Genomic DNA, 71,563 nt, shown 5'->3' on the forward strand with positions numbered 1-71,563 from the left:
GGCACTGGAGACATCGTTAGAGTCAGTGCTCTACCATTAGACGAGAGAGCTAGGCTGAGCTTTGCTCCAAGGTGGCTGAGGTGCCCTTTCCTGCCCTGGAGGGTGTCCGTGAGTGGCAAAAAGGTAGAGGAAAGGAGCCTTGTCTGAGCTCGTTGGTCTGGGTTTGCCTCTTTCACTTCTCATCTTGCCTTTCCTGCATTGAAGAGAAGTAACTGCAGACAAAAGGGAGTGATGAAGGCCAGTAGGGACAGGGTCCTCCAGCAGGACCAAATAGAGCAGAAAGAGATGGGAAAGGCCAGTGGTTTTGGTGTTTGGTCTTGACAAGAAGAGCTGGCTTGCGGTGTGCTTCTCCCCTCCTTCAGCCGGCCAGAAGCTTAAATCCCTTTCACCCTCTCTGCAGAGAAAAGAGGGAGACACGTGATGCGGTAGAGGGATATAGGGGAGCATTAGCCAGGAATCTGATTCATACGTGAAAGGAAAGAAAAGAAAGTCCATTGAACAGGACTTGAAGCTGCATGGGGATCTCCAAGTGAAGAAGGTATGAAGGTCATATCGGTTCAGCTGAAAGCTAGGGTAAAAGACCACCAAGAAGATATGGCAGAATTACAGCTGGAAAACGAAGAGTGAGCCCTGGCATTTTGGCTTAGAGCACCCCTGATATATTCATTTAGAGATAGTTTGGTGAGAAGCAACTCAGGGTTGCTGTTACAGTAGATGTCCCCTAAGGGTTCCCTTTGATTAGAGGAGTAAAATTACTTTTTTCCCCCGTTGTCCATAAAACACAAAGAAAAAGGGTAGTTACCATTACCCTGGTAATTATAATATTCTTGCAGCCATATATTTATTTCTAATACTGTGGCACTGCCTGAAATCTGAAACCAGAAAGCAGGCTTTGATCCAAGTAGGACCTGAAACTGCACTGTACGGTGTACAAATCTGAAGCCGTTGTCCGTCCAGTCTCTCTGGGATTCCCGAACTGTTTGTACTTGCTAAAGCTGTGGTAGAGACAGCAACCAGCTGAGAGTTTGAAGTGGATGGCCAGCTTTCTGTGCAGTATTCATGTTCCACTTTAAAGCCGCATCGTACTGCCAGTAATGGACGTACCACAATTTAGGAGCAGCTGGCCGGGATAAAGCACAAGCAATTGTCCAGCGGAGCTATTCAAATAATAAAGAGCTACAGACAGGCAGACACTTAGGGTTCAAGCTAGCAGCGGTATCAGACAAAGCAGCTCTCAAAGGGATCTGACTGGTAGATTACCAGGATGACGTATTAACTCAGTAAAAGAAGGAGAGATCTGTGATTTAACTGATATTTATTTGAAACATTAGTGTAGCTTCCCTTGCCGTATACATTTCAATTTGGGGATTGGTTGTCTTGTTACAAGGGATGACATTTTCAAGGAAAAAAAAATCCTAGGCAATGTGGAAACGACCATGAAACGAATTTGCAGGAAGTGACCTCTTGATTTAGAAAAATGGCATAAGCAAAAAAAGATCTGAAAATTATTAACTCCATTTTGCTTTGAGGGGTTTAGATAAGTCAAAATAAAGCTAGGATTAGAAAAGCCTCAAACGGACATCTTTATCTTAGCTATTTTACTAGGAATTTGGCGTTCAAGTCCCTGAAACGGTCTGGAAAATCTCAGCTATAAGGATCTACCCACAGATACCCAGGATTACCCCTGATTTTGTGTGTGTGCACGTGTGTGAGTGTGCCCATATGTGTGTACCCCTGCTCTGTGTTAGATGCAGGCTGCTAGAAGCAATACTGATTCTTTGCACTTTCCTAGAAAAAGACCAGTGAGTGATCCGGGACATGAATCCCCTTCAGCACCAGTTGATATGACGATGGCTGGCTTCCCATATTGCACCATCTCATGCTTAAATGTAAACCAATGCTTGTCTTTTAGTGAACCGTGGCACAGCAGAGGCCGTGAGTGAAGATGTTCAGCAATATGTGAACTGGGAAGGTAAGTGGCAGCACGGCGCTGGGAAGCATAAAATCCACCGATGGGATCGGGAGCATAACCCGACCTCCCCCTTGCTCACGTACGCACATGCACACACACACTAAAAATGTTTGAGCCGGTGCCAGCCTCAGCCCTAAAATCCCCAAACTCTCTTTCCATTTAAGTGCTAATTCGTAACAATGCCCTATCTGACTGCTCTAAAATAGCCCGGTAAATGTCTTGTCCTTTTATAGCAGTGGCCCTATTGCAAGCCCTGGCATGTGACAGGTCTGAGAGTGACACAATGTGTGACTTTAAGAGACTGGACAGAGATAAAGACCTGTGCTGGTGATTTATCCTGCAGCAGCAACCTCTTTTCTGTCTGTCTGTCTGTCTGCTTCTCTCCTTTTCTAAAACAGCCCACTAGCAAACCGACATGCCCCCGAAGAAGCCTGAACCTAAGAAGGCCGAACCTAAGAAAGAAGAACCCAAACCAGCGCCCAAACCACCAGAACCAGAGCCCCCAAAAGAAGTTGAATTTAACCCAGCTTCTGTCAAAGTATGTATGTCTTAACCCGGTACAGGAGGGAGCAGCCAGGGCTCGTGGGGCTTGGGTTGGTGGTGGTTCTGGCCGTGCTGCACTGACTGCTGAGATGACTCTCTCTGAAAATAGCACTTGGTTTTGGGCAGGGTGAGCAGCAAAGGGGATTGCCCAGATTGTCCCTTCTCATTCTCAAAGTGACAAATTGCATTTCCCACGAGCTTCACTGATCTCAGTGAGAAACTTGGAGATGCTGCGCAGAGGATATTGCAGGTAGATATCGAGAAGCCTGGACGGTACTTTGAGCTGGGTGCTGACTAGCCAGCGGCCAAGGCCACCTGGTGGGTAGAAGTGGGTTCCGAGCATGGGCTGGATCATTTGTGCCTGCCTGCAATGCACTAGGTAGACCTTGCTTCAATATCACAGGGCATGTTCTGCAAAGAAACAAGCCTGGGACTTCCTTAACATGAGCCAGTGAGACTGCCTGTGGTTTTCCAGAAAAGCCCAATGGACTGTCAAAGGGACTGTTTGTGAGTGTTTTTTGGAAAGCAGAGAGAAACTCAGGCAAAAATGTAGGCTTCCTGAATGATCTCTTGCTTTCAGGGTTTCTTCCAAGGATTTCCTCAAGAGACGTGAGCCCTTTCCCGCTCCTGTTCTCTCAGAGTACTCTGTTGGAAAGAGCCACTGTTGGCTTCAATGGGTTTTCTGAAGTCTTGGTTGTAGGCACAGGGGCAAGAATGTATTTGCAAAGGCACTTCCGAAATAGGTTTTGAGTGAATTTGGGCCACTGCTCTTGGCCATGGAAATCAGAGTCCTTGAGCTGCATGACTGACATCCCGTTGCCCTTAGAATGAACCACCCGCTGTCAGGGAACTGCCAACAGTTAGGAAAGGTCACGATTTTGAAGTTATGAAATAGGTGATTCCAGTGAAATGATATTGGAAATCTGTTTCCCCTTCAAGTGTTTTTACCCATGGGAGTTGACTCTTCAGCAGATAGCTCAGGGTGACTTTTTTTTATCAAAAGAGATTTCCCTCAAAGAATTAAGAGGAGAAAGAGGTAATATATGCCCACAAAAATGACCATGAAGCAGACTATCAGAGGGTGGCTTCTTGGTTTATAAAAACGACATAAGCCAATAAAGTTCTGAAAATGACTAATTCCACTTTGCTCTTTCTGCACTATACATATTCACAGGAAATGTCAGAAACCCCTGCATACGTCTTCAGGAATGACTTTCCCATATTGTTTGCACGGTAAATATTTGTGATTCGTGGACACTGCAAGGCATTATAAGGCTTTCCTTTAAGTAGGGGAAAAGAGAGGGTGCTCTGCAGCATCTCACAGGCTTTTCTCATGTGAGGATTTGGGTCAGGTGATTACGTGGTGTAAATAAACATAATTATCTTAATCGATTTACACTAGCTGAATTCTATCCCATTGCCTACAAGAAACGGGGTAACTCAGGGGTGAGTCCTGGCCAGTGTTTAGAGTAAGCCTGAGAAGATAAGACGAGAATAGATAAAACCAAAGAGACGGAGTAGGAAAAGCAACAGGGCTCCCTGCCTATTGATGGGACCAGCTCTTCAGAGCTTATGCGAGGGAGAAATGTTTCCGTGAGCCTCTCCTGTTAGCTTAAAAAGATAAAGTTTCTCCTTCGGACAAATAGAAAAGCTACCCGAGCAAGTGAGTAAGTTATTCTACCTCTTCAGTATGGCTCCTGAGCACCCCACAAGTGGTCTTCTAAGTGGCTAGTAAATCACAAGGGCTGTTGAAACCATTTGTTTCTTCTGCATGGGATTCGTTCTTATAGCCTGTGTTTCCTAACAAAGGAAGCACACAGAGGGGCTTTTTTCTGGCTTGAACCATGAAAAACCTTCAAACTTTTCATTTTAAATACTGATGCAAAAGAGCAATTATTTATTACTATATCAAGAAGTAGAATTCGGTGTACCAGGAATTAATTTTTAGCATAGTGTTTAGACTATTGACACCAACGTTAGTGCCATGCTCTGAGAAAGACTTCCTCTGTGACCTTGGGCAAGTGGTATGTGGTGGGATACAGCTCTTTGTTAATGTCTCTGTGCTTAAAATTCCTGCGCTATAAGAGGAGGAGAGGGCAATTGCAATAACCTCTCTCAGAGGACACACTCGCATTCAACTGGGATACTATGCTATTGCGGTATGGAGGGCAGCTAAGTCCAGTAGTGGGATGAGTTGTAATGAGAAAAAAAAAAAACCCAAACCAACAAAAAATGCTAGGACCGCTCAAAAAAATGGACATGCACACTTATAGACAGCCCAATTTCAAAATCATCAAACATATTTTTATCCAAATAGGATTTGAAATCAATTCACTTCTGCATTAAAAAAAAAAAAAAAGCAGAACATTATTCATTCGGCACAATTCTCCATCCAAGTTATTACTTTTCCTTCCAGAGGAATTTAAAATTATGGACTCTCCCAAAGCTTGTTAAAGCCCTGAAAAATATGTATTGAGTTGAGTGGGGTATTTTTGTTTTGTTTTTTAGAATAAGTAAATCCAGTACTCCCATGGTAACACCTCCTGGTCTTTGTGGAGAACATTCTGTTATCTGATATATACAGAACTGGACAAGGAAAGCACTCGTAAATATATGGTTTGGGTCTGGGCTGGTTTGCTTCCCAAAACTCATAGCAAAGAGAGATGATATTCTCTAGAGAAGTTTTCCTGGGAATTTTTCAATTAGATGTTTTTCATCAAAAGTGCTTTTGTCAAAATTGAAGCTATTTGCGCACAAGGGCTGGGTCTGGCAAATATACTGCTTCCTGTTTCATAAACCTAGCTCTGGTGGAGCTCAGGCCATCTGGTGTAGATCAGAATACCTCCCCAGATCATTGTACAGCATTTGAAAAAAATGCTTTGATGAGTTTTGAAATTCTCCAAACATCCAATTTCAGCATTCCAGGGTGAAACTGTTTTGTTTTTTTTTTTTTTTTCATGCAGGAGATAATGTATAGCTAAAAACTGAGACAGAAACAAACCTATATCAAAACAAAATGCTAAGTTATCAAAACGCAATGTTTTGATGGAATATCTCAAATTATCAATATTTATTCTGAGATCGTATTATGCAGTTTTGTATTTAGAGCTTTTAACTTTTGCCATTCAGTTTTGTAGGCTTAAAAAACATCTCAAAATGAAAATATTTATGTGGAAGGGAAAATTACTTCTTATTTTCTTTTCCCTCACCGTTACATTCTACTTGCACAATAATAGTCCAAAATCATATCAAATTTTTCCCATTGTGTTTCTCTGGCTGCTTCCTGGTCAAGGGTGGGGTCTATATTTATGGTTCTCAGCTACGGTGCCCTAGATGTGAGTTATGCCTCCATAAGTAAACGGAGTTGTTCTAAAGTTTTAAAGTTACCTTACAGAGTTTTAATGATATATAAACATCCTCATAGGATTTGGCCCAATACTTAGACATTTGCAAAAGAGTCTGAACGGATTTCAGTATTGTTTGAAACTCACAGAAAAGATGTTGTTTTTATTTCCGTAATTCTTTGGTTCAGCCTGTGAGGAAGTTTAAAAGAAAAACGAGAAAAGGTTTCACTGGAACTTTCCTCGAACCTCTTTCCTTTGGGGAAGAGCTCGTCCTAAAGAGTTTCTGGAGCAAGGAGACTGTATTTTTCATATATCCACTGTTTATTGCCATCTGACTGTTGTCTTTTAACAGGGAAACGTTTTACCAGAAAAAAAAAATTACTCTCATTAAAATTAATAAGGTTGATGCTAAACAGGAATAAAATAATCTTCTAGCCTGATGAACACAGAAAGCTGGATTAGCTCACCCAGCCTTTGGAAAACCGGTCACTGACCCTCAACAGATCATCTATAATCAGCAAAAAAAAGCTCTCTAGAAGGTTATTCAATGCAGCAGTGCCGGACACCTATAATGGGATGGATCGAATCACCCTAGGGAGATGCCAATCTTTTGATTAAAGCGAGAAATGAGACAACTCTTTGAGTGTCAACATTTCAACAGCTAAAGTTAGCTGAGCTGATGCGTACCCACAGTCCAGTGATCCCTGGGTACAAAAAGGCCATATGGAGGCCTCACGGTTGGCATACGTGAGGATTTGGAAGGGGCACCACTTGGGACACCACCAATGGTGTCCCTTCCACCATTTGGAAGGGACACCCTGTGCAGTTAGGCTTAATAACTACATTTTCCTGGGTTGCCTTTTGAGATGCTTCTTGTAGCAGTATGCGATAATACAGGTGCCTGGGGGGGAAAAATAAAAATAAAACAGGCATAGCTTATTTTTTGGAGTACTGTGATCTTGGGGCCTTGTGAAACCTGTTCTCCTCAGAAAGCCCTGCAGGCTTCTGAACACCTGCAAGGATACAAAAAATAAAAGCTCCTTCCCTTTTTCCGCAAGAAAAGGTGCAGGGAGCTGGGGGTGGGAGCAGCCACAAGGGAAACGGGCAGGCACCAATAACGATGAGGTCCTGTCTGGCTTGCGTCTTCACCCCGAAGCACGGACTATGCTTATGACTATGTTGAAGGCTATCAAACGCCCTGCTAGTATAGATTGCTGGCGTGGTTTTAGGTGCCTATATGAAGAATTCATTTCAGGCTGAAGTGACTGAAATGACTGTATTTCAGAGGCAGTTGGGAAGGCTTGAACATGGGGGAAAGCTGTAAGAGTTAAGGTGAGAAGGTCTCACAGTGGTGAATTACAGAGCAGGTGTTATTTTGTGGGTGAAAGGGGTTTTCTTTGTGGGGTAAATGTGTTGTATCAGCGTCCATGGGAATGAAAAACAATGGTTTGTCTGCCATTAAGAAATTCAGTTTATGGGAACGATGAATGTCTGAATGTGTGATACTGTACGTGACAACTTTGCATCTCTGTGTGTAGAGGGGTATGTCAGTGAGACAGGGGCGTTGCAATCACGTTTTTGGGGAGTTTGTGCGTGGGAGAGTTGGTGCATGTTCCCTGATATCTAGACGTTTTGCAGGTGCATGAGAGGTTTTGGGCACACCTCTGGAGGATGAAGTATGGTTTGTGTGCGACAGGGAGATGTATTTTGCTGCATCCATTTCTTGTGTAAGAAAGGGGGGGTATGTGTGTGTAGAGGGGTGAGGGGCTAGGTGAAAAGGATGTTGTGAATATAAGGAAGCAGACGTGTTGGCCCATTTGAATGTGTTTCTGAGGGTGAAAAATTGTTTTATCTGGATGTGTAAGGACAGCAGTCCGTGTGCGAGCTGATGGATGTGTGTCTATGCTGGTATGCGAAATTTGGCATTTGGCAGGGGTTAACCTGGTAGCTGGCTAGTGAGAGGTGTACAAAGCCCCCAGAAAAGCACGGCGCAACAGGGATTACATAGGAAAGAGGGCGCATTTTCTTGGAGGAGGGGAGGGCGGCAGGAAAGCCATCTGTTGAAGCTGATGCTAGGACATCCCAGCACAGACACGATTCAAATCTCAGTGCATTGATGAAAGGAGCCAGATTAGGACATCTTCCCTCTGGTGCAGAGACAACTGGTGCAGGATTAGCGTGAGATGCATCATGTTCAGCTTGGAAGAAGGCTCCATGTTATGTTCTAGCAAGCTGTCGGGTAGACGCAGGTCTTAGCCCACGCGGAAACCTTTCAGGTCTGGCCAAGTCTTTCTCGAGGATGACGGGGGAAGTCTTTAAATCGACACCCCCGAGCTTCTAAAGATCAGACGTCAAGGCAGCTGAATGTGACTACAGCATGGGTTCAGCCTCCCAGTGCCCTCTCACCTTTTTCTCTCTCCAACCTATTTTTCCTCTTGATTTCATTCCTCCCAGGTGCTACATATTCCCATTGGCATTACCATTATTATTATTGGCCTACGGTGCATCTCAGTAGAAGTATTTTTAGAGAGGAATTTCCCTCCTGTGCTTATATATTTGCCAGTTTCTGAAGTGGGCAGGCACCTGTCAGGTTAAAATGAGCCCAAGCTGAGCCTCTTTCTCTCTCAATGATTTCTTCATGAGACTCTCAAGCACAGAGAAATCTGAGCCCTTGAGGATGCCCCAGGGAAAAATGACTGAAAGCTTGGCAAAGACAGGAGACCCCATTGCAATCTCGTGGGATTCAGCAGGAATTTTTTTTCCCTTTGATTTTTGTGGGATTTGCCTCTGACTTACCATTCTTGCTGTGGACTGGTGCTCTGGCAGGGTGTGAAAGCTTAGTGTGGCTTCTTTTTGATTTAGCAAGCTGCTAACGCTTTTTAGGTATGTATGTGCTCAAAAATTGCATTGGTCTTGTAGAATATCTTCAGGTACATAGAGATAAACCCGTATTCAGTGTAATAATGGTAGGAACTCCTCCAACTCCAGAGGAAGATCGTAAATACTGGATAGCTATCTTACTGAGCCTGCACGAAATGGAAATATGGGAATGAGTGGTGGAGGCCAAAGGGCTCCTCCGTGATCAGGTGGCATTTTGTGTGACTTAATGGCTGATACTTGTTTCATAGGGCTTAAGTCTGTTTAATCATTTAATCTCATGTCTTGTCTGTAGTTTTTGACCCATTCAAGCTCTATTGAACCCAAAGTTTTGGGTTAAGAAAAATCATTTCAGGCCTGATAAGAAAGAAAAAGAAAAGTGAAAAGAAAACCTGTCTTCAGGTATTCAGATATTTCAGGTATCTTCAAGTTAGATATTCACGGCTGAGCTAGTCTCATTAGGCTCCCATTAGTGTCACTAAAGAGAAGAAGGTGCTTTTAAAAGTTTATCCATTCCACCCTAAGACAAGCACCTAAGCTACATCAAATAAAGTGACTGTAAAGAGGGCACAATGAGGTATAGGGACATTTAAGGCATAATCTAGGTGCAGTTCAAGAGCCTTGCCGGCTCATTTTTGTGCCCCTGCTAACAAGAACTGCAAATAATTGGTGCTCATCAGTAAAGCACTGGCAGCTGGACAGTCCCTGGACCCAAGCCAGTAAAATTGTGTGGTTTGTACTATGCCATATAGCTCTACCAACTTGGTTTTCTGCTAGTTTCAGCGCTCCTCAATGGTATAGACATTAGCTGAATGTTAGCTGTTCTGCTCAAGGCCCTGCTAGCACTCTAACACAAATGACAGAGTTATTCCAAAATCCTGGCTATGGCTGCCCATGAACGAGAGCAGACCCCCATGATCCTAGATCTGAACTATCTCTACCACGTCTGGAAGAAAGCCTCACCTCCTCCCCACCCCTGGTCTCCATGAAGCTGTGGGGGAGTTGACTCCTCTTCCTAGGAATGAACTTGTCTGGAGACTTTGGGCCATGGTAGGCGGTGATTGCTTGGGATGGGAGCTGGAAGAGAATCGTCCCACCAGTGCCAGGTCCTCCTGGAAGAATCCCCCTCCAAATTTGTGTCCATCGAGGTCTCACCTCCGCTGCAATGCACTCTCCTACTGTAAACGGCATTGCTTTCTCCTGCCCTGCCTCACTCCTTATACGCAACAGGAGGGATGAAGGTGGGACGTTACAGACATCGCATGCGCACATGTGTGCATGGGAAGGGGAACTGCAGCTGGAGGAATCCGTCAGGGCTGTCAGCACCGTCTCTGTTTCCTCTCAGAAACCTCCCTCCCTAGCTATGAGGCTATTGTCTTCAGTTACCGCAGGTCTTTCCTCAGAAGTCAGTGCCTGAGATGGGCTGTATTGCACATAAAATCCAGGCAATGGTCATGCTCAGAATACTCCATTAGCAATTTGCTCTGGTGCTTCTGGATGGACCCCAGCGACAAGCATAATTAAAATGCCAAGCTGCCATAACACACTTCTAAAGGCAGCTCTGCTCTTTTACTCTCTCCTTTATTTATCACAGTCCATGTCACTCCAGCAGTACAGGACATTCCCTGCCAAGCTGGCCATTGTGGGGCTGCTTTTAATAGCAGAGAAAGCACCTTTCCTTCTCCTTTGGGAGAAGCAGCTGGACCAGGCTGACATGAATTTGGCAGCTTACTTCACAGAAGTGAATCAGTGCCTGGAAGAGTACGGCGTATTTCAGCTTTAGGAAATGACGTGTAGCCTGGACCCGGTGAAGCTTCTCATCTGAGAGGGGATGCAGGATGCCGGCAGCCCCCAGGGCTGGGAGCATCCCCTGGGAGAGGCGTGAGGTCCAGAGCCGTGCCTTGATGGGTTTGGAAAGATGATGATGATGGGTAAGCAAGAAAAACAACATTGAGTTGGATGAGGGAAGGAACTATGAGACTGAAAAGCTGAGGGGGAAGGTTGTCTTAAGGAGACAGACTTGGTTCAATTTCTGGATTTCCTGCAGGCGATCATGATTCAGTCATCTGATATCTGTTTATGCCTCAGTTCCCCTCGGGGGAACCAGAGGATGGTAATAACACTTCGTCTCTCTTGGCTATTCAGACCGTAAACAGGGGCTGCTTCTCACTGGCTGCCTCGCTGCTTCCTAGCAAAACGCTATCTCGAGTTGAAACGTTGAAGAAGTAGTAACACGTTAGGCAAGCTCGTATCAAAATACAGCAAAAAGGTTTCTTTGCGGTATGTGCTGCCCATTCTTGGGGCCAAAACCAAACAGCGCTGGAAATGAGAGGAGCTTTCCAGAAGAATTTTTCTGGGCCAAAGAAAATCTGGCTACCTTTACATCTTTCTCGTGTTCTTAGAGCTGGGTGACATTTCTCATAAAAATATTTTTTTTTGAGGAGATTTGTGTAGCGCAGTTTGGTGACACCAGAATGTTTTGCAAATGTGCACAGATTTTGCTAAGGGTTTTTTAGGGGGCGGGATCTGAAATCTGAAAAGGATACACTAAATTACTAGCTTCAGCTTTTTTATTAAATTCAATTTTTTTTTTTTTTCATCTGAAGCAGTTATTAATTTTGGAAGGTTCTTTCCTTCTTGCATAAAAAAGACCCAGAAATTTTTAATGGTTGAATTTTTTTCAGCTTGGGCGAATGGGACATTTTGACCAATCTGGAGTAAGTATTCTCCTAATTTTCAACTGTCTAAAACTGTCAGCAAGTAAAGCACAAAAAACAAACCTGTTTTCATTCTTAATCAAAATGATATTTTTCCCCTCAAAGCTTTGACATTGGTCAATGCCTGCCCTAAAATATATAATAGTATGATTCCACCCCTGCCCCAACTCATTTTCTGGGCAATTTACTCTTCCAAGTCTTCATTATGCAGCTGCAAAAAGAAATAACTCTCCTGCAATGTCTGAAATCCGCAGGGCAGAACCACCCAAAAACTAACCTGAAAACAGCCCACCTTGTTTGAAGGGGTGTAGAAATGAAAATATGTCAAGTTTTTAAAGCTCTTTTCTATTTAGAATATCTCAGCTGAGTTGCAGCATTGCTGGTTCTTCAGGTCTGGGCATTTTTAAAGCAAAAACCTGGAGCTTTCTGAGTGTCGCTGGACACCCAAAAGTCAGGAGCGTAGCAGGATTTTCTGAACATGGTTTTCCAGGGTCTGTCACGGACAGAGGACTCTTTCTATAGAGGAGAGAGAAGGGTCTTAAATGCCATTTCCTCTCAACTTTATTTCACCAATAGAGGAAAAAAGTGCTACAGCACTGAGTAGACCTTGGTCAAGGGCAACCCAGCTGTACTGGGTTATTTGAAATCATCTGAAGTGAGGTTTTCTGCAAAACCTGGCTTTCATCTCCCTCCATATTTCCTGTTATATACCTGTGCATTTCACATCTTTATCTGTCTCTCCTCACGTTTATAGGGCACTCGTCTCTATGTAGTATTTCCCAGCTGGCTTTTCGTATCGGTATAAAGCACAGAGAGGGTCACTTGCCTTCAAAATTTTGCAGACCGAGGAGCTGGTTCCAGAGGATTTGCACTGCCCTCAGCAGGATGATTTAAAGCACTTATTGCTCCTGTGGTTCATTTTCTCTTCTCAGTCGTTGTCTCAGACAAATTAGGACATGAGAGGTTGTTTGCTTCTGCTTTGCCGCAGAATGAACTCAGTAGGGTTTAAAAAAGGGGAGATGAGAGCATGACAAGCACACCCTGTTTGGGCAGCTTCTGGGGTTTTCACATGTCTCTGCCGTAGATCCTGACCTAGAAAGCCCTTATGGCAATATATCTCAGCAGAGAAATTTATCTTCTGAGATCTCAGCCAGTGTGTTTGTCTGCTCCTCCGACACATGGTGTGAATGTCGGTCTCGATGGGCTTGTTGGCACGTCTACTGTTGTGTGCAAGGTAGGTCTGCTTTGATTTATAGATGGGAACTAAGAAATATATCAATCTGCAGGCCTCATGTTATGGGTGTGTGTGCCAGAGGTGGAAAATAAGTGAAAGCCACCTGAATCCGCAGCCTTATAATCTTTCCGACTGACTGTGCTTCCCTGTCTGGCCTTTTGCTCTCAGTTCCTTTTCCTCTCTCCAATCTGTCCCTTGATGAGCAGCAAGTTATTAAAAGCACACTCTGGATATGGAGCAGCTCTGTAATAAGATCTGCATTTCTCACATAGCTGCTAAACCTCAATCAATATGGTTTTAATCACCATTTGTGTAACGTGCACTAACCATTAAATTTGAATTAAATGCACAGCTTAGAGCATGCAGGAGGCTCTGGCCAAAGTGCTCACTTTCCCTGAGTTGCTGGAAAGCTGGAGTATAGCGACAGATTATTTATTTCTCATAAACCAATTAACCATTCTCATAAACCATCTTAACTTGGAAGAGGGAGAAAAAAGTCAAAAGTAGGCATAGGAAGGATGGGGATGGGGAGGTTCTTAGCAGAACCGGAAACTTGGTGTTTCCCCCAATTTTTTCCAGGATGTTAGCATTTAGGCAGAGGTACCCTGGTGTCCCTGTCCCTTTCAGGGCCGAGGGTGGTATGTCCCCGGAGATGCCCATTGACCTTGCATTTCCTACAAAAGGCGGCCCAGGCAACCACCCTCAGATGCGGATGGCAGAGATCTGGACTCCCAAATGAAGGAGCCCTTCAACTTTCCTGTGCAAGCCCACTGGCGACCGATATTTTGGGTCCCTATGAATCCCTGCCCTTCCTAAAGCTACATTAGCTCTGAATGCCTTCACCCTACACAGCTTTCTGCTGTTAGACAAATGTTGAGCTCTGCCACCTCCATCCTCTTTTCTCCCCCAGCTCAGAGACTCAGCTGTTTGCTTAGACTTTACTGTAAGGTTTCCAAGTGGCAAAATGACTGGTTAAAGCTCAGATGTTATGAAAACCAGCGAAAACAAAGCAATGTCAAAGCATATTTCCTAATAGTATTTTATTTTATACGTATGTAGATATCTATCTGTATAAAATTATCATATACTAGCCATATAAAGATGTGGAAGGCAGTATGGGAAAGGAAATGGTGGTAATATTAGTAGAGGGGCAATGCCAATATAATCCCCAGATTTTTTTTTCTTCCTCCTGAGCGAATTTCCTTCTTGAGTTTAATTTCATGTCTCGTTGTATGAGTGCATCTTATATGGCATTGTTCTCTTCCCTCTCTCTCCTATCTGCAATCTGAATCCTAAAAAAGCAGACAGGGAGAAGAGACACTTGACTAAATTTAAATGGAAAGCATTATGCTATGTGTAGGGTATGCAGCCAGCTCGTAGCCTGGCTCCCGTTGACAAGCTGGTTGCTTCCCCGAATCCCAGCCAGAGCTAGGAGTAATTGCCACCAGTATCAGGGCTCAGGAGAGTTTGCAATGCTTTTTTTTTTTTTTTTTTTTTTTTTGGTGAATGCTAAGAATCAAGAACTGATTTTCAGTGGGCATCAGTCAGCACAGCCCTGTTCAGCTGCACGAGCCGTCTGCGCCAGCTGAGCTGCCCCGATCTGCCTCGAGTGAGGATCTGGCTGGTTGGCGTCAAGGCGCTCACGCTGATTTATCCCAGTTGAATAGCTTGGGCTCCAGTTTTCGAAAGGTCTGAGCTGACTTGTGCTAGCTGAGGCTCTGGGCAGGTTTCTCTACAGGCAACTGAACCAAAGTTTGCCAGGGGGAGATCCAAGCCTCTAGAGTTAAACAGATCAGCGCAGATTTACTCTGGCTCTTTATAAATGATCACCTCTCACTTCTGGCTTCTCTGCCTGGCTTGGTGTGTAGAGTTGTGAATATGTGGGTTGTGCTGACATATGTTATGCATACTTACAGATCTATATATAGAGTGTGTGCATGTACATATATATATATATATATATATATATATAAATAAAATATGTGTATGTGTGTGCATACTTGCCTATGCACCTGCATCTGTTTATATAAGTAAATATGCACATATACATAGACATATATGGGGATATGTCAACATTTTTACCCGTACATGCCCCCATGCAGCTTGTTCTCTTTATATAAATGCTGGGTGTGTGTATACATATACATGGCCTTCCGGGTGGGTGCCCAAACAGCAGATCCAGAGACCCACGTCCCCTCCGCAGCCCCCAGGCAGGCTCCAGGCAGCCAAACGCCGTTGCCAGCCCTGGCCCAGGGAAAGAGCACGAAATCCAGCCCTTGACCTGGCCAGAGCCAGCACAGCCTCCAGCCTGCAAAAAGCTGATCAGCTCCAGCACGCTTACGCAGCCGGAGCCCAGAATAGTAGCGGTGACAATCCACCGATCGTGTTTTCTGGGAAGCGGCAGAACGTCGCGGCCACCGGACAGACGCGGCTGAGTGAGGCTGCGAGAAGTCTGCTCTGAGGAGCAACCTTGCAAAAACAAGCCGGTTTATGACCCTCCCAGCCTTAACAAAATAGCAACGGGGAGGAGTGAAATGAAATAAGGCTTAGAGGGAACCCAGCTCCCGTTGAGAGCTGCCTGACAATAACCACTGAATATTTACAGAAAAAAAATAGAGCTGAAATGTTTGCAAGGAAAATAGCTCAGACTTCTCAGCATTTGTGGTGAGTACTGACTGATAGGTTACAGTCACAGACTGGCAGGGGGTAAAAATGTTGTCTCTCTCTTTGATTTACTGGCTCAAAAAAACCAAACAAATGCAACCCCCCACCCCCTCTAGAGATGAAATGTCATCAAACGTCATGCTGCCTGGTGACCACACTCCATAAACGCTGTGGCTCATGCACAGTTTTGAGTATGCCTCCAAAATCATTACATATGGGAGACAATAGGCAGGAAATAGCTGTAATGAGTCTGAAAGGGCGTTCGGTGCTGAGGCTGCGGGACGTTGTACAAATCCTGGGCTTCTCGCCTTCGCTCCCGGGTGAAACTTGTTTTTCAGTGTCCTCTTGCAGCCCCAGGAAAACAGTCATGGATCAGAGCTCTTGTTAATATTATGTGATTTTGGATCTTGACACCATTAGAAGTGGACCAAAAAAAACAAAAGAAAACTCCAAAACATGAGTTCCAGTTGTGTTCTTAGGAAACTTCAGATGTGGCTTCTTCTTACATACATAAATAAACCTCATAAGGTGAATCAAGCAGAAGGCCTCCAGCAGACCGAAGTGAACCAAGAGCAAAAACTCCTGGTGCTGGACAAGACAGGGAAAGGGCTTTTACTTTGTTCTTTCTTCAGCCAAAAATCTGAAATTTTGATAAAAGGGCAGGTTTTGAAGTTTCCGTCATCCTCACTGACCCGCCAATCAGGGCTAAGTTTTTTGTATCTGAGACCCCAGAGATCAGAGATGCAGAGATGGGTAGGAGCATTCAGTATGGCTGCAGTTACTCATCGAGATCAGAGCAGGGGCTTTCTCAGTTCTCAGTGAATAACGTCCTACATTGGAAAATAATTACAAAATAATTACAAAATAATTACAAAATAATTACAAAATAATTACAAAATAATTACAAAATAATTACAAAATAAGTAAAACCACTGCTACAGGAAGACACTAAGTGGATCACAGTGGCAGATGAGTTTATGCTCATGGATTTGCTATGGGGAACAGTTTGACCCATTGGAAACTGAGTCTAAGTTACAGCATGATTATTTTGGGAGAGGCATGTGTGCTCAGCCTGCCAGCTCTGCGAAACAAAGGCAGAGCTCTCCTGGCTGCCAGTGCTTTATCGCAGTGACTTTTCGGAGGAGGCAGCCTAATCCCTTCCCCCCCCCCCCCCCAAGGCATTTACAGGATGAGTGGTGTGACATTTTAAATTGCGCAGCTGTGACTGCTGCTGCTACCGGGAGCTGCAAATGCACAGGGAAGGACTGAATTCCCCGGGGGGCTGGAGGTTGGTGTTATCTCGTCCCTGGGAGGATGGCTTCGCCGAGGTGCCGGCCCCACGTTTGGGGTGGTAATGGTTGCAATGTAGATGACGGAAAACAAAACGTTGGCAGTGATGTCTGCACCGCATCGCTGTGTGATTTGTAGCATCAGTGTGGCTGCAGCTGCGGTGGGGCTGTGACGGCGTTGACCTCATGTTAGCCTAAAATTTTCAATGCGAGACACCAAAGTTCTTTTGTGTGCAGGACCTTATTGAGCACGAGCAAGAACTTCCGCTCCCACGTCCGAAACCTGCTCCGGTGGTTCCAGGAGATTTTTTTGTTGCAGGCACCTGTCTACTACGTCTTGCCCGAGACCTGCCAAGCTCTTTTCACATGGGCCAACCAAGAGCTTCCCATGGTCTCATTCACTACTAGCATGACTGGCATGTCACTGAGCGACCTGGAGGAGTTACATAACTGTGTCTTTCAAGACCAAAATTAGTTCAGCAAAGGGTGGGTTTTTTTTAGGTTTGATGGGGGAATTAAAATATTAGAAGAAATCAGCTTGAATTTTCAGGATGAGGTTTCAGTGACACAGAAAAGCCCACAAAAATTCTTTTTTGGCAACTCAGAGTGATTTTGCTCAGTCTGAAAAGAATCATTTTGGTACGCTTCAGAGTGATCTAATGTGGAGGGAGTGGGATTCGTTAAGTCAATTTTATATGAAAAATACGACTTCAATATAAAAATGTTTGAATTTTAAAAAATGGGAAAACCACCAGTATTTACAAAAGAAAACATCTGATTTTGGAAAGCCAGTAGGAAAGGCTTTTGTGTCAATATTACAAGAGTAATAACAATAATAATAACTATCAATACTAGTACCTCCATTTTTTTTTCACTAAAGCTGTTTACCAAATTACCCCAAGGGGGAACAACTCTACTGCTGACTTAAGGATGGCAGCATCTCCCTGCCCCTGAGCATGCTGGGTTGAGATCTGGGGCCTTTTCCCTTGTTAGCAACCACGTGGCAGGAGGTGTGAGGACCACAAGCCCCCAGAAAGGGTTGCAATGCAGTCCCCAAGCTGCCCCTTGGGGTTCATCTCATCCCCTTTGGAGATCCAACCCAGGAACTGACGGCCGTCTACTTCAGGCAGACAGCACAGGCAACGTCTGACCTCTCCTACACCCCAGGCTCCCCTCCAGGATTTTACAGAGAGTATTTTTTAAGTTTTATGATTTCTTCAATAGCTGCGAACATCTGAACAAACATCTGCTGGTGAGGCTGGTGAAGGGGGGGCCACAGAGAAAGCGGGAAGCCAACCGTCAATAAATGGTTGGAGAATCCGAAACCTTGTTGCTACAGGGAGAACAGTCAGTCTACAAAGTGTTTTATATTTCTGGTGCTGGCTGTTGCCAGAAACCATCTCAGTTCTCCAGAGTGGCTGTGTCATTCTCTTGTTAAGGCTGTGGAATTTCCCCTCGCGCCCTGGAAAATTATGGCAGCTCATTCCCCATCCAAGAAAGGGAGCTATCAATTTATGGGCTGCAGCCCTGCCAGAGTTGGGAAAGCACCACGATTCAAAAGCGCACTGCTCCTTCAACCCCAGAAGGTATTTGCAAGAAAGAAAGAAGGAAAGGAATACAAAATACTGCTGAGGGGACTGTCACCCACCTCCCTGGCTTAAGGTGAGGGCACAGAGCATTGGCACCAGCTGTGAGGCTGCTCTGAAGACCATGCTGCTCTTAACCCATTCCTTGGAGATTTGTCAGGCTGTGGTTCCAAGCTAAGCAGGGATTTAGAGCACTGCACTACGGCTGACCAGATTTACTCTCAAAGTTCAGGGTCATGTTGCAACCCCTTTCTTGGGGAAGGAACCTTGTGGGTTCCTCAGATCCATCTCTCCTCAGTTTGATTCCTCATAGTCCTTCACCCATCACCTTTACTGCTACGCACCTACTCAGTTTTTCCTACTTTCCAGCTTTGTGACCACCTGGCAGCATACTATAGCACGACTCTGAGACCCAAACCACCTCTTCCTAAGCCCAGATCAGACACAGCTCCTCACGCAAGGCTTCTACATCCAGTTCTTGAAGGAGCATCTGAATCAAAAGCCACAACATGCCAGAGTTGGCCCAGACTTATTCCAGGCTAAAGTAGGGACCTTCAGTCCATAAAGTCTTCTGAAGCTATAATGTGAGAAATGGTGATGTACTGCTACGTTTCTTCATGTGTCATAGGAAGTCCAGAGAAAAGAAAGACTCAGAGTGACCAGCTGCTGACTGACAAGAGCGTAGGCTGACTAGAAAGTGTTTTTGAACTTCCTTATGTAGCACCATCCTCTGCATGACCATGACCAAGACTTTGCCTCATTTTCCCCATCTGGAAATACATCCCATTATTCTTTGAGTGAAAGGCTTTACTTGTTTGGCTGAAAATAATGATTCATTTCTATCTTAACTTCACTTACATTATTGATGTAGTTAAATATTGCGAAATGGTCAACAGGTCAGTGCTCTGCCCTCCCCCTCCCCCCCCCACAGTATATTTTATGCCATTCCAAGAAAAATCTGTCATTTCAGGTCAAACTGAAATAATTTTTCTCCTGAAAACACTAGGACCAACCAGAAAACTCAAACCATAAGTTATTAGCAGAGTCTTCTGGTTAAATTTCTGTCCTCCACAATGTCAGTACATTTTAGCTGTTCCTTATGAAGACCAGAAGGTGCAACACTAATCGTCATGAGTCACGGCCCATGTCCTAGTCAGGAGTCTATGTGCTGTACAGCGCCTTCCTGCCGTGAGATCATGAACTGAACTAGAAATAACCAGGAGCATCTCTAGGACAACCCTGGGAAGAAAATGTAGATATACCAAAAGTGTTTCGACAGGCAGAAGGGCTGGAAGGTCAGGAGCGACTATCAGCAGTAGTGAGGTGATGGAGGTGAACGGGACTTGACTGTCTGCCCACGGGCAGCGGAGGCATTTACGCACATCGCAGTCGTTTTGCGCAGAAAATGATGGGAGAAAGGACATTGTGTATTAATAGGTTTAAAAAGGTCTTTGCGGGGTGGGGGGGGGGGGGGAGGGAGCTTGTGGAATACAAATGCAGCCTCAACACAGTGATACCGATCTTGATGGCCTTCTGGGCCTCTTTCCATCTGCTGCATTTCTGCTTCCTAAATCGGTCTCGGAAGAAAAGCCCTTTTCGTTCTCCAAAACTAACCCTGCCATGGCTGAGTAAAAACCTTGCTGTTTGCGTTAGGATTCCATGGAGCATTACGAAAAAGAGAAGAATATTGTTTCTATTCCGGGGAGGGCTCTTTGCTTGCGTTGTCCAAACGCCTCCCTCCACATAACCTCCTAGTCGCTGGTTAGCAACAGTTTTATTAATAGGACTTCTTTCAGACTAAGTTATGATTGTGTATCATGTACAGTGTTATGTGCTTGACTGAGATATTATAGGTTTATAAAAAACAAAAATTCCCTGAGATAAGAAGCTGTAAATGTCGTAAGAGTTCCAAGGGGTGAGTCTCTCCAGGTCTTTCTGGGATAAAACCAGTTTAATGCCAAGGTTTAGGCAAGGGAACAGTAGCATTAGAGACATGGCTGATGCATCTGGCTGGCCAGGTGATGATTCCCTGAAGCCAGGATTGCTAAAACAGCAGGAAAGCTAGCATAACACTTCATACTTGCTATGGAAAGTATTTTACGCAGACGCCTAGCGTCTGCAAGGAACATATAGCACAACTGACACATCAAGACAAGAGAAAAGAGGCAAGTCAGAGTAAAAGCAGGTTTAGCATTCAGCAGCTCTGTCTCTCATATGGGTTTGTAGCAAATGCAGCCACCCTGAATCTAGGTGCTCTAAATATGTGAAATTCATAGGAATGCCCTTGTCTTAAAATCTCAGTGGCCAACGGAAAAAATGCTAGGGGAAATTGAACTCTTCTGAAGTGTCTGTGTTTTAAAAGCACATGAACAAACAAAACTGCAAGGGAAATCATCCTAGTTTACTTCCAAGGAACTGGAGAATGAAAAGATGTACCTGGGAAAGCAATTTTAGTTTAACACCCTGTTTTGCATTCTCCAGCTTCAGGCAGTGAAGGCTGCTCTGTTGACTGAACTCACTGAAGTGTGGATGCTGTTGGTGTGTCAGGGGTATGTGTCCAGGGGGCAAGAGGAGGCCTGGGCTTTACAGCTGCCTTTTGGAGGCTTTTAGTTGTTTGGCTGCTGATTGCAGAGGAGAAGCAGAAGGCCTTGGTATGGGGCCACCTTTTGCATCTATAACGTCTCTGCCCTCAGTGCCCTCTGGGAGACAGATGTGAGCCACCCCAGCTCAGCTGAAACAGTCTACTGGTGCGATGCTTTTGGCACAGACCTCAAATCCCAGAGCCAGGGACTCCTTTGCCTACAGCTGGTCTCAGTCTGGCCCCATTTCTATAGCCTGAACCTCCTGCTTGGTGTACCTGGGGTATCCTCCTGGGAAGCTGCACCCTTGCTCTTGTCACTCTGAGGTGGCTTTGGTCTTATGTGCTCCATGCTGTTCTGAAGGAGAGGGGAAGGGAAACCAAACCCCAACCGTATTTAATCTAAATATAGTCCGGAGGCAGAGTTTGTTCCACCCGCCTTCAATGATACCTTGTGGCTGGGTAAATGATGACTCGCCTTTCCCTACAGCTCCATGGTGGTATGTGCGGAGAGGGGAGAAAATAGCAGCAGCTGCCACCCACACATCTCTGCTGCTTTCCTGAGAGGAAGCCGTGCCTAGGCGGTGGTTCTGGTCAAACCGTCCGTCACCACCTTGCCAGCTGTCATGCAGAGTCCTCCACTACTGGGTGATGTTTTTGTAGGGGCCATGCTTAGAGGTGAGGCATGCTCAGCCTTTCATTTCAAGCCTTCCCTTTGATCTAGCCGTGGGAATTTACAGTCATCCTATTTTGTTCTGGCCCAGTTTCTCCTGGCCTGCCATTTGCCAAAGATCAGTGAGCAGTGCGATCAGTGTGATCAGACTCTGATCAGTGGTGCTGACTCTAGTTGGAGGTCTGTAGCTAGTGGTGTCCCTGAGGTGTCAATACTGGGTCCAGTATTGTTTAACTTATTCATCAGTGACCTGGATGAAGGGATAGAGTGCACCCTCAGCAAGTTTGCCGATGATACAAAACTAGGAGGAGTGGCTGATACACCAGAAGACTGTGCTGCCGTTCAAGGGGACCTGGATAGGCTGGAGAGTTGGGCGGAGAGGAATCTCATGACATTCAACAAAGGCAAGTGCAAGGTCTTGCACCCGAGGAAGAATAACCCCATGCAGCAGTACAGGCTGGGGGTTGACCTGCTGGAAAGCAGCTCTGCCGAGAAGGACCTGGGAGTGCTGGTGGACAACAAGATAAGCATGAGCCAGCAATGTGCCCTTGTGACCAAGAGGACCAATGGTCTCCTGGAGTGCATTAGGCAGAGTGTTGCTAGCAGGTGGAGGGAGGCGATTCTACCCCTCTCCTCAGCCCTGGGGAGGCCCCATCTGGAGTGCTGTGTCCAGTTCTGGGCTCCCCAGTACAAGAGAGAGACATGGAGCTCCTGGAACGAGTCCAACAAAGGGCTCCTAAACTGGTGAAGGGACTGTAGCATCTCTGCTATGAGGAGAGGCTGAGGGAGCTGGGCCTGTTCAGCCTGGAGAAGAGAAGGCTCAGGGGGAAATCTCCTCAATGTTTATAAGTATCTGAAGGGAAAGTGTCAAGAGGATGGGGCCAGATTCTTCTCCATGGTGCCCAGCGACAAGACCAGAGGCAACAGGCACAAACTGAAACACACGAGGTTCCATCTGAACGTGACGACAAACTTCTTTCCTGTGAGGGTGACAAAGTACTGGCACAGGTTGCCCAGAGAGGTGGTGGAGTCTCCGTCCCTGGAGATATTCAAAAGCCATCTGGACACAATCCTGAGTTCCTGGGTAATGTGTTCTAGGAGACCCTGCTGGAGAAGGGAGGTTGGACTAGATGATCGCCAGAGATCCCTTCCAAAGTCAACCGTTCTGTGATTCTGTGAAAGGGCTAACTCAGGCTTTCTGGATGGGATTCACCAGATTGGAAAGGACATCTACATCTGTACTAGTTACCCAAGCTCCTTTGATCGTTAGTGTGGAATTAGATAATTGATCCACTCAATGAAGATGAGGCCATTATTCATCTCCTTCTCAAGTACAGATCTTAAACAAGTTAAACTGCACCCTGGAAGCGCCCACTCCTCTCTGCTGGTATAAAGGAAATGTGGGGTCGCTGGGACATCTAGATGTCTCTATTTAAGCGTAGCTGACATGAATCCTTCCCCAAGAACAATCCATCATTATAATTTAGACATGAGTAGCCAGCAGCTCTGATCTTATTTCACCCAGTCTGTCTACTGATGACTAAATAAACTCCGTATGAAATTAGCTTAAGGAAAGCCCTCAAAGCTTGATATGATTAGACACACTGGGCATAAAGCTGTATGCTGACAGTGCATCTGTATAAATGTGTTCCTTGGTGGGAATTAGTCTGAGGTATGTAGATTTGGTATAGAAAACAGTCTATATGATTATAATCTTTATGATAAAGATGTGTTTGGATTCCTCAGCATGTTAGAAAAGGGAACAGCATTACTATTTTATCAGGGGCTCCTTGCTAGCATTCTCTAAATGCTTCCTCCCAGACAGCTTGTTGGCTGCCTGGTTAGCAACTCTTTTATTGACTGGATATCTTTCAAGGTAAATTGTGACTGAGAATTGCAACAAAGTGGTAAACCCCTGAATGATCCAGTTCAGATAATGATTGAACAGGTCAGACACAAACACAGAGGCCCAGTTTTCAACACTCACAGAATTAGTGTTGAATCTTGTCTTCTGAGTCCATCAGATGTTTTCTGATTCCTCCTTCTCGTACACCAGAAGATGCCTAAAGTTACTAGGAAGCATCTTTTGGGGATACAGGTGCCTAGAGGCACCTTAGCAAGATATCTCGTATGCTGAGAAACACTATGGTAGGAAGAGATAGGCAGGAGACTGGCAGGAAGCACGTGCAGATGAAGGGTTGGTCTGAAGGATTAGGGAGACTTCAGCGCGTAAATGCAGTACCTAAATAAATAAGCCGGTCTTCTGGCATTTTCTGCCAGGGCAGCCTAAGTCAAGAAACCTCTCCGTACCCCATAAAGTGTCTTCAGGATTGACCGGGTTATTTCAGAAGTTGATGCAGGATACCCTGCAAGAACGGGTGGGGAATCACCTTCCCTAAGGGACGTTCTCAGCCACCAATAATGACAGATAATGTCTGGAAGGAGTTTCCTCTCATGCGCACAATCAACATTAGGTTAGAAGATGGTATTTTCTTGAGGGGTAGGTGTCAGGGAGGTTCATATTCTTTGGGGAATATGTACACTGGCAAAAGAAAGACCCTGGAGAGAATTTGCAGGACTCTTACTATGGAGCCACGTGATGTGACCAAGACACACTGCTAGTATCTGTCAGGAGCTGGCTAGCAATAGGCATAGGTAGAGTGAATTTTGGTCTGTCTGTATCCACCCCATAGGCGTGTGTCCTATGAATGCTAGAGCTCCTCATGCTGTTCAGGGTATCTTGAGGCAGAAAGCCAGCTGGGAGCTGTCCGCCAAGGTCTGGGTAGAAGAAAGGAATTGTAATACTCTCCCAGCTCAAAACTGTCCCAGCTGCAGAGTTGAGGGAGTTGTCTACAAAGGGTCTAGACTGCTCTTGGGGTTAGATAGCAGCTCAGTCATTTAATAGCGTGAGGATCCTGACTAGACAGTGAAGGGCTGTGTCATGTCATATTTCACCTTGAAAAAAAGGAGGGAGTTTGCATTTGTGGTTCTCATAATACCTTTGCTCCATTGTAAACCTGTGACTGCTTTGCTATCAAGGAGCAAAAGATGATATTAAGGAAGCAATGAGAGATGGTCAGCTTCATAAGGAAAATTTGACCCAAAATATGTGGGGCTGTACATATGTTGGGGGGAAGAGGGTTGTATGTGCCCACAGCAGAATGCTTCCAAAGGTGTGTACTTGTGTATTGCTAAGTGTGTACCTATTGTAGCTTGCATGTGTGCATTTGCGCGTTCGTGCTTTCTCTTTGTTAATGCATTCACTCTAATGGTGATCTGCAATTCTTCCTGCACTGCAGGACTATTCCTGTCAGTAGAGACGCCTCTGCTGTTGGTATTCCCTAAGTAACAGGTGTGGCTAACTCCCTTACTAAGGGCAAAAAAGGTGATATTTATTGGTGTGAGTGGGCAAAAGGTGGATCTTAGGTCATCCACCTTCTTGTTGGGAAGGGTACAGGTACCCTTGGGAACGGTACAATAACATGGCAAGATTACCCCCAAACACTCTCCTAAACCTCAATCAGGAACTCCTTCAGCTAAGTATTTCTGCATATTTAGTAAACCTCAATGGACTTCCCTTCCAAGAAGTGGTCCCATCTCCCTTTACACACGTGTAGCCTGAGAGTATCCACAGTATCCTGTGACTGGGAGTTCCACAATTCAATTGTACGAGAGAAGAACCACATCCCTTGCTTTGCTTTGAGCCTGAGTGCTGCTGTCTTTGCTTGATAACTCCTTGTTCTTGTGCTGGAAAAGACCGTGGTCAGTAGGTCCCAATCTGTCTTCAGATAATCGCTTTTCAGCCAAGCAACCTAGGATTCACCATTTTGCTGCCATAATCGACTTGGGGGGAAGGCATCAGTGGCATAGAGTGAACTTGGGATAGGGGAAAGAGAATACAGCAAGGACATAAGGGCAGCAGAAGGACAGGCAAAAGGCATCTGCAGCCTTGTGGCGGGGTTAGAGGTCCTAAAGGTGGGGCTGTTTGAAAAGGGAAGGTGGAAGAGGAAAGAAGATGCACCTACAGACTTCATAGAATAATTTTCTTGGGTTTATCAGCTGCTGTAGTCTCTTCCATGGACATCACGAGCATCCAGAATCATAACACAGAGACTAACCTGGAACTTTCTTATTTCTTTCAGTTTTCTGGTTTTATCTGGCTGTTATTATTTCTCTTTTCTAGGTTGAATTCACTCCTGATCAGATTGAAGGTGAGGAAGATCCGTTTCTCTTCCCTGCACAGTAAATACCATCATGGGGAGGTGCTGGCAAGTGCTGGGGTGGACACTGGTCTGATACTCAGTGCTCCTTTGAGGAGGTTGTACTTTAATACATAGTCTTGCTATACTGTCCACTTTTGTGAGTGTCCCTAACACCTCTGGATCCCCTCTGAGATCTTAAATCAATGAAAAATCATACAAATGCAGAGAGCTTCTGTCCTTGCCCTTATTACCTAGCTAAGGAAGGAAAACAGAGGAAGAAGACATGTTATGAAGCACTCATAAAAGGCCAGTCAGGGATCCTGGGATATGAACACGATCACTTGTCTTTCTATGTTAGCAACAGCTGATAATATACCTCTCATGGGTCCTAAGGAAGAAGTAGGTCCTGGTAGTGTTTGCTACAGCAGGAGGATTATTTGCTTTACCCACATGTACAGATATAAAGTCTAAAATTGCAGGCCACAGCAAAGAAGGCAGTTGGGCAGCAGAAGGCAGAATATAAACCTCTTCCTCAGATCATCCCCAAACCGGGTTGGCATGGTGCTGCTTGATGCAACTGGTCCGTGAGCTCTCTCAGCTCTGCCCTGACACTGCAAATAATCTTCTGGAGGGTGAGGAAGACTTTCATTTACTATGATTAAATCAGGAGCTGTCACCCTCCTGCCTCATCCCTGCTCCAAATACCCTGTTGAGTTGGTCAAGGGAAAAGTCATGCAGCGCACCGACTAAACCCACACAGAGTGTACTTATTTCATTACAGACAATACCAGGTCCATTCTGCCAATGGGAGAAAAGTGAAAAATATAAAAAACCCTCAGTACGAAGGCATATTTTCTTTAAAAAAAGCTTACCAACAAGATAAAAACCCCTTTACCAGAAGGTCTCCCAGTCCTGTCTTTAAGAACTTTTCCCCTGTATTCAGTTGGAATTTAATCTGTTGCAGTTTTGTGATAGCTGTCCAGGAACCAGCAAATAACGACTGGGTGATATTTTTTTCTTTCAAAGGAAAACATCAGCTTCAGTTTCTGAACCCTTTGCTCCAGCCCAAGAAACTGATACTGAAACCTCATGCATGTTGTCCTGGGAACACTACCCACTGCAGCTGTCCCCTCTTTCCTCAGTAGGCAGCCTGCTTTTTACTTTAAGTATAATTGATGGATGGGGTTGAACATCTGGCATAATTTTGCTTTGGTCTTTAAAAGCTTGGCAGACCTTGGCAGAGCCTATCAAAGTTGGTATCAGAAAATAGGTTGACCGGAACAGATGAAAAAGATTACAGATTGCCCAAACAGGGCGATTCAGAGAGGTGAAATATAGAAGGAAAGATTTTTCTGAACTGCAACCAAATGCTTACTGTTTTGGGGATCAAGGCTCTTCTACAGACTTGCAAGATTACCTTGGGATTTTCAAGATGCACTGCAAGGCTTTAGTTTTTGTCTTCTAACAACAGGTCAAAAGGTGACTCATGGTTTGAGATAACTGCTTATTTCTGGGAACTCACCCTTTGCCAGTCCCAAAGCCGTGGGAGAAAGGCCCAGTTTTGGGTCACAAACCTTTGAACTGTTCCAGCAGCACAGAGCAGCTGAATCTACCAACATCTAATGCCTTGGGGATTAGATAGGGTCTATCTAGTTTCTATGCCTTCTTTCTCTCCCCCTCTCAATCCCAGCTAGCTCTAGTGGGGATATCAGAGAAGAAAAGAGAAGGACTGTTCAGAGCACGGTGGATGCTTACCTGGCCATTGGCCAGGAATGGCTAGGAAATGGCCAGTTCAGACCAACCCCAGGGCTGCCCTATACAGTAGCAGATCTAGAGCCAGATCTAGTAGACTGTCTCCAGAAGCAGCAAGTTGCATCTTCCTTTTTTACACCACCCTTCTTCTGGTCTAACTGCACTTGCTGCATACTAGGAGCAGAGCTGGTAATCCCAGACTTGTGGAACAGCATCTCCTTGAAATATCAAAGAGAGAGCCATGGGGCAGCAAACAGACAACATCATGCGTGTGAGAAATACTATGAGACCTCCATGTTAGCCACAGCAGGATATGTTATGCTGTGAACTAGCGTTGTGGCAAGACACTAACCCACGCAAGGTTCATCCCATGGCTGGTTCATCAGTTCTACCATGAGTTGGAAGGAGTGCCTAGTGGGGACTGAGCGGAAAAGCTCTCCCCATCCTTCAGTTCCTTGATGTCTTTCCTTGGCTCTTCTGGTCCTATGAGTACATAGATAGATAGACATACAGACAGACAGACAGTAGGCAGATACTCTTAGGTAGAGCTTAGGCACAGCAGGAGTAGAATTCTGCCTATTTCACGGTCCAGGGTTGTCCCAGGGATTGTCACTGGCACAGGCAGTGTGCACTCTATGCTAGTGTGCACAGGTTAAAACCTTGCCAGTTCAACAACACTACTAGTATAAAAGTGTGGATGATCAGTGGTCCAGTACTTTTAAACTATTTTGATTTGCATTAAAAATACTGATTAGAGACCCAGCACTACTTGCCATAATTTAGAGCTGCTTTACTGGCCATTGGCATGACGTAAGAGTTGGGACTCACAAAACCTCTGGATTAAAACGTATTTTAGATTTTCTCCTTCCTGTTCTGTCCTCTCTCTGTCACAAACTTCCATGATTGTCAGCTCTCACTTGCTTGTGGGTTTCAGCTGAACCTGTTGTGCTCTGGGTTCTTGTTCAGATCGCTGTTGTACTGTTAGGCCTGTCAAACTCTCTGTTTCAGGTACTTGTGAGGAGATCAGTGTCACCTGCCATACCTTTGTATGAGGAAGAAAAATAAAATAGATCTCTAATGTATAATAAGCACCCCTCTCTCTTTCTGTCTCTCACCTTTGACCAGAAGGGGACCTAGCTGTCTCACTGAGACTAGATACTAGATGCTTCCCTATTAGTGGACTGAAATTAGGTCAATGTGAACTCCAGCCTGTGAGTTAGATAGCCTTTGCTAAGGAAAAGACTTTGCTGTACCAGACTGACTTCCCTGCCTACAGGCAGTGTAATGCCAGCCCCCAAAATGTTAATCTCAGAGTGGGAAGAATGGTCTGTGGGTCAAGCCACACACCCACCTTTTCATCTTCTCCTGCCTTGACCGCAAGTGAAATTCGTTTGTGGTGGCAATTTATGAAACTGGCTTTCTGGTCCTTCTCTCCCCTCTCCACGGCTGAAAAGAGGAGAAGAATACGAGCTATTCAAGATGGGAAGATAGGTAGCAATTAGTCGTATGAAAATACACACTACTCCTGCCTGTGGTGTAACGGCTGACGGAAGGACAAAGGAGACCGTAGCCACGTTGGTTTCACTGCTTTGGTGGAAACTCGCATTAAACCATCAAATGCAAAAGAAAAAAAAAGAATCAAAAATAGACTACTTCTGCATATTTCTGCAAAGAAAAAAAAAGAGAGGAAAATGTAACTGTTAGTGATGAACTGCGAGCCTTTAGGAGATGGTGGGAAGGATGTTCAGGCAACTGGTCTCAGGGAGTGCACAGCTGGCAGGCAATGACATAGCTCGGGGAGGTAGGTGGATTTCCCCTTCACCTGGGATACTGAGACCCCTAAAAAAGAGAGGACAGCTTGATGTGGGGCACTTGCCCACTCCTCCCATCCTCAAGGAGCCCATGGAAATCCGCTATTGCCCTCTGCTGGAGATGGCACGTGGGCTCCGGCTGGCCACAGAGGAGGCAAGGAGAGAGAGGCAGGCAGTGAGAGAAAGCAAGAGATGAAAAAAGAGACAGTGCAGAGAAGAAAACAAGGAGAGCATTAGTTAGTTCATAATGAGAAAGTGGATTGAAAATGCTGGATGAGGAAAGAAAAGAGTAAGGCATATGTGGAATGATAAAGATGAAAAGGGAGAGTGAAAGGAGGAAGAGAGGCAAAAAGAGTAATGCTGGAAGAAGGAAGGAGAGAGGCAAATAAGCCAAAGAGAAGAAAGGAAAAAAAAAAAAAAAGAGGGAATGGGAATAAAGGGGATGAGAAGGAATTGAGACGGGAAAGGTGGAGAAAATCTGGAATGCAGAATGAAAGGCTGAATGAGTGAATAAATCAGGATCTAGGGAGGGAAGATAGCCTGGCTGTGTCTGGAGAATGGAAGAGGCTCGTATACAGAAGAAGAGTAACAGCAGGACGAGAGGCAGATGCCGGGATTCACAGCTTTAAAGCCAAAGGGATATGTGCGATCAGTTCCAGACTGTGCCTCATGCAATGTGTTCAGTAAAGGATAACTGCCTGTTAGTGTTACTTGCACCGAGGTGCTCCTCTGTTTCTGTAGTGTGTCGGCATCCCCAGCATTGAGGGTGAGCCCTGGTAACGAGATTTCTGTGCTGACTCGGTTAAGGGTGGTAGAAGTAAAGTGTAGAAGTGAGGGACCCAATCCCATGGGGATACTTTTGTCAAAATATCGCTGCAAGCGTTTGTAGGGGACTCACCCTCACCTCTCCGGTAAAGAGAAAACACGAGGATATATTCTTAAGGATGTGATAGAGAGGAGCTGTCTGTCTTGCAAGGGCAAGAGCTCTGCTTGGGAGCAGAAGGGAAATCAGGCAAATGTGAAACCATTTGAGGGAACTGCGGCATACGCAGACATGGGTCCTGGGTGGCCTCAGTAGCTGTTGGCATACCGAACCTGACCTCTCCAGATGCAATTTGCTCTGGTGCTAGGAAAAATAAAAAGGTAAAAAGAAAACACAATTTAGAGACTCCTTCTAGACCTCCTCCTTGACACTGTTAACTATGACAATTGGTCAATTAAAAGGTTTTCTACACACCTGCACCCTCCCCTACCAATAGACTGTTTGTTGTGTGGTCCTTCCAGTAGATGATCAGGACTTACCTCATTACCTACTAATGGAGATGCTCCTTTGTCTCCGTGGATTGTGGCAGCGCTCTCTAAATGTTAAATGATCAATATGATATCCAGTTAGCTAATGAGCAGAACTGCTATTGAATTCTATGCCATCATGAGTGCTCTTGCTGAGCTGGAAAGCTCTCAAGGTCAACCGTTTCGATGAGGTTTTCTGTACATCCTGACACTAGCTGAGCCGGAAATACCACAAAAAGAGCATTTGACCTTTGTGATTCCACTCCCCGATTGAACCGGAAAATGCAGGGGAGGAAGAATACAAAACATTGCAGATAACAGAAACAACAACACTCATCAAACTTGTTCCCAAACTGCAAAATAAAAGGGTCAGGCTGAGGTAATTAGAGGGAAGGTCTCGGCTTGCTTTGACTTTATCTGAGGGAGCATGGTATACATTTCTTTCTTTCCTTTTTCTCTCTTTTTGTCTTCCAGAATTTAAGGAAGCATTCTCACTCTTTGACCGAACTCCAAAATCTGAGATGAAAATCACTTATGCACAATGCGGAGATGTCTTGAGAGCTTTGGGTCAGAATCCAACCCAAGCTGAGGTCATGAAGGTGCTTGGCAGACCCAAACCAGAAGGTTGGTGACCTCCTCTGTGTTTGTTTGGAAAAACAGCACTCCAAGAATTAATGGACAGGCCAAGCAGATAAGGTCTCCGTTTTCTGATGGAAAGATTTACTGTGAAGCGACCGAGGATATGGAGCAACCCCCCGCAAATTTCTGGCAGAACTGTAACAGAGGGAAAAGCTTATCTTCAGTCAGCATAATTGCCTCAGATTTAGGAGACTGAATTCATATAATGGCCCTGTGTTTCAGTGTATTTTACAGTGACAATTTCTTACCTTTTAAAACTGTTTTGATGACAGATATTCACTTGTGTTTAGTAAAGACTGAGACTTTTTGAAGACGTCCACAGAAACTAAGGGACAGACTGAATGTGAGGACACAGCTTGCTCTACAAAAGTACATGTCGGAGGGTCTATAATGATTGCAGTGGGATCTCCCTTAAAAGTTCACCGTACTCAGGGTATCCGTTCAGAACAAAAGAAAGCTCTTCTAGACCATATCTACGTTCAGGCATTTCCTAGATGACTTCCGTTGCCATTATTTCCATTTAGGTTAGTGGGAACTGAGAACTAGGCCCTCATTCAACAACTGTGCTATCTCAGGATATGGTAATGACAGAGTGGGAGATGGGACAAGTAGCCGAGAAGAAGCCATCATGCCCTAGGATCCTGCTTTTGAAAAGGAAAAAGTTAGGGAAATGGGATACACAACCCTAGTCCTGCCAGTGTGAAGACATTCCCCTAATCGCTCTGAAGTTCCTCTCCCAGTTTGTTTTTTAACATTTCTGCATTATAGGGCTGCCAAGAAGATTAGATTTCATATCAACAGTGAGCTCCTCTTGTTCACTGTCTTCTGCTCAGTTTCATCTTTTTACATTGTGTCAAATAACCTTGAGACCCTAACAGTATCTGCATTCCTTAACATTTGCATGTGTCAGATAAAAGGAGACATCTGTCTATCTATCAGTCCATACAAAACCATACTTCTCTCTCTTTCTCAGAGGTCTTGTTCCCCCTCCAGCTGTGCATTCCTCCATCTGTACTTATGATATCCCTATGCTCTGTTCTTTCCCTTTAGCTGGCCTTTTTTGCCAAGGTTCTCCTAACCCTCACCACCATCCACTGTGGATGTCCCATGGCTAGTCCTCAGCTCTCCCAGAATTCACCAGAACTTTCATTTCAATCTGTGTCTTTGCAGAAATGAACTCCAAGATGCTCGACTTTGAGACCTTCCTGCCCATGCTCCAGCATATTTCCAAGACGAAAGACACAGGCACCTACGAGGACTTTGTGGAGGGTCTGCGAGTGTTTGACAAGGAGGGAAATGGAACCGTGATGGGGGCTGAGCTCCGCCACGTTTTGGCTACGCTGGGTAAGGTGAACTTTTCCTCGTGCAAAGTCATTGCTGAAGTCCTTCCCATGTAGCATGCTGGGTAACGTAAAGCACCTTTATGGAGAGAAAGACTGGGCAAGATTTCAGTCATCACATTGTTCTTGGTTATCAAGACAGAAAAAGTTCTTTAGGAATGAAGCTAAAGATCACTGATTTACAGCTCAAACAATGTTCGTCTTTTCTTCTTTTCCCCCTTTTATTTCTTCCTTTCTTCTGTCCTTGTTCTAGCAACTTATTTCCCCAGCAAATACTATATTTCTATGACCAGACTATTATCCAAACAGTGGAAAGTGCATCTATCTCTTAGTATTTGCCTGCAATTTTCCTGGATCTTCAAGAAAAGTTTTAAGATGAAGCACTTTTCTATCAGTCGTTTGTTTAACAGAAGTGTCTCTGAAATGGATAAACTGTATTTTTAAAAGAGGAATCAATATTTTTCCCTCCTCTCAAATTCTGATTTGAGAAGCTCAGTTTCACAGAGAACGATGACAACAACATGGATGCTGGACAGAAAATTTGGCTGTAACTTAATGGCAGATTTCCAATTCGGACTATAAGGCATTGACATCTTGTCCTCTGAATCCAGTAAGCGTTTCTCAGGATCAGCCTTTTCCACTAGTGCTTGTCTACTATTATAAAAAGTGAGATTTGATTTAGACCGAAGGATTCCAGTGATGGGTTTTGACTTGGGATATTGTTTCAAAAATCCAAACCTTTTATGCCCGGGGGTTTCAGTTCCATGACACATCCATCCACGACACATCCATCTATATTAATGGCACACTAAAAATAAGAAAAAAGGGCTGAGTACCTATTTTCGCTGATGCTATTTGATCAGCCTGGGGACCAAATTCAGTGATGACACAAAGACATGCAAAATCAGGACTGGTGGACCATCTAACCTTATCCTGGACAAAGAAACCGCATCGGTTAGTTTTGTGAGTTTCACTATACTACAGAAAAACACTTTTGTATTTACCCTTTTTTTTTCAATAACCCACAAAAATGTGTCAAAGACTGATTTTCAAATACTGATAGGAAGTACTTAAATCCAAAGAGTTAGCACTGCTATTTAGATCGGTATTCTTAAATCCTGGCCAAATCCTAGGCACAGCCAAATATTCCGTAAAATGGCATACGTTTCTATTCGCTTTTCAAAAATTCTGTTGAATTATCACAGGCTCACATCACCTGAGGACTTGCCCCTGTGTGTGAGAAGTCAGTGATGGAAAAGGGAAACAACATCAGTAGCAGGGCACATCCAATACTTTTTAAAAAATGGTTTCAGTTGACATCACCTTAAAATTTATCCCACTCATTTCTGGAAGGGAATTCATCCCATCTAATATCCATGTGTAAAACAGGGGAATGGGTTGGCTTGACCTCTCTGCTGTACAGACAAAGAGTCTGTAAAGAAAAAAAAAAAAAGCAGATCCTAAGTTTGATCTTAGAATTTGTAGCTTTGCCACTTAGAGTAAGCTTATTCTTAGAAGAATGACTATGTGAACATGATACCCTGTGGGTTTCCTTATTTATTCTCTCCTCATGGTTTTCAGACTGAATTTTCTTAGTTTGCAAGTTCAAAAGTTGCTTTCCTAGCAGTCAGTACCACAAATTGAACTGAAGAGCAAACTTGTGTCTCTCTTCTCCTCCCTCTCACTCTCTTTGGTATTCTTTGATTCTTTGAACTATGATTCATAAATCCTTTAAAAAAAAAAATTCAGGTACTAAGGTATTCAACAGGCATTTTGCTTTTCATGCAGGTGAGAGGTTGACTGAAGAGGAAGTTGATAAGCTAATGGCTGGTCAGGAAGATGCCAATGGTTGCATCAACTATGAAGGTAAGTCTGAGCAGTCTGGTCTGTGCAGTGACCATGTGCTTGAAGACTTTGTTCCAGTTATTCTGTGAAAGCTTAAATCCAAGGAAAATCTTACTCCCAAAGACCAGAATATGAAGTTTTTGCAAATTTTAGAGCAATTCAGATTCCGTAATCCACCTCCTTATCTGTAATAAGGTTACTTGTACTTTCCATGGCTGATAATAACCATGGGCCTTTCAGAAAGGCTGGGCTGGTCATTCTTATCTTGCTCTACACATTTATTTTTACTCTAATTTTTCTACCTACACCCACAGTTCCTTGTCCCCCCAAAAAGCGAGCGATCTTTTTTAGGAGATCCCTGGTGAAAATCACTATCTTACTTAAGGATTAAGCAATCTATGGATTGACTAACGTGTGTGTTCATTTCCACGGCCTCCCTAGATTGATGGCTACACTACACTGCATATATGTATTTTTAAGGATTTACAAAGCTTTTAGTACTAAAGTATTTGGAGTCTTATTTACAAAGTAACATTGTCTTCATTGTATCAGATCAGGATAGGCAAGAGGAATGAACTGAAATAGCAGCCAAGCAGAACAGAGGTAGTGAGACGTTACTGAGTTTAGTGAAGGGGCATTGATAAATGATCCTTCTATTTCTATTCTTTTCAGCTTTTGTGAAACATATTATGGCTAACTGAATACCAGGTAAGTCTCTTCTGTCCTCCTTGTGTATCCTATTATTTTGGTTTTGATTTCCAAAGAGCAAATGCTCATTCCTTTTTGATTACTGAAAACATTAAAGGGGGCACATTTTGGATGCTCACTTACAAGTCTCTGCTCCTAAACTTTTCCTAAAAAAAAGCAAGAAGATGGAATCGAGCTGATTAGAGAGAGAGCGGGCAATAAATACAAGGAAGAGTAGATAAGGAGTAATGCATGAATGTGTTACTGAACATACAATTGGAGGATAATTATTGGCCTTCTGTAAATCTGGCCCCCAACCTTTCCTGGCAAATAGCTTGGTTTTCCAGGAAAAGACATGAGCTTTGTCCCGCATATCTTCTCTGACTTTGTTCAGTAGTGTTCTCTAAACCACAGTACCATTAAGAGTGTCTCAGTCTCGCCATGGCAAATGAGCTGAACTTCATTTCCAGTATTCACTGGTCATGGTTTATTTTGTATTCCTGGAAAAGGTGCCAGATATTTTGAAGTGGCATTCACCACTATTTATCTCTGTTCAGCTCCTGGGGAAGGTCTGCTCTGAGAGTTAACTAACTCTGTTCTGCAAAATATCTGATAAACTGAGAAAGACACTGTCTTTCTTTGGGTTTGTTTTGATTTTTGTTTTGTTTTTTTGTTTGTTTTTTCCCCCTTCAGCTTTGGTTTATTTTTCTACTCTGTCCTGACCAGGCCTAGCTTTGTTTGCTTTTGGAGCTGACATTATTCCAGCCCACTGAGACCTTTCTGCTGTGTGGTGACTTTTGATTATGTTCACTGGCACCCTAGGGAGTGAGTTAGGCAGGAGTCAAATCCAGGTCTTTGGGACTTTTGTTCCGAGATAAAATTGACCAAAATGTAAAATGGCTAAAAAACTGATTGCTTTTTCTTATTATGGTTGAGTTTTCTTTCTACAGGCATTTATCTTCTGTAAACGTACACACTTTTCCAACACCGCCTCCCAGTTTTAGATTCCAAAGATTTGGACCGGCCCACAGCCAAAGTGGCAATCCCACAGCTAGCATGATTCTTAATTGTTGTTTAGACACGGTCTCAAGCTTTAATCCCATCATAAACCTGCTGCCATGGGAAATTCCCATCCTGATGCCAAAAGTCTTTCTAGTCCCCTGAAGCAGGATCAGCCACCAAAGGACAAGTCAGCAGTGGTACGTTGTAGAGCTGGCATAGGGCTGGGAGCTGCAGCATATGGGCCAGAAAGTATGTCTTGGCTTCTGGTGGGCTTGGAAAGGGCATTGAGAGCGCCTGACTCACAGATAACCGATCTGCCACTGATTCACCAATTAGCCCTGATGGGCTTCTTTCAGGGGTGGCATCTTCCACTCCCTGCAGAGTTTCTGTTGGCATGTTTAAGGAAAGAAAAATGCAGTTTCTACCCTTGAAAGGCTGGTGGCCCCTTGCCATAAAGCATATGGCAAACACATCCCGAAACATTGGATATGAACTCAGTGGGAATCTGGATCTGAGTCCAAAAATAAACTAGTGGCTCATGTTTCTTGGCCATTCCCATATGCTGGTGGAAAGCTAGAGCGTGATCCCAGTATAAGAACTGAACTGTACCAGTCCCTTTCTTCCTTCTGCAATCATCGTTATTGTGCCTATACTGTATAACTTTTCTTGTACTAAACCTCTCCACGCACACTTCCAGCAGGTGCCAGATACTATTTATAAAACAGAGTAATCAGTTACATCTTCTATTACTGAATCTTCCACTTTTTTTCAGGCCCCCCAAGCCAAGTGCTTTGCAGAATTATAGCCAGCTCTTCTTCCTTTACAGTAGACAGTGCTATAGCGCTGTCTAATTGGCTATGCACCTACCCCTTTCCCTATTCAATAGAGAAAGACACAGGCAGCAGAAAACATTAAGCTTTCTTACCTATCTAGAAAGCACTCCATCCTGCTTCTTGTCCAATGTCCACTTTATTGTAGAACAGGGCTGCGGGATACATACCACAGACTACACTGACCTCCGGTGAAGGCAATGCACACAGGCCTCTCCTGTAGCCTATCATGTGTCTGAAGGTGTGGTGAGCAGAGAGCCAACCTTTATCCCTTGCACTTGGTCACATCTATATGCAAGCTCTGGTTAAACAGCCTAAAACGCTCGTGTGACCAGCTGCTCATTCTATTGCCTTGAGGAGCTCTCTCAGCTCATATCACTAGTGGGACTCTTTGACTTGTACAAAAGTGAATCTTCTCTGGGAGCAAGCTGAACGATGTCTGGATTGTTCTGATGCCTGTTTCCCTGACATAGACTTTGCATTGTAAAAGTCTCTGAGCTAGCTTTAAAAATGTCAGCTCAAACAGTAGAGCAGTAGAGCTGGAGGGGCAGTCCGTAGTGTGGACACAGGGGCTCAATTCACTTGCCCACATGTAGGTGCTTGGTGTTATTTCAGGTGTTCCAAGTGTCTCATATAGCTATGGCAGCACAGATGTGATGCCGAGCCTATGGAAGACCTGTACCTTTTGGAGGGCCAGCTGGAGGCCAGGCTGGAGGACACTCTAAGACATCTCAAATGGCTCTAGGTACCTAGGTGTGGGGAACGGAATTGAGCCCAGTGGCTAGAACTCATGTGACTGTGGGTCAGTTTCCAGAATGTAACACCAGCGTCTGACCAGCTGAAATAGCCTTCCCTGGCTCCCGTCCTATGAAGACATCTACATACAGGTGTCTATATGAAAACTGGGTATCTAGATTTTTCAGACCTAAAGGAGGCCTGGTCAAATGGAGCATACAGAGTGATTCAGCTCTTCCAGTTAAGGGACACAGATGCAAGGAGTCCAGCTGCCAGTGCAGAAAAGGACAAACCTCCCATTGAGCCTACATCATATTTGCCAACCGTTTAGGGATGTACTGAACGCCTTGGGGCTCTCAGACTGCACTAGATGCCTATGATTAAGGAACTGAATCCTATCTGAAATCTAGAAGTTAGCTAATGAAGTCCCTAAAGCTCAAATGTTGCTGATGGGAGACTGCTTTTAGATATGGGCGGATAACAGAATTAAAACAAATCATCTAGTGGCTCAGGAGCTGCCCTGATTTTCTGAAAATCTGAGTTTTCAATCTAGCTTCACATCTGGTTGGCTATATCACCTCTCCATATCACCACTTACATGCTGAGTGTAAGATTGGGACTGACCACGTTTTTTTGTCATGTTATGTCATTAGTCTCTGATCTCAGCTGACATTTTCATAGTGCAGAGTCTTGTTGCCCAAGTCTGAGTCTGAGTACAGATGCATGAGGACGACTGAGGCTGATTCCTGATGATGTTATTTGTTTCTACTTTATTCCTCTAATACTTAAAAATAACTTTATTTTTAGGACAAGATAGGCGCCGAGAACCCCAGATGCTGGCCTTGGATTTCGATGTAATGGAACGTCTTCTCATTTTACAGCCCAGTTTCCCATTAGACAGCTACAAAATGTACTGTCCCTGAGGTTGTTTGGATAAATGTTTTTTCTTTGTTTTGTCTTCTTTCATCATGGGAAGAGGATGGTCTTTGTGGAGATTCAGTACACTCAGGAAACTAAAGAAACAGGAATATGAACTATGAATACCTGGGCATTCGCTATTTTCTTTTTTCTTTCTTTCTGATACAGGATATAAAATAGCAATAGAATATTGTGAAGGGGGAGGGGAGAACAGAGGAATAAGTTATTTCATGACTAAGCCAAGCAAAAATGTATTTTCATTTAGCAGTATCCTTCCCTCCTCTCCACTCTTCCTTCCAAAACAACTAGACCCATCTTTTTGTGTTCATTGCATCTTTCAGAATAGCTGTTTCAAAATCAGTTCAGAAATCTGAGTAATCTGAGAAGGTAAGAGAGAAACAAAAGTAAACCAATTGTATACATCTCATGTGTGCAAAGAATACTCTTAGTTATTGGTGAAAAACAGTCAAAGCAGAATACCCAGCAAGGAACTAACAAATGCACCCCTATTCACGCGGGTTGGAAGATACCACCTTTAATGTGTGAGATGTAAAGGAGAAAAAGAACAAAACAAAAAAAGAAGTCTATGCAATGCTTACAAATTTGCTAAAATGCATCCCTTCTCTCTCTTCACCACAAAGATGTCTTCCCTATCCAACAGTCATTTTACCCATGAAACAAGTGAAATATCTTTGCCAATGCAAACTGGAAATTGCTCTGATACACAGGTCCTGTAGCTTTTCTCAGTAAAACACGCGATTCTTTGTCTCCTGGTTTCAGCGTTGTTTCTTGTGTCTGTTAGAGGAGAGAGTAAAGGAGGGAAGGGGAAATGGGAAACACATAGTGTTGGGAAAAAAATCTCAGTAGAGGCAAAGGAAAACTGAGAAGCATGAAAAAGCATACAAATTAAGGTGACTCATCTTCTGGGGAGAAATCACTGAAAAAGAAAAAGAAAATACGTTTTTGAGAGGGGGAAAAAAGGAGAACACAAAAACTAGTACAGTTCATGTATGAAATAGCAGACAATCTAAATGAGTGACACTCAATTTAAGCAAGAGGTATTGTTAGAAAGGACGTCTTGGAAGCTTAGTAGAGGGAAGCTAATCAGTGGAACATTACAGGACCAGCACACAAATTGCACAGGAATGACAGAATTGCTCATCCCCGTGGAGAGCAACTGCTGTGAATGAGAGAAGACAAACAAATTACATCAACACACGAGCTGTAACAAAACAAACCGTTGAAGAGCCATAAGTGAAAATCCACAGTTTGAGAGCTAAATATAGTATTAAGATGACGGCAATGGCAGTAAAATGCTAAAGGAAGTTTGAAAGGCTAGTGGAGTGGGAGGAGGAGAAAGATGCTAATAATTACACAACTCTCTTATCTCCAGGCTGGGTTTGTTCTACCTAAAGGGGCAAGTAAGAGATGAGAAAAACTGTCACAATGAATGACTCATTTTGAAGAGTCCTTTCTGAAGCATCAGTCCTGAGCAGAGCAACGGGTTGGACAGGCCACTGATGAGGACATGAGATTAGCAACGCTAAGGATAGCTTAATACCCTCTTGAATCTCAGGTGCCCAAGCAGCGGAAAGGTACAATCCTTGCTGTCTTTCCCGCTGCTGCAATCACTTCAGAATGTCTCATGTGAGCTTTGCAGAGTAACTTGGTTTGAAAATCCCCTTGACTGAGAGAGCTTGGGGCAGAGGCACTTGGCTAACAGGCGGCATCATAAACTTGTTAGGTGATCTCAACTCAAATTGGGCTGTCGCCGTTAACATAATAGAGTCCTACATGGCCCGCTTTAGGCCAGACCCGTCAAAATTTCTGTCAAAATCAAAGACTAGCTGCTTGTTCTGACTTCTTTTCAGAGGAATTTAGCTACCAGATCAGATGCTGTTTAATTGAAGTAGAACTCCTAATCTCTCCAGTGGACCATCAGCTGCTTTTCTGTTTTCATTCTCTGCTGTTAAACGCAACAGCACCATCCTGCCTGTCTCTCAAACTCCTGAAAAGGTGCCACCTTAGCACATTATACCTATATCTTAAAGAATACTTCACCTTGTATTCTCAAAGCAACACCTGTCCTCATGCACAGATGCAGGTGAACCTTGCATCCGGGCACACAGATGACATTCATTCAGGTAAGTGCTGATACCTCCAGAACTGATGTCTCCATCTGTCCTTGTCCTGTGCTATGTTCAGTGGTTATATTATTGGCACAGATAGTATCTGGACATCGAGGATTACGCATTATTGCTACTATTGCTACTGTCTTTGCTATTGCTGTTACTAAAATGGCATCTGAAACACTCATTTAGCCATGTCAGTCCAGCAGCTGGGACTTACAAGAGGCTCACGGCTATTCAAGAAAGTCTTCAAGAGCTGATAGGGCTGCAAGCGAGAAAGTGAGTTCTTTGGTAGAGCAGCGAGAGAGACACAGACCAACAGGCTAAGCACAACCACTAGCTGCATTGAGATGCACCAGCAAAGAGCTAGACAGGGGACTGCCAAAGCACAGCTTACGAGGCGAGCTGGGCCTGCCGGCAGTCCAGCGAAGCAGAAGAGACTGAAATAACAGCTGGTATTTCACCCCAAGTGCACTGGCAGGGCTTTTAGTGGAAGGATTTGCAGGTCAAGCCAAGGTGCATAAGCAAAGCTGTGTGTGGGAGAAGGCTGGAACAGTGCCTATTGCCTTCTGTGCTAGACGTGTCCCAGGACATGCTATTGACGAATTGCGTTTTCGGGAGCAGAAGATTCGCTCACAAGCTAACTGGAATAAATAGGCAATATATCCCCCTTCCTTTCAACTGCTTCGCTCCCCCGCCCCAAAACCCAAATTAAGAAAAATAACCTCCTATCTAGAGAAAGTTTCTTTAAAAAAAAAAAAAAAACACTGTGGCCAGGAGACATGCCAAGTTTCTAGAAGATCTTTTTATAGCAGTAGCATCTGGCTCTTTGGGAGACTCCGTAGGGAGTTTTGTTGGTGACTTTACATCTGCTGTGGTTAAGCTGCTAATGGACTGACTGTCTGGGCTGCTGCCTGCTCCGCTGATTTCTTAGTACCAGGCTTTGGTTATTTGAGGCGTTTGCGCCTATTGACTTCTTGCCAGAATTACATAGTACATTCCACTGCAATTTGGATTGCGACACCCGATTGTGCAGAAGGGGCTTTCAGATAGAGCAAGGATATTGGCTAGCAGTTTGTTACCCTCTCCTTAAACCCACCCAAGCCTGGATTAGACCAGAGGTGAGGTATGGATTTTTTGCTTGCTAAGCCAAAGGCAAAGTGAATACTGTAATGTTTTTCAGTGATGTCCACAAGGAGATAAATACATCAGTAGTTTAATTTGGAGCTCAGTGAAAAGTACTTAACCCTCCCAGTGACGTGTTCTGTCTCATTTTCAGACTTATTCAATGCTCTCTAAAACTTCTTTTTAAATTTTTTTTACTTCTTTTGGATTGCAAAATCAAAATGCTCTGTCTGTATCTTGTCAAAATGAAATATTTTCACATTTTCAATATTTTGCTCTGCGATTCTAATTTTCTCTTCAGGCAAACCTGTTTGCAGAATTACACCTAAGTTTAAGCATGAATTTCCTCACAGAATCACAGAATCACAGAATCGTTTAGGTTGGAAGGGACCTCTGGAGATCATCTAGTCCAACCTCCCTGTTCAAGCAGGGTCACCTAGAGCATATTGCCCAGGATCACATCCAGGAGGGTTTTGAATATCTCCAGGGAAGGAGACTCCACTACCTCTCTGGGCAGCCTGTTCCAATGCTCTGTCACCCTCACAGTGAAGAAGTTTTTTCTCAGGTTTAGGTGGAACTTCCTGTGGTTCAGTTTCTGCCCGTTGCCTCTTGTCCTGTTGCTGGGCACCACAGAGAAGAGGCTGGCCTCATCCTCTTGACACTCCCCCTTCAGATACTTGTACACGTTGATGAGATCGCCTCTCAGTCTTCTCTTCTCCAGGCTCAACAGGCCCAGCTCTTGCAATCTTTCTTCCTAGGAGAGGTGCTCCAGCCCTCTAATCATCTTGGTAGCCCTCCGCTGGACTCTCTCCAGGAGTGCCATGTCTCTCTTGTCCTGGGGAGCCCAGAACTGGACACAGCACTCCAGGTGAGGCCTCCCCAGGGCTGAGGAGAGGGGCAGGATCACCTCCCTCCACCTGCTGGCAACACTCTGCCTCATGCACCCCAGGAGACCAGTGGCCTTCTTGGCCACAAGGGCACACTGCTGGCTCATGGTCAACTTGTTGTCCACCAGCACTCCCAGGTCCTTCTCGGCAGAGCTCCTTTCCAGCAGGTCAACCCCCAGCCTGTCCTGGTGCATGGGGTTATTCCTCCCCAGGTGCAGGACCTTGCACTTGCCTTTGTTGAACTTCAGGAGGTTCCTCTCCGCCCACCTCTCCAGCCTGTCCAGGTCCCTCTGAAGGGCAGCACAGTCTTCTGGTGTGTTAGCCTCTCCCCCCAGTTTAGTATCATCAGCAAACTTGCTGAGGGTGCACTCTGTCCCTTCCTCCAGGTCATTGATGAATATATTGAACAAGACTGGACCCAGGACTGACCCCTGGGGGACACCGCTAGCCACAGGCCTCCAACTTGACTCTGCGCCATTCACCACAACCCTCTGCGCTCGGCCATCCAGCCAGTTCTCAAGCCACCTCACCGTCCACTCGTCTAGCCCACACTTCCTGAGCTTACCTAGGAGGATGTGATGGGAGACAGTGTCCAAAGCCCTGCTGAAGTCCAGGTAGACAACATCCACTGCTCTGCCCTCATCTACCCAGCCAGTCATTCCGTCATAGAAGGCTATCAGATTGGTCAAGCATGATTTCCCTTTGGTGAATCCATGCTGACTACTCCTGATCACCTTCTTGTCCTCCAGATGCTTAGTGATGACCTTCAGGAGGAGCTGTTCCATCACCTTTCCCGGGATGGAGGTGAGGCTGACAGGCTTGTAGTTTCCTGGCTCCTCCTTCTTGCCCTTTTGGAAGACTGGCGTGACATTGGCTTTCTTCCAGTGCTCAGGCACCTCTCCTGATCTCCAGGACCTTTCCAAGATGATGGAGAGTGGCCTAGCGATAACATCTGCCAGCTCCCTCAGCACTCGTGGGTGCATCCCATCGGGGCCCATGGATTTATGGATGTCAAGTTTAGACAAAAGATCTCTAATACCATTTTCCAGAGAATTTTCAGTTTTTCCCAGATCTGGTCACAGTGGACAAGTTTCATTTTTCTCAGGTTACCCGTCTGACTTTTCACAGCTTTTTTCTTTGGTTGAGATTGATTGCCTCTTGGAAACACCTTTTTCCCCTCCAGTTGAGAATAAAAGGACCCTAAACAACTTCTTTTAAACGTCCATTCAATGCCTAAAGAGTGGAATCTTTTGCCATTCAGGATGCTTTAGGAGAATCCATCCAGGCTCTGGCTGTTGTTCAGAAATATGCATATCTCCTCTGTGTGCTGACTGAGCTTTCCTGTGGATGAGATTCACCTTATTCATCTCAGGAGCTCGACTGATTTGCTCAGTAGATTTGCTTTATAGACCACTCCTGCATACTAATTCATGCTCTTCTCACACAACCAAGATAAAGGTAATAGGTTTCTTTTTTCTGAATCTAGCAATAGTGCTTTTGGAGGTGTAATGATATAAAGATATCTGTGCTTTCAAGTTTGCAGGTAGAATTAGTATTTGATTATATACTACTGATCTTAAGTGTATATATATATGTGTGTGTGTGTGTATGTGTACATATACATATATATATATGTTTATACATATAGATGTAACAACACTGTGCAGTGTAGGTCATACGAGCTTTGAATTCTCCAAACACCTTATGACACAGCCTGGTTATTTTTGCCCAGTTTTATTTAGCATGGAAAATTCTTTGGATTCCGTAAATTTTCTGATGTAGCCTCTGTCCATCTATCCTTCTTCTCCCATTTATCTGGAAAAGTTGTTGAAATATGTCAAAAGCCTGGCAGAACAGCAACATGAATGTTTGCATTTATAAAGCCAAAAGTGCCTGTGTTTCTGAACTAGCTGTTCTGTGAATTCCTTCACTTTCCTGTAATAAAAGTGCCATGGGAGAGTTATGATGCGTGCCAAAGATAAAAGACAGCAGAAATAAAGAGAGAAAAGTATATATGTGTGTAGGTAGACTTATACTGAATTGAAGCAACTGTGTGTCATTTGGGATAGCATGTGCTTCTTTTCGCACCAGGAAGGATCAATGGGTGCACAGGAATATGCACACAAACACATAGCTACACAGACTCACACAGTCTCTCAAGATGTGGTTTGACTTTTCTGGAATGGAGATTCTGATTTGACGACGGCAGGCTTTTGGGAGCCTAGTACCAGATCAAAAAAAAAAGAAGTACCATGGTCATGCAACACAAAGTACTTCTCCAGGGTAAACTTACTCCGTGTCTTCAAATCTGCTCAGAATTTCTTAACAAGTTTGCCTGGTTTAGGCAGACTTTACATTTGGTTTGGGCATTGCTTTTTTCTACCACCCTAATTTCATGCTGGCTTTCGAGAAATAAAGTATCAGCAGTATCTCCATCTTCCCATAGTTTCTATAAAGTCGCTGGGAAGAGAAGAAACTCAGCAGGCACCCTGTATCACGTGCACTGGACAGAGCGATAGCATTACGATCGTGCGCTCAGGGTAGGTCTGGATGAAAACCCGTACATGTGGCTGATGCGATAACGCAAAGGCTGGGCATTCATGGCTGCAGAGCTGCAGCCCCTGCCAGGTGCACTCACAGACACGTGCACAGACACATGCACAGACACATCAAAACAGAGGCACTACTTGAAAATCCTTTGGCAGCTGCCACTCCAGAAGGAACCTCTTGCTTATGTAACATGTCTCTTCACGTCTGTCCTGTCTTCCAAACCTTCTAGCCATGTGAGGATGCTCTTGCGCACAGAGTGGACCAAATTTCTCTCCTAAAAAGGGAAAATACAGACGTCACTGGAGCACCAGACAAGAGTAAAAAAGAACACCTTTAGATGAAGTGAAAAAGATGTGCTTTAGGGACAGAAGCAATGCAGCAGCGAAGCCAAAATCCAAATTTAGTCTAGACAGCTAATTTACTGTCTCCAGAGCAGAGTATTTCAAAGCAAGCTTCTGCCCAGATCCAGACCTTGAGGAAATTTTATACAGATCTCTCCAAGGTCCCAAATAATAACATCTCCTACATTCCTGTAAGAAATCCTGGAAGTTCCTTAGATGTTCTGCTGACTTTTTGGCCCTTTGGGTTGAGTACGATGCTTATTTGGTATGATGGAATTGAGTTTGGTGTGCTGTTTCCTGTGGAGCCTGGAACATGGGTGGGTGGGTGAGTGGGTGGGTGTGCCTGTGGGTGTGCATGGCCCCAACTTTAAGAGGCAAATTTTAGAACAGTGATGTAGCTTTAGGATAACAGTGGCTCTTGGCATCTACTGAGTAACCTTGGGACAACCCAGGGAGATTCTAACCTCGCTGTGGCCAATGAGCATTTCTGAAGCTTAAGCAGTAATAATACCGTGTTAAAAAAACATCTTCAGGCAAACATGTCTATATATTTTACTGAAGCAAGCATAATGTTGGACTATGGAGGTTTCCAAAACTTCCTTTAAGATGTCTTCTGATTCTTTGTTTTCGCAGAGTGACTCAAATCATGATGTTAGTCAAGTATTCCTGGCTGAATGTGAAATTCACTCATTTGACCCCAACTCCCTGATGCCACGTAGGCAGCCTGTATCTCTCTCTTTTTTTGTTCAGCCTTAAAGACTCCCCACTTGTTATGACACCATGACGCGCACACTAAATGCAGCTGATCTGAGTGGAAAAACAAGAAGTAGCAGAAATACCATGGCAGTAGGCTGCAGCTAATGGTGTGTCACGTACAGAGATCTCTGCCTTGGTGAAGTCTTCTTAGAAGATTCATTTCTCTTCTCCGGTCTGGCAATTCAAGCTTTCCCAAAAGGCCAGGAGGGCCCCTCTCCTACCATCCAAAATGTGGAGTCTCACATATTTTGAAAAAAGAAAGCTGTGAGGGGAGGCTGATGCATATATATAGGAGGCAGCTAGGAATACGCAAAATATTTCATTAATATGCTGCGGTATCATGTGCATGATGGGCAAAGCACAGAAAAACAGAGGCACTATTAGTAACTGTTACTGATCATTAATTGCTACTAGTTTGCAAATTAATAACAATAATTATTATTTCCAAGGATAGCAGTTGTTGACTAGGACCACGCTGTGCTTGATGCTAGACCAAAGCAGAACAAAAAGACAATCCCTTCAGTGTGGCATTTACAGTCTAGTTTCTTTCAAAACTATTGTTTTCATCAGATTGAATGTTTACAAAGTTTACCCAGTGATTCATGATACCATCACACAGAAAAGTGAGTAACTGGCAAAAAATGCCATTCTAAATGACATTAAGATGTGCAGGAACTGGGTGAAAAATGACTGGAAAAGTTCTTTAAAATAAAATCCAAATTTCCCTGAGTTTCTGAGGCCAAATTATAATGAAAAGTAGCAGAGTAATTTCACTCTTCTGTTTTGAAGAAGTGCGAGGAGGATGAATTCAAGTTGGGAAGAATTGTCAACCTCCCCCGCCTTTGCCAGAGTTTTGTTTTCTGAGATTTTTCTTCGCATCTCTTCTCTGCTTTCACGTTACGACTGACTCCCCTTGTCATGTCACCGTCAGCAAAGAAGTGCGGGCATATCTGTTGTGTGAGCGTTTCATCATGTTGCCAGAAAAGGATGGAAACCTTGGACCGCATGCCGAGAGTCCCTATTTAGAGGCAACCCAAGACAACAACTGTCCCTGCTCCAAGGCTCTGTGCTGCCATCTCTTAGCAGCCTGGAGTCAGTTGCTTCTGAGCACCCTGTAGACAGTGGTGGGATTGGTTTCCAAGCGTGCTGTCCGTGAAACGCTGGAGAATTTCGCTGTTGGGAAATGAGCGTGACCATTGGACTAAAGTGAACAGATTCAAACCATGAGTAAATACAGTTAAAGTGTTTTTATGCTACGTATTTCTCCCTTTATATATGTTTTCAGGAGCGTGAAGAGGTGTAAGGGTGTCTGGTACACCTCTGCCAGCTGAAGCTCTGAGGATAATTACCCAGGCAAACCCACTTATTTACTGGTGTAGTTTGTGAACAGTGATGCAACTGCCTGACCAATGCTCCACGACTATAAACTTGCTTAAGCTGAGAGATGCAGGGCTTCAGACATGAATGAAAATTAGATTAAGTATCAAGATAGTGAATTTGAGATGTATCAAGCTCTTTGGCCAGGTGTAATTAGGGAATAAAGTGTCCAGTATCCCGTCTAGCTGATTTTAGATCCCTTTTACTAATGTAAATAGCAAGTTGTGGACAGGTTATTCTCAGAGACCACGTCTGGCACAGGGATGGTTTTACCAGCTGAGGGGGAGATGACCCCATGGCTCTTTTGGGAAAGGAATAAATGCCCGCACGGTTCCAGAGTTTGGACCAGTGCTGAAAGTCATGGGACGTCTGAGATCACGGTGAAGTTCTCCTCCTCCTCAGGAGACAAACTGCTTCTGCAAAAAGACTCTCTGTCCACGGCTAATGATATAGTGCTTGTGATAACTGGGTTTGGGAGCCTGAGAGCATCTGCTATGGGGCACTGACACATATGCATATGAGTGAATCCCATTACTGGTGTCTAGAGAAGGGGGATATTCATAAAGGTGATGCTTCCCAAGGTCACAGGTGGAGCCTGTTTCTGAGCCGGGGTAAAGATTTAAATTGTGACTGCTGAACCACAGTCTAGACCCCATCTTTGTGTACACCAGCACTGCAAAAAAAGGAAAAAAAAGCAATCAGATAAGCATTAATAAATAATACAGAGATAATACAGAAATGCCAGAGTCTGCACTCCTGCCTCATTAGCCTCAAAAGCAAAGATTTGAAATGTGAAGCCCCAGAAGAGGACTGAAAATCTGTTCTGCACTGGACTGGTTTGTATTTCTAGCAGAAATTGAAAACACAGTCTTAGCAAGGTTCAAGGTCAGGTTTGGTTCGGGGCATATAGGTTTGTGGGTGGCAAAGACTGTGGCCCAAGCTGTGTTGAGAATTTTGTGCTACTCTTGCACAGGGCTTAAAATACAGCAGCCAAAGCTAAATAAGTTTCTCTTGGGATGAAAATAGAGCCACAATTTGTGGGAATGCACCAGAGTAATTCGAGCCATGTGGGTTTTGTATAGAGCAGCTTTGATTAAGATCACCTCAGAGAACTAATGAGCTACTCGTCCTCGTGAAAACCGCGGGGAAAAGGTGCTGGATGAAGAAGAAAATCAAAATCAGCGTATGCTTTGCTCCCGGGAATAAAATCATAAGGAACCAGAGATGACATTTCTGGGGGTGGGAGGGATTGTACCATCACCACTTGATAGACCTTTCCTACGTCAGTTTGTAGAGGACTCCAATAACTCTGGAGGCTTCCTGGGAAGGTGGGTTTCTATGGAAAGCCTGAGACCCTCTTCTTCCTCCTTCTCTTTTCCTCTTTTTGCTGACTACAGCAAGAACTGATTTTCCGGGTGGGAAAGAAGAGTGAACCTCAAGTCAGATACAGATACTCCATGAAATAACAAAACCTCAGAAAGACAGGAAGAGCCTAGAGACAGGGCAACATAGCCAAAGACAACAGCTCCTGAAGGCAACCAAAAAATGCTTGCCACCCCCTCCCATTGCCACGGTTAAATATATGTTGGCTCCATTTTGGCTGAATTTCTTTCCAAGTGGGTAAGATATGCAGCCCATCTCCTGCTTGCCTGAACTTACATAAACAAAAGACAGCTCCTTCTTCTTCTCCTCTACCCTCCCCAGGGTATGACCTTTCTCATATATCCCTTTGGGGGAAAACAAGCCAAAAAAGGGGGGGAAAAAAAAGAACGTAGAGAAGCGTGACCAGATAGACAAGCGCAAAGTTTCCCCAAGGACAGACAAACGTTTCAGGCTTGGAGGAACTTCTTCCAACCTCATCCCCTGGTCTTCTTTTACCCAGGAAATATTCCCCAGATGCAAAAGTGCTGAAATTTCCCACTGCGCAGTGCTCCAGTGGCATACACACACATATACGTTCATGCAGCTCTCACTGCCCAGACTTTGCTCCTGGCCTGCCACATAGTTGTATAGGCTTGCCAGTCACATCCACAGTGTCCGATGCACACGCTGTAGGCTCCTGTCTCACCTTGCCCACACTGAGACTTTCATCTCAGGCATTTCAGCAGCATAGCCTGGTTACCCTCTCTCCTTCTCTGTCATTTCCAAGTAAAAAGTGCAGCTGGCCTATCTCTCGGAGCCTGAGGGCTTCAAAGAACAACTACTTTGTGCCATACTTGACCTCAGCAGTGGGCGCCATGTTCACAGAGTCATTCTTGCAAGCTGATTCCCAGTCTGGGACTTCACACTGGGGCAGCCTTTCCACCAGGCTGTGACACGCATCAAGGGAGAAGGTACTTGGGGTGTCTACAGAGCACAGAGAGCTCTGTGACTTGGGCATAATACCGAGTCTCTCTGTGCCCTGGTTCTCTACAGGAGGAAGGAAACTGGCAGTTTTTACCTCAATTAAATGAAAGTTTGTTCAAGGCAAGGCTACTCCTTCTTATGTTTGGAGCTTCATCCAAGTGCAGGGACAAAAGTGAAAATTCTTGTTATTGATCTGACAATGCCTTAACTCGGGAGAGAATTTCCCACTGTTTTTCTGCTTTTTTCTACCTGGACTTATGGCATTGTCAATATCTGGGCTCCCTCCAATTTTTTTCTCAGGGTACGTTTTCTTTTTGAACGCTCTTGGTCATAGTTTCTAGGGACGCTGCATATGACACAAGAATTTGTGTGAGGGGAATATTTTATGGCTTCTTCTGCATGTGGACATATGGATTAGGTGTATCATAGACCTTCCTCAATTAAGCATGTTTTGAATGATTTTCTTGGACTAGGATGTAGAATCAGTTTCCATAAAACAAGTCACTTCCTACATATGACTCTGAAGGCTCAATCTCACTACTATGAATAAGAATCTAAATATAAGTTGTTATTGACTTAACAGCAAGTATAAATTGGTGCTATTGAAACTGGTGATTTCTTAGTGGCTTATTGAGGGACCTATACTGACATATCTGAGGAAAACTGGCACAACCACGTGCTGCTGAAAACCAGCTTATATTCCTATTTTCCCTTGCCGTGTTCTTTCCAGGCCTATATATTTCATCCCCAACTCTCGTTTCCCACAGTTTCCTAAGGATGTGGGTTGATCTGGGGGGTTGCTAATTTTTTGATCATTCTTTATTATCTAAGTTTGTACAATGAAAGATGTTGACAGTGATCGTAATCAACATCTTGCAGACAATTGGCTGAACACAAGATGCAATGAGGAATCACTGAGGTACTGTTCTGCCTGCCACGTACACAGAAACGAATGTCCCTTTACACAGAGGTGGGAATCCCTGAAAAAAGCACCTTTTAATGCTTTGTACATTTCATTTATCACATCTACTACAGGACAGTAAAGAACAGAAAAAATATCCTTGGACAGACTCTTGTAGGACAGCAGTACGTAATACCCGCCAAGTAGCATTTGCTGTGAGATTTATGTGACTATATGTCAGTATCTCCACCTGAGCTAGATTCCTTGAGTTCCTCTTATTGTAATCGGAGACCTGATCAACACAGCCAATAAACTACAGTGTGATTCTTCTCATCCTAAAGTATATGTTGAAGGCAGTTCAGATGAATCATTCGCTAAAATGTCCATTCCTTTCAGCTGAGTATAAAAAGAGACGAGGGAGACTAACTCAGCTGTACATGTTGACATTGCAGACATCTAGGGCTCCATTCACCATCTGCTACTCATTATGACCTTAATGTGGGCATGTATTTCCCCAATAATCCAGTTGTATTTGGTTGCAGCAAAGCCACAGGTAGCAGCCAGAAGTCACTTAGAGCTAGCTCACGCTGACCTCTTAGGTAGCTTTCCTCCTAATTGTTGGTGACTCTGCCTGTTGGGTCACGTCCCTGAAAGGACTCGTGATGATGGGCTGCAGCAGGGGGAACGCGCATCCCAGAGTTTTCCTCTGAGCACCCTGTCCTGCTTGATAGGATTCCTTCCTGCTGCTCCACACGGCATCGTCACAGCTGCTCTCTGCTTTGTGACCCCACCTTGCCAGACAGAGGCAAACAGGTGAGGTGAAGCAGTTGGGTCTAGCTTCTTTGCCGTAAGAATTACCGGTTTGCTGACTCTCCCCTAACTGCTGAGAAGTTTCCACAGCCTTTGGCCACCTAGTGCTCACCTACTTGACCTCTGAAAAACCTCTGTGTCTGAACTTGCTGGTATTTTCACAGTCTTCTTTGGCTTGTCTCCAGAAATAACTCTCCTATTTTACTTTGCTGGGCTTTTTTTAAACACTGAAAGCTAAAATTGTTTTACACACACGCATACCCACATAGACATCCACACTAATATATATGTTCAGTGCAATCTACCAGAAGGAAGATTTCTCAATAGGAGGAAAGACATTCGGAGATGTGAGAGACTGGGGGATGTGTAAAACTTTTCAGTTTGCCATAGGATGGCATTATCTGCAGACATTTTCATAACTTCTAATGCAGGCTAGAACATCCACTGCAACAATGCACTGCCTTCTCCTTGTCCCTAAGTATTTATACGTGATTGGGGTACTATGGGTCAGGGTTATCCTCAGTAGCTCTAGACAACTGAAAGCGATCTATCTAAATCTGGCTTGTCTTACCTAGGAGATATGCAGACATGGTTCAGACAAAGCACTGTAGAGGATGTTGGAGGGTAGTGACCTGCAGCGAAGGACGATTAAGTGAAAGAAGGCTTCATAATTAGATGTCTCTATTTTATGCATCTAAAGTTGGGCCAAATGAGTGTCACTGATAAACTGGAGCAAGTCCAGGGGAAGGCCACCAAGACCTCTGAGTGCTGGAGCATTTGTCCTGTGAGGAGAGGCTGAGGAAGCTGACATTGTTCAGCCGGGAGAGAAGGCTTTGTGGGGACCTAACTGTAGCCTGGCAGTCCTTATGAAGAGGTTATTGAGAGGATGGATCCTGGCTCTGCATAGCAGTGCAAGATGGGAGGGTGAGAGGCAATGAACGTAAGTTGAAACAAGAGCAGCTCAGACTGGAGATAAGGAAAACCTTTTTCACCATGTAGAAAGTGTAGCAGTGGAACACGTTGCCCAGAAAAGTTGTACAGAAAAGTCTCTGTTCTTGGTGATTTTCAAGACCAAACTGGACAAACAACCTGGTCTGATCCCACAACTGACCCTGCTTTGAGCTGGAGGTTGGACTAGAGATATCCTACTGAGGAAGTCTCTAATGTGGTAGGGTCATGAACACCCTAGGTGTTTATACTTTCATTGCAGGAGACTTGAATGATATCTGCTCTCTGATGAACCCTTTCACTCGGCCTTCCTTCACTTGATCATCTTCCACTGTAGGTCCCTACCGTTTGAATGGATGGGACACTCAAGCCTCTCTTTAGGTAACTACTTCTAACAGAGGTCACTGCTACCTTCTTAACCTCTGCCATCATCTCTGGTTTAAGGTCTGCGGTACTGACATCTGCAGAGGGGTATATTTGTGGAGAAAAGGTGTGCTGCGGATTTCACAGCTGTAGGAGTTGCACAGTGGGGAGGATGAGGGAAAATGCTTAAGGATTTCTTGTGGTTTGTTAATTTGGTTTTTTACAAAATATTTTCCCTTATTTTGACATCATGGTTGAAAGACCAGGAAAAAAAAAATCCTCAGAGTTATATATTTACCCTCAAACCACTAAATTCAGGCATGGAAGTATATTAGGCCATTTCAATGCACACAGGAAAGCTATTGTCGAGCAAAATTATTCCTTGGTTTTACTCCTGTAATACAGGGACATGTGTTAGAGTTTAGAGGCTCCCTAAAGAGCAGCTGTGGGCCTGTAGCAATTTAATTGAGAAAGTAGCTATGGCTAGCTGATTATATTTCTAAATCTATCTTTGGCTCTCTTCCTCCTTATCTTTGATCTTTGAGGTCTGATCCAAAGGCCACCCCAGTCAGTGGGGGCACAAAGGTTACAGCAAAGCATGTACTTATTTTTATACCCCATCTTTGCAGGGGGTGGGAACAAAACTAAAATAACAACAGAACTTTCCATTCCCCAGGGAGAGAAACTGATGGAGATTTTTCCTAAGCGCGTGCATGTCAGTTGGGAGGTTACTCACGTAGCGGTGATCCCAAAAAGGTAAAAGGGGTCTAAATTAGGGACAGCACTAAGATGCTAGGTACCCTAGCCTTCCCTTGCAGTCAATGGAGAGAGGCAGGTTATTTGAAAGGGTAATTTAGAGGAAGGATCTAATTGTTCTGAGCTGCCACCTCAAGACAATTTTTCTCTGTTATTTATAGAGGGACTTCAGAAGGAGCAGCTTCCTCATCTAGATATCTAAGTTAGAGCCAGACCTAGACACCCACTCTTAGGTCCCCACCTGTGAATGCCTGTGTCTTGGGTGTCCTAGCTCCCATCACAGTCAAGAGAGATCTGAGGGTCAGTTCACTTTCCTCAACATAGGTATGTGGTGTCATTTGAGTTTCCCTAGGCTGAGCATCCTGCCTCCCACAGGATCAACAAAAAGGGATGAGGGAAGATTTCCGATAACTCAGGTTGCCTGAAATGGCACAAGGAGCCTATCTTTCGGCACTCGATTTTAGCCCTCGATCTGCATAGACCACAGTGAGAACCAGAACACCCAGTTCATATCAACACACTCCATACAGACGCTTGAATTAAGATCTCTCAAGCTGCAAGGTAAATTCCACCCCTAGAGCTAGGCAGTTTCAATATCGATCCCTCCAGCCCCTGGAGCTGTCCCCTTCCTAATCTGCCTGCCGAATATCAGCTGTTACCCTAAGAGTTCAATGGAAGAGAGTGTGTTTGGACGTCTACTGGTGCTTAAAGCCACAATTTCCATAGGAAGCAAATGGAACAGGATGATCCTGAACCTCCCTGATGGTTTCACTGAAAGCCAGTGGGTTACTTACCACGTCGTCAGCATAAGAAGGAGCATCTGAAGTGACACTCAAACTAACCCCTTGCTGTGGTGAGGAGCTGTGCAGACACTCGTCTGCATCCCAAACCACTGTAGCTACGTTATCTAAGGATTATTCCCACGCTAAGAGGCCCTGAGTCTCATAAAAACAGACAGTGCTTCTAGCTTCTTGCTTCTAGCAAGAAACCCAGGACTTTGCATCCTCTCCTGAGTGCCCCATCCAGCAGTTGGCAGTGTTTCTTAGGTTCTGCGAACTCAATCCCCATTGATTACGAGGGTAGCACAGATTTACTACTTCCAGTGGAGGCATCTGCATTTGTCCAACTGAAACCACACTCTCCGCGTCTGAGCCCACTGCAAAGCACAATCTGCCCTGGGTATTGGGTAGCAAGTCCTGTGCCTTAGTAGAGAAACCAGCACTCTTACTTTTGGGCAAGTTTAAGATGGATGAGAGAAGAGAAGAAATGGTGTATTTATAGGATGACAACTGATGTTTCTGTAGAGCTTAGGCATTAGGCTGCTCAGTCTGTAACGTTACTGTCAATCTACAACTGGGATATGCACATTTTAGGCACAATTTGTTGGGTTCTTTATTGCACTATGCTTCTTTGCTTCTCACATCTATTAAAAACACAGATGTTGAACAGGAAAAAGGTCACAATAGCATCTTGTTGCCAGTAGTTAATGCTTGGCTGGGTGGTTACTGCCTTAACTAACCCTTATGCAAGCAATTTGCTAACTTGTGCAAGACTTGAGTCTCATCAAGGCAGACAAATCAATTCAGCTTTTAATGGCTGACTCCCTGCTATGGCTTTTAATAAGGAAGAAGTCAGGAAAGGGAAGCAAGGCAGCAAATAAACCATTTAGAACAGCTTTCTTTATTAAAAATTTGGGAAAATGTAGGTCAGCATGCCAAAATCAGCAACAGAGGAAAGTTTTATACAGTGGTTCCTATTAAAACCTCTACAAATGCCTTTGCAATTACCCTGGCCACACTGTTTCCCAGATATTCCTGAGGCTAAATACGTATTTGATACTAATTGCAGGGAATATCATGAAGAAGGTTAATTGCTAACCCCAAAATTGCAAAGGAACCACATGAACTTGTCCATAAAGGAGATGATAGATAGATAAGTAGCATTTATGTAGGACATATTAGTCAAGCGGTGAGCGATAATCTCTATTCAGGCCACTCACTATGATACCCAAGATAAATTTATGCACTGATGATAACATCTTGGATTTTGGACAGAGATTCATGATTTATCTGAAGATTCTTGTCCTCAACTGAGATCCCTGTATAGTCAACAGAGGAAAATCGTGGTTAGGTATAAGTAAGGCCGTTACAAAATAGGTTTGAATATGACCCTTTTTCTGAATATGAATAAGGATTTATTGTCAGTGACTTCAACAGAACTTTTTGTGCTTGGCCTGTAGAACTGAGCTTCAACACCTTGGCCAAATCACAAGTGAGAGGCTTAAATGTTACACATCTAACACCTGACTTTACTGGAAAATTGCTGATGCTGGATGTGACCCTGGATTCTGCATAACTCAGTGAATGTTTCGGTGTATGTGGTTACCATTTCTCAGCTGCTCTGCAGAATCCCACCGGAGACATACTTTTAAGCTTTATATTCCTGACTGTGGGGTAAATTGCCTTCACTTAAGCAATTTCATGGTACTAATATAGACACTAATATAGCGCTTCAGGTGACATGTTGTTTCAGAGCTGGAACAAGTTAAGAGCACACATTTCGATTACCACGATCAGTGACAAGGCATAACTTGCTGAAGCGTGACTTGTTTAATAACTTGACTGTCTGCAGTCATACGAACGTGCTCAGGAACTTTGCTAGTAATGATGTTCTGCTCAATGCTGAGAGAATGAGAGGATGCTGTCCCATCAGAGGAGAGAGTGGTTCTTTTTGGGTGAAATACAAAGCTATCCTCTGCCTTGCTTCTGGCCTTTGAAAAATCCTGTCATTTTTGCAGGAATAAGCATGTCAACTCCAGTAGTCCCATTCTCTTCCCACCTGGTGATTAGTATTTTCTTTTCTTCTAGGTAAGTGAATTTAATTAGAATTTTCATTCTTCTTTTTTTTAAAAAAAATGTTACGAATTGCAGTGGGACATTCTTGCAAAGTGTTTGCCGGCGTGGACTCCGGATATAGGGTAAGGTTCTGCATAAAATAATTTTTCTCCATGGGCAGTATGGAGGTCTAGGGTGAATAACTGACTTACTTAAACATTTAACATATAAGGTACCTAAAGGCAGCAGAACACTACTTTTACTGTACATGCACATGGCTCAAGATCTTCCTTTAAAATAGAGGAATAAAGACAGCTTTGATGGGCCGTAACGTCTTGGTGCTGAAAATACTCTTTACAGATATCATGCCTTTCCCTTGGCTCAGTTGAAGCCACTACAGTTTGAAGGAAAACAGAAGTTCATTGGGTATTCACTGAGCCAGGAGGGTTTCTTTTCACTCTGACTTTAGTAACAGAGTGATATAACAGCATCTAAATTTATGCAAAAGATGCCAGGGTGCAAGGACATACCTCCGAGCACAAACTTTTCCCTTACCGGAAGTCTTCCCTGAGGGGTATAAATATTGGTTTCAAGCCATCTTAAAATTGTACCGAGAAAAAGCATTTTTCCAAATCCCTCTCTGTATTCAGCACCCATATCACATGTTTTCAAAAAAGGGAACTGAGCAGTTGGATCCTCTTTGTTCCAGCTTAGTCCAAACCTGCCTTAGTCAATAACTTGACCAGAAGCATGACCTGGTTCCCCTCCTTGCAAACTTAAAGCCTGAGCTATCACCTCAGCCCCTTCTTGAAGCCTGCAGGTCCTAGGTCCCCCTCACAGCTGGGTGAGTTTTATGTTCTCTTTCAGAGTTTTATTTTCCACATTTTGCCTCTTCGCCTTTCTAGTGGAAAATAACTCTGGAGGCACCTTTTAAGCAAGCAACAACAATTAAAAAAACTCAACTGTTTCCAAGGGTGCAACCTGACAGCCTTGAGTTTGCAGCTAGAGGAGAAAATTACAGGGGGATCGAGTAACAGCCAGCCTCAGAGTTGTTTCATCTTTAACAGGGGCTATTAAAAGCAGTGTTTTGAAAACAAAGGACACCGTCCAGTTAGGAAAGTTAATGGAGCAGAACGTTCATTTCAGTCCAGAGTTTTCCCTCATGTCTGGTCCGGGAAAGCTTGTTTGTAAGAGTTTTGTGTTTTAATGCAGAACAGGTGCTGGATGGAGAAATTCGAGAACAAATTAACCAGAATAAACTGTCAAAGCAGCAGGCAGAAGAGAGCAGGTTGCAAACTGCATATCATCTCAGGGAAGATTAAAGCTATTGTTCATGAGTGACGGAGAGATGGTATATTTATGATTTCTTGAGCAGAGATTGAAGTTTTTAACCTATTGATTTTAGACTATTTTTGGACATGACTGTCACCCACTGGACCTGATGTGTTTTTCCTCCTTACAAACAACTTCAAAAATGAAAATGCTCTTCTTTCAAAAGGATGTATTTCAGCATTTTTGCATTCACATCCTTCTCTGTTTCTTCTTTTGAATTTCAGCAAAAAGGTAGTCTTCCTCCCGATTTGTTTTTCCTTTCTCCTTTCTTTGCATCCTCCGAGTGCTGCCAGTGACAGCAAAAGAAATAGAAGTGGCAGTAAAACCAGGCAGAAGGGAAATGGAGAAATTTGCAGATATAAAAATATATTTTTTCAAAGTATATAGAGAAGTTTCAAAATGTCAAATAGCACGGACTATTTTGTCACCATTTGTGATGTAATCACGTGCACTTTGGAAAAGGATGAGGCTGAGATGAGTATCCCGACCTGCATTTCCAAGCCTAAATATCCCACAACAATTAATACTTTGAGAGAGGCACTACAGGATTTGTGGTTAGTTCTGCACGCATTGCAGATAGCAAACACATGGATAACCTACTGCTAAGTATATGGTATGGTCCTGATGTGGTTCCTGTATCTGAGCGTGTTATAATTTTAAGGAAGAAGCTATAATTTCAGTATGAATACTTAAAGTTATACTCCCAAATCTGACTCTCCCTGGTTCGACCTTTCTTGCCTCAGCCACAGAGATGACTGTCCTAAAAGCACACAGGAGGTGTTACCGTAGTGTTCCCTGGAAACCCTAGGACGTCTCTGCTTTAGCTCAAAAAGCCTTTTCCCTCTCCTACTCCTTTCGTGCCCAGACATGTCTTTCCCTGCCTCCCCTCTGTATAGTTATTGGTGATTGCCATCTCTGCTCATTTTTCACTTTTTTGAGGGATTCATTTTTCTCCTGAGTTGAGCCTGTACTGCCTTGTCAATGCATCCATTTGCTGTCCATGTAGCCCACAATCCTCGTGCTAGCATCTCGTTAAGTTTAGTGGGCTTGCTGCTTTTCCCCAGTCTTAAGCACCCTGAAGGTTCACTGGGTCAGTCATGTTGCTTGGCTCCTCTGTGGGCCAGTCATTTTATTTTCTCTGTCTGAGAAGCTAATGCGGTAGTGAAGCCCTTCTTTAGGGAGTTCATGGGAAAGGAAATCCGGTGAATATGGTCACATTCTCAGCCACGGTACTGACTGCAACCATGTTAGTCCTACAGAAAAATCATATGTAGCTGTGACTATAGACTCCCAATAAGCCTTTGGTCATGTTCTGTCTCACTTTCTGTGCCAATAAGCAAAAAGATCCTGCTCTCAACGGCTCAAATTGTTGAGCTCTCAGATGTGACAAACCTAGATATGTTATGGTTATTGCATTCTATTTCATACCCGTGGAAAGTAAAGAGTGGGATGCTACCATATGGGGGGGTTTGGTTTTTCTGTGAGATAGATTATTAATGCCATGGTATGCCTTATCAGGAGGCACAACCTGTTAGCTGGGTAGTCTTGACCTATTTAGCACTGGACACTTCTCACATCCAGCAGAGATCTGGGCACCAGGACCTGCTAGGTTCCTTACTGTCCCATGCTGCTATGTGAGCATCCCCATTGATTTTGATTAACAAAGGCAATGAGGATTCTGCTTTCCACAAAAGGTTGGTAATAAACATAAATCAGTAGGGTTCTGCTGAGGGTAAAAGGTTTTTGCCAGTTTCCACCACAGTAGACAATTTTCCCTCAGTATTAAATCAAACAGCAATGCATACGCTGTATTTTTGCCCCACCTGCCAGCTTTTGGGTTAATCATTTGTTTGTTTTACGGAACTCATCAGATCGAGGCAACCTGTCTTCATTAACCTGAGATTTTTTAATCCTCCTTAACCTTTTTTTCCCCCATGATCTTAGCTCCTTGTCTCACCCCTTGGACTTATGACACCAACGTGGTAAAACAATCTCAGTGTTTCACTTCTGAGTCTTTGCCAATGGGTAAAACTGATTGTATTTTGTGCTGTAGTCTGCTCCTTTTGCCAGGGATTAAGCTGTTCTCCATGACCGGTGGGGATAGAACAAAATATCCTGGACAGAAATGGCAGCTGGGGAAATTTAGCTCAGATACCATGATAAATTTCCTAATAGGAAGGATAGTGAAGTACTAAAAGTGATTGCTTGTGGATGGAACAGAGTCTACAGCGTTGGAGGCATTTAAGAAAAACTAAGACGTACATCCTTTATGAATGTCCAGATAGTCCACTTTTCCAGGAAAAAGCAGCACACCAGCATTCCAGATTTTAAATCCTGAGATAAAGAATTCTGAGCTCTGAAATAACACAGCCCAGAGACCATCACACAGCATTCCTTATGCCAAATTTACAGCTTTTTTTAGCAGATAGATACTATTTTTTTGGAAAGATGTAAGATCAGTCTGAATACTCCATTAATACCGACTTGACCATGAACTTGCTGTATTAAAAGCGGCATTTTTTTTTTTTCCAAGACACGTTTGTCTGGCTTCTGCTTCCAGTTTAAAGATCAGCTCAGCTCTTCTTCCGAGGCTTGTCCACTTCAAGGGTTCCCTCTTAAGGACTGCTCAACCCTCATGCTAGATCCCATGTCCTCCAGACTATAACCTTCCTTCTGGTGATATAACTATGTAAACTTACCATCGAACCATCAGAATCCATTTCACCCTTCTCACTGATTGCGAATTTCTACCTAATGGCAGAATATATCTCTGGTAAGTAGAAGAGGCAGTTTGTATTTGAATTCTAATCTTAAATATATCTGGAAAACAAGATTTGGGGTTAGACTCTACTTGATTCTTCATCATATAGGTGTAGCCTAAGGGTGACACATTTAAGACTGAGCTCAACTCCCAGCATTTCCTTATAGCTGATGGTGAAAAGTAGTCATCTCAGGAGGATGACTTATCTCAGCTGCCTCTCTTGAGAGCTCTCACTCTCTGGAGGTTCCAGTTTCTCTCCATAGATTATGAAAGGAAACTTGGGAGACCAGCTCAAAGTTTTGGGTGCTGGTTGTTGAATTTTATTTATTAACGTTGTCTCTTCCTTGGTTTTTGAAATATACTTTACAGCAACTCTAAGTTACTTTAAATGATTTTCTGATGAACTCGTGTTGTAGATAATTCATACCTTTTAATTCATTGGTCTCAGCAAAGGATAAAGTGGAACAAGTCCTGGGACCCAATTGGCATTTCCAAAGTATCACTATAGATATTTTACTTCCTCACCTGGGAAGGCCATCATGGAAGAAGAAAGCTCTTCTAGAGACTGAAACTGGGACTAGAGCTACTAAACAGTACCTACAGCTTGAACTTGGCTACATAACCAAGGTTGGTAGGCCCTATAAACACTCTCACGTAAAACACAGCTACTCAAAACTCCTGCTCAGCTGGTTTCTAAATGCTGGAAGTACCCAAATCCTTTAGTCATCTAAAGTTCCTCCAGAGACGTCCGTGAAGTCCTTGAGCTGGGAAAGCACACAGGCGTATCAGTTGCTCCTACTGAATTGCTCTAAACTCTTTTTCATACTTATCCTTATCTGTGATTTTCAAACTAGGCTTTTTTATTATTATTCCGACTATAGGCCCTGAGTCAGCAGGTATCAGATGACAGCTAACAAATCAGGCCTTATGTAGATTATGTCAGCTTATTCTTATTTTATCTGAATGCGATTAATATTGGAATACGTGCCTAAATTCAGGAGATAGAGTCTGGATATCTGGCTTGGAAGGAAGCTTTTTCCAATAGCCTAAAATTTGATGTTTCAGTCTTTTTGAGGACTCAAATAAGCACTGTCCCTCAATGCTTCTGATGATTATCTCCCTTAACCAGAAGCTCAAGGAGTAAGCTCCACTCATCCTCATTCACAGCACCTTGCTCTCCCTGTAAGAGAAACCTGATGTTCAGACCCACTAATACATGCAGGTTCAGTAAACTTCAGCAGTTTTGGGATCACTAGGAGCAACAAGGAATGCAGGATGTTCTTACCTGGCAAGATTTGGGCCTTTGTGCCTTCTCTGTTGATCTTTCTGTATCAAAGTTACAGACGCGTCAATGCTGCTATTCCCCAGCCACAGTCAAAGCTCATTAAAACCAATAAGATAATCTCTGCTTGAAAGTGAGCACATGCTCAAGCGCTCTGTGAAATGGGACCGTGCAACGTGCAAAGTAACTGGTAGATAAACTGACAGTTGCATAACGAGCAAGAAATCACTGTTTTATACCTACCATAATAGAAATCTTAGTTTATAATACCAAAGGTTTTCAAATGGCTTCAGACATGTCAGAAACTCCTGGAGGAATAAAGCCTTTAAATGGATCTGTAGTGTGACTGAAGCTTTAAGAGCGCTACTGATCAGATAGCACAAAGAACATGGAAAAGTCCGAAGTTCTACAAGCCATTTTTTGCTCGTGTCTTTTGTAAAAATTGTGGACATAATTGTATCTGTGAAAAATACTCTGATGGAATCAAGAAAAAAAGTATTCTCCAGGATTTCTGCTATGCTTAAAGTTGTACCCTACCTGGATACCACCCAGATTATTTTTGTGGCATTTGATTTAATTTTTTGATGAAGTCAGTATGTCTATACTCGTAAATTAAACAAAGTCGAGGCATGGATCTGGGCAGTTTCCCACAGCTGCTTACACCATTAAATTGTTAGCATAGTCTGGCATAGCTTTGACCTGTGTCCAGCAGCAAATGTCTCGACAATGCCTGAGCACAACTGGGGAACAGCACAAACGACCCCATTCCCAATGGGAATATTGCTTGCAGCCGCTTATTTTATGGTGTGTGGGAGGAGGATAATGTATTTGTATTCATATGAACTATGGTCTGCTATGTGCTCTCAGGGTCCAAGAATGGGCTTTGGCCCATATTATTTGCTGGCACAGCCCCAGGGTCCTGTTAAGCTGGCCCTGATGGGTTAAGATCAGAACTTTTGACTTTTGACTTAGCAGGGTTAGATGACTTGGGTCACTGCGGAGAATGATTGAAGAGCTTAGCAGTGATCTGGCTCTAAAACTTACACCCACACGCACATGTATACACACACTCTGCCAAATGGACAAAACTTTAAGGGCAAGTGGCAGGATAAGGACCCGCTGACATAGGTCCAGTGGAAACTCCCCATATGTGACATAATTTTGTCTAAAGGTGCACAATGAAAATGAATGGCGTAGGCCAGTGGTAACAAGCACAGTCCGGCAAAGGACCTTGGGAATAAGCGGTAAAGAAATTGGTCGAGGCACAAAGTATGCTGAGTTCTCTCTCTGCTGCTTCTATGATCTCAGTATCTGATCACCTTGCCTTCTGCACGCTTGATTTTACGGCTGAGTATTTACATTAATAGGAAAGAATAAAAGAAAAAGCAGGGGGCTTGTGAAATGTCAGGTGTGAGAAAGGGATAAGAGACTTTCTATCTGCTAAGCTAGCAGGGATAACATTGACTAAAAAAAGTAACTTCTCTGCAAGCTTTTCAGAGATCAGAAGTACTGTATTTTATGCTAAGATGATAGAAGATGACCTCTAATATGTAGGTTTTCTCTTGGACCCGATTCATGTCCATGAGAAGATTCCCATGGGCAATGCCCAGAGACCCTTTCAGGGGCTCTTACCCTTTTTAAATAAGGCTCTTTTAAGTTACTCACTGTGTCTATATGTGCCTACTTCTGCAGGGTGACCTTCCTAACATGCTTTGGCACCCTGTCAATCTTCTGCAAAAACTTATTTTGGAGCATGCTGGATGAAATGTCTAATACTCCACTCTGAGTAACGGCAGCACTACAATATATGGCATACTGGAGAGATCCTTTTCATGTAAGACTCTCTAAAGTCATCTATGTACTAGATGTAGAAAAGTCATCTATGTACTAGATTTTGCACTAGATGCAAAATTGCACCAGTGAGGCTAGCAGAGAAGCATGAGTTTGCATCAGCAAAGTGTCTAGCTCAGTATACTTGCACAACTCAGCTTATTCTTCATTGCAAGACAGACCATCTTGAAGATCCTCCCAGTTATAAATTCTTTTATTCCTCCCACTTCTAAACAAAAGAGTAAAGAGACAGCTGAGTAAAGGTGTTAGCTTTTCAAGAGTCGTAAACAGCATGTAGAGGGCTTCATAAAAAGGTCACTTTTTACAACTTAAGATCTTCACTGAGTGATTAAAAAGTCCTCAGAGCAGCAAAAGCTAAAGGTGAAAAGGGAGTGTTATTTGTCTGTAATTCTTTTCTTTTTTTTTTTTTTCTTTTCTTCTTTGTTTTATATTAGTGATGGGGTAGGTAAGAGACTATAAATGCCACTATTAAAATATGACAACTAATTCCTTTTTTCTGTAACACTTTTTCCAGCTCCTTTTCTCAATGAGTAAGGAGTGCCTACAGGAGCCACTTCCTTTAGGAGTAAGTGCTTTGTGAAGCCCCGCACCTCCATAGCTTTCAGGATTTAGCTACAGAGAATATAGTGCTCTGCAAGTCTCTGAGATACCTGTATGTGATGGAGCTCTGCTGTGTGTTGTGCCCAAGCTCTTAACCCAGACCTCTCCATATGGCTTAGCAGACTCAAGTCTGTGTGATGTTTCTGTGTCTGCATTGCTTCTCCTTGGAAGTCAACCCACAAGCAGGAAATTAAGAGTATGGACAGAGCAAATGTGGTCCTGTCCTCACATATCTGTGTGCACTGGTCTGAAAGATTCCTCCTGGTCCTTTCTGTATGGGGTGGAGAAGTAACCGTCTTTACAAGGAAGTGAAATGGAAGCAGAGGAAGAGAAATGTGACCTTTTGGTTTACTTAGCTTTTCTGAAGATGGGCTCCAAGATCGTTCTTTGCTTTGCAAGGCATATTTATTTGACCATGGGCGACATAGAGCTAAAAAACTCAAAAAAAAAAAAAAAAAGAATTTTGAAAAAATTAGGATCCATCCACCAGCGTACAGAACTCACTGGCTATGGGACAGACAGTTAGAAACACTTTGGAAGCCATTTTCAGTGGATGTTAAAGATTCCTCAACTACCTCAGGGCATCTCTGATACCTCTAAATGCCTCTTGCAGTGCCTGACAGTTTAGGCAACAAGAGTCCTATCCTTTCTTTCTAATTCCTCCAGTTTCATTAAAAAAAAAAACTCAAACACCAAAAGCCCTCACCCTGCACCTTATTAGATCACTGAAATCGAGTGGAATCTGATAAAGATTATTTAATTCGGCAGTAAACAATATTCTTCATACTTTTGGTGATCTCAGTGCATGTAAGTCAATCAAGCTCTGAAATCTAGATTTCTGGCCCCTCATTCACTTTATATAAAATAACTAATAAAAGAAATAAACCACGAAATATAACTGAGGTGGAAACATCAAGAGCTATTAAGGATCTGTGTGAAATCTGCACGGGTTCTAGTATGAAATTCTGGACAGAGCTAGAGAAAGATCAAACATAGCAAACTCTTAAAAAGAGTGAGGTTTAATATAAGGGCATTGTTTATTTTGACTTAAGATTAACTACCCAAAAGGGAAACTAGAGGTTTCTCCAATGAAGCAGATGCGGGCCCAGGTTTGCCGGAGTAAGTCGCAAGTTAGTCCAAAAGAGCTTTTGCAGTTACACACACCTACTTCATATAGGTAGAAGCCAAATTAGAATTAAAATCATGACTTCCAAGGACTTACTAGTGATGTACAGCCAGGTAAATAGGATCCGTGTGTGTGGGCAGACTGTCTAGCTGCCCTTTGACGTTCCAGCCTACACAACCTATCTACAAACAGGCCAGTTGTGTGGAGTTAGGGTGGCCTTCAGTATGCCTGCAGAGCAAGAATTGAATTGGGTTCTCTGGGATCATAGCAAAACATCTGAAGTTTTTGGCCAGAACTCCACCTAGTGTTACGTAAGCATTTCTGGGGGCTGGAGCCAGCATCGATCCGCAGGAATCAGGCTGGGCTCTACCAGGAATCTGGAGAACAAAGATCAGAGCTCTTCTCGGAAATGGTTTTCCTGCTCTCTTTCAGTTTGCAAACAAATTTTTGATGGCAAGAGGACAGGAAACATAGCCTTTGGCAGAGCAAGGTGCTGTGGATCATTTGTGAACTTTTTGAATTTGATTCTTTCATTAAATAGCATTAAGTTCAAAGTGGCATGTCATTTTAAGCTTTAAAAAAAAAAAAAAAACTTAAAAATTTCTTTCTTTTTCCAGAGCTTTTGATCAGAAATTCCTCCCTACCCTCAGGAACCATTTGGTTAAATAAGCACCAGTTTGGGAATCTTCCCATCAGTCTTCCCCTTTCCCCAGAAAACATTTTTTTGTGAAATACTGCCTGGCTGTCGTATTTATTCCCTCCTCCAAATCTGAACATCCAAAGAGATGGACACCAACTTTCCAGTTCTCTTTCTGAGAGGAGGAGCTCCGTACAGAGTGGTAATGTTGCAGCCTAATAAATTACAGGATGGGAAATAGCTGGGACAGACTTACTTAGCTCATCCCATCCCTCCAAAATACCAAGTGTCAATGGATGACGTCAAGTCTGCGTGCTAGCTTTCAGTTTGGCCCGCTGAGCTGCTGTGGTCCAGTCATACCTTGGCTCTTTTGGGAGCTTTCACACCTTTGTGCACTTGACCTTTTCTTTATAAGACTTGGCCTCAACCTTTTATATATTTTTTAAAACACTCCACTCACTGGATGAGAATAAATCCTGATGCCAGGAAGCTGCTGCTGAAAAGACGGAGTGGAATAAAACTTATACAAAAAAGACACTTTTGACAAGCTGTTTGCATTCTTGGGAGCTTCAGAAGTTCCTTCTGTGTTGGGAAGCAGATGTTCTAGAACATCTGGTGCACACAAATGCAAGGGGGCTGTCAACACCCCGGTCTGCTATTGTCCTGCAGGCAACAGGGTAAGAGTGCAGGTAAACAACAGAAGGGTGGTAGGAAAAATGATTGTTCATCTGAAAATGTCCAACCTTGCTCAAGAATTGTGCTGAAGGCCATGATTGCTCCTCCTGGGCACTGGACTCAGTGATGGGAAGGCACTGGGTTTTTTGTTCTGGCGGGGTTGGGTCAGAGGCAGCTGGCTCTGATGACAGCCGCATCCTTGCCTTGCATGCTACTGGCACTGCGATTTGGCATGCCTTAGCCATAGTAGCCCAGCTGGCTGGCTAGTTCCACCTGGAATTTGACTCAACTAACTGTTCTTGCTAAGACCAGTCAGAAAAGAAAGCCCTCAAACCACAAATTTATGCCAAACGAGCATTTATTTGTTTGCCTTTTTTTCCCCCCCTGAAATCGAAAGCAATGACTTCTCCAGCTGATTTCAATTGTTTTCATTCACATGCATTTCCTGGACGATCTTAGTTAGATGTTCTTACTTTTAAAAAATACAATAACAACCCCCCTTTCTCCCTAAACCGCATACACTAGCACAAAACACTAGCAGATAGTATTTTGTTTTGGGTTTGAAGCCAAAGCTGGGAATGCAGTTTTACGTTATTGCTAGTCACACTAACACCAAGAAATATCAGCTGAAGTTAGGACACTGCTGAAAGAAGCTTTGAACGTGAGGAGGAACATATTTCAATGGCAGGCTTTGTGCGGCTCTATCAATGTCACTTAGGGTTGCACTCCTTTGTTTGACATGCAAACACTCTGTAAGTGGCTCCTGTTTGAACGGCATAAAAAACAGTAAGTAGCATTGATAACTTCACTTTTCCTCCACGATCTGCACCAGTATATAACAATTCGAATTACTGATCAGCTGAGGGTCCTCTGCTGAGAATATTCTCAGGCATCAACTCTATGTATTAATCCACTGCAGTGTCTTGGGGTGACCTGAACGCTAACTTACTGCACGTGACATCACATCTTGCTTTCCAGTCTACCAAGCACTCCCATGGTTGCAGTGACTTGAAACAACTTCTAGAAGAAGAAAGGTTTTGCAGATGACAAATTGTTTATGTACTGAGAGTCTGGGACCACTAGCTTACATTATGAATGGAGATCATCATCAGACTGATTGATGAAAAAAAGACACTTTGATTGGGAATGCTGGGGGGGAGGAGGAGGGGGCTGCAGTTTAAAAACTTCCTTCCTGACCTAAATGTAACTGCCAAGAACTAGCTGCACTTGAATCCTTGCTCATCAGTCCTATCTCATATACTTGGATGCATCCTCCAGAGTTAGTCTTAAAATTGACTTTCTGCTGAAAGCTCCTGAGTGCCATCAAAACGTCAGTTGTAAAAAGTACTAAAGAATCGCATTGAAGTTTTCCTTATCAATTGTTCTTGCAGTTGTCACATTTCTTAGCAAAGAGTTATGGTTCCATAACAGAGTCTCCTTATTTTCCAGCGGAAGAAAATTCATGTGAAAGCAAACTTACATGCTAGTAGGATGTTCAGAACAGTTTGTAGGGTGCTTCTCTTTGATAAAACAATGTCAGGAATTGTTTATATGCGTACAAAGAAGAATAAAATGGTCAAGGATATTCCAAAAAACTGTTGCTCTCATTTCCACTTACAGCAACTTTTTCTAACACAAATAAAGATCTGATTCCAAGGCAGTAGTCAAATAAAAAATTCTTGATTGTTCTCAGTGAGCCCTGGGTTCCAAAGACACTTTGGGCCAAGTCTCTGTTCCTACAGAATCAGTAATTTCATTCCAGTTATGTTTATTTACACCAGACGGGAATCTGACTTCCCCAGCTTTAATGGAATAATGCTACCCTGCACTGGTTGAAAAATCTCAGCTGGTGTCTGCTATACCAAGTGTTTTAATGAATATGTCATTCCTCACCAGGTTCAAGGTTCAAAGTCTCCTTGAATGGCAAAGAGGTAGGAAAGCCTTTCTCTGAGAGTATGAATTATTTCTGTTATTTAAATATCAGTTTAAAACAAATTGATGACGCAATTTTTATCAAATTGGACATCACAGAAATATATAGGAGAGAAGAAAGTTGTGCACCGAGCTGGGTAGGACGAGGCAGGGAAATATAATGATCAATGACAGGTAGGAAGGATCACAGATCCGCAACAGGAAGGAGTGAGAGGAGGAAGAAAAGACAACAGTGGGAGCAGAAATCCTCTGCTGCTACCCGTCCCAGCTCATTCTGCTAATAAACAAAAGAGTTCGTCCTTTATGAATTGCATCAGACTTAGTAGCTGATAAGAGAGTTATTGATTTGTACTTATTCTCGAAAAAAAGTACTGTTGTTGCCCTTCTTTTTTTGTTTACATTTGATTATTACAATTGGAAGTGAAAATTAGTAACTCAGTTCTTTTATTAAAGTGATAGGTGAACAAATGGCCACTAAAACAGAGAAATTTCCAACTTTGACCTGATCAGTAGTAGACATGACCATAGTCAGGCTTATAGGTGATTTCTTGAGAGGCATGGAGGAACACCCGACCTTAGTGAGCAGCAATGAAGAGAAAGGAGACAAAATGTCCACACGGGGCTCAACCCAAGGGCTGAGCCACTTTTTGTAGCCTGCAAACATTTATTCTACTTTGTGCGAAGCTAAGAGGTTTTATTTTCATACTGAGCATTTGGAAATCTTGTTTGCCCAGAAACTGGTCATAAGGTGTTACTGCAAAGCCAGATTGGTCCAGCCACTTCCAGGTACCCTGACAGAGTGGGTGAAACTCATTCCATCTCTCCTCGAATCTTTGCAAAGTAAATGTCTCCAAATGAGCTTATTATTTAGAGCACCCTCTATAGTCTGTGGAGATTTAGTCAAGAAGTGATAAATTTCAAAGGATATGTCAAAAATACGCCACATGAATCCCTCCTTTTCTTGTCTCTTTTCCTTTCTTTTCCTTTCTTTTCCTTTCTTTTCCTTTCTTTTCCTTTCTTTTCTTTTCTTTTCCTTTCTTTTCTTTTGTTTTGTTTTGTTTTGTTTTGTTTTGTTTTGTTTTGTTTTGTTTTCGCTGTTAGGCCTCTGCAAACACCAGCCATCTTGTATAAAGAGAAATGGGAGATGACATTGAAGTCAAAGGATGTAGTAAATGTTGTGCTGAAGAGACAGAAGGGAAGCTATTTTCTTCCTTTGTGCTCTGCTATGAATTAGCCAGTGCTGCTTTCCAGTCTGTGCCTACTTCTCCTTTTCGGGAAATTCTGGTCTCTATTCTTGATACAAAGGCTTAGATCTGTACTTCTGCTTCCTGGTGTGTAGTTGCAGCAAAAACAGATGCCTGGAGGGTGTGGATTGGACTCTCTCTGCTTGAAGATCCACTGTCTGCATTGGAAACAGCTTGACTTCGCAATGCCTGGAAGCCACAATCCGACAGAAAGAGGGAGCCAGCTAGGGGCATGGCAGCCCCTAATTCAGTAGCTAAAATGGTGGGAATGCTGCTGATGAGGTGGAAACTGGAGATAATGACATGCTTTGGAGAAATAACCCACAGGAGGGTTCCTGGCTGCATTCTTGACACTTTCTTTGCCACCAGAGTGGTTCTAGGAAGGTGGATTATATTAGAGAATCTGCCCCAGAGAGGCCTGGATATCTCTCACTGGGCCATACATTCGCTTCTGTTGACATGGCACCTAATACTTAAATAATTGTATGTATCGTGGTGTCCAGAAATAGCCTCTGATGGGGATGTCACATGGCAAAGCAGCCTGTGGCTTCAAGGACATCACAGTCCAGATGTGAAGAAGCTGTATTGGTTCCAGCAGCTAACTTTAGCTTAACCTCATGAAAACAAAAATGCTCTTGAGAGGACAAGGTTTTTGTTGGCTCTGTCAAGCCTAAAGGCATCCCAGTAGGCAGGTCAGGCTTAGCCTTCATTATGGGAACCTTGGGTCTGATCCAGAGCCTGCTAAGTCAAAGGGAGTCTATCCATTGACTCCAGCAAGGCTTGGATCTGATCCACCGGGTACGGGAGTGTAGACCTTTGCCCATGTTGGAAAACATTACTTCCCTCCAATCCTCCAGTGTGTAACAATTTTAGAGCTCCTGCCTTTTTTTTTGTTGTGCTCTCTCTTTTTTTCCCTCTCTCTTGCTTTCTCGCCTTTATTTTTATTTTATTTTTTTTTCTTTCTCTCTTTCTTGGCAGCAGCTGATCTGGAAAAGTTAGAGGAGAAACCCGATCAGACTGTTTTCTTCAGTCATACACTAGTGTTGGTATTGTCTCGGGTAACCGGGCTGCTGTTTGTTAACCATCATTACCTATTTCAAGTGGAATTGTTATCTGGAGCTCCAGGTTCATCAGGCAAACTGGTGCAGTGCAACACAGATACTGCTTTTTATTTTATTGCTGTGGCTTTTATTGCTCTTTTACATGCAATATGGGTGAAGTCCAGGCCCAAGTCACTGCAGGTGTTCTACCAAAGTCCATAGCTAGAGGCCAGCTGCAAATTTTCACCTCCTGGAGTGAGGAACTAGTGCTTCAGAGCAATGTCACTGACTCCTTGCTCTTCCCACGCTTTCCTCTGTATCCGATACATGTAGCTGCATCTGGAGATATTTGCTGGGGTCCTGATATCCTCTGACTGTCTGGACTGAAGTCTTGTAGCACTGTGCCTTAGCTCTTGAGTTTCCTTTCTGAAC

At 43.7% G+C, this 71,563-nt stretch overlaps 1 protein-coding gene and 1 long non-coding RNA gene across 5 annotated transcripts in view; one reads left to right on the forward strand and one right to left on the reverse strand.

Annotated features, from left to right (window-relative positions):
• Positions 1–1,790: 1,790 nt before the first annotated feature.
• MYL3 (myosin light chain 3) lies at positions 1,791–39,301 on the forward strand. 2 transcript variants are annotated; one of them, XM_068933800.1, is made up of 8 exons: positions 1,791–1,972; positions 2,371–2,510; positions 25,661–25,688; positions 31,007–31,156; positions 32,342–32,515; positions 34,300–34,377; positions 35,029–35,064; positions 38,418–39,301. In XM_068933800.1, exons 2-7 carry the CDS (start codon positions 2,388–2,390, stop codon positions 35,055–35,057), a joined length of 582 nt encoding a protein of 193 aa, XP_068789901.1. In that variant the 5' UTR covers positions 1,791–1,972; positions 2,371–2,387; the 3' UTR covers positions 35,058–35,064; positions 38,418–39,301. The 2 variants fall into 2 exon arrangements, with proteins under 2 accessions (XP_068789901.1, XP_009682443.1); XM_009684148.2 differs by lacking the exon at positions 1,791–1,972 and having other exon boundaries at positions 2,315–2,510.
• Positions 39,302–69,944: 30,643 nt separating this feature from the next.
• The window catches only part of LOC104150113 (uncharacterized), a 14,562-nt gene continuing 12,943 nt past the window's right edge, over positions 69,945–71,563 (reverse strand). For all 3 annotated transcript variants that reach the window (XR_011139393.1, XR_695508.2, XR_011139394.1), the window contains exon 4: positions 69,945–71,563. This exon is cut by the window's right edge and continues 182 nt beyond it. This is a non-coding gene — a long non-coding RNA (uncharacterized lncRNA).

This window comes from Struthio camelus, chromosome 2 (assembly GCF_040807025.1).
Source record: "Struthio camelus isolate bStrCam1 chromosome 2, bStrCam1.hap1, whole genome shotgun sequence".
NCBI classification, from domain to species: domain Eukaryota; kingdom Metazoa; phylum Chordata; class Aves; order Struthioniformes; family Struthionidae; genus Struthio; species Struthio camelus.

What these genes read in the sequence shown, in the direction of transcription:
- MYL3 (XM_068933800.1), top strand. Translation starts at nt 2,388, where the DNA reads ATGCCCCCGAAGAAGCCTGAACCTAAGAAGGCCGAACCTAAGAAAGAA. An exon ending in TGGCAGACCCAAACCAGAAG is followed by an intron (nt 31,157 to 32,341) that starts GTTGGTGACCTC and finishes GTGTCTTTGCAG; the next exon opens with AAATGAACTCCAAGATGCTC. An exon ending in TGGTTGCATCAACTATGAAG is followed by an intron (nt 34,378 to 35,028) that starts GTAAGTCTGAGC and finishes TATTCTTTTCAG; the next exon opens with CTTTTGTGAAACATATTATG.